We start from the raw sequence: 72089 nt of genomic DNA, 5'->3' as shown, positions 1-72089 counted from the left end.
ACGCCCAGCCCTGGCAGCGTCTTTGTCTGATGTTTACCAAAACTAAAGTATAAGTTGAATAATTTGTCATGAGCTCATAAAGAAAAATTTACAACCAATTATGTAGGCAATCGAGGTGTCTAGATTAGATGACTTGGCGTCTGGCAAGTGATGACATAATAAAGCCGCACCAACCAAAGTGCGTTGGACTATTGCCACGAAAGTTTTATGCCCCATAAGTTTTTTAACAGCTCAACCTATCACAGATCAAATGCTTTCTCCTTGGACCATTTATCATTTAATTCTTTATTTGTTTGTCGATAATATATAATAATCATCTGGTTTAATTTTTTGGCAGTTGCTATGTAATAATGTAAAGCATGAACTCATATGGTACGCAAACGTTTAGATACAAATTTGTTTTAATTTGTATGTCCTACTGAGACAAACAAATTGAAATATAGGATCATAAAATTTAAAGAGCATTTAATATATAACATAAGTCTTTAATCTAACATCACAAAATTCAAAAGTCCTCTAATTTTTTTTAATCTAAAGTGTTAAAATTACTTTATGTGTATACTCCTCAGTTTCAATTTATGTGAACCTATTACTAATTGAAAAGTCTAAGAGATGGTTCTTTAACCATATTTTCCTTACGTATTTTTTAAATTAGTATAAATTATTATGACTTATTGTATTTTTATGTAGTTTCTCAATATATAAAATTTACTTTTACAAATTTAAAAAATTTATATCAAAATTTAAGTCAAAACTTATAAAATTTGACCGTTATATTCGGAAAAGGTTCCCGTGAATTGAACAAGGGAATACAAGTTTTAACAGCATATACAATCATTACACTCCTTATAATTTGCACTCAGCAAAACATTCTTTTTCTCATTTCCAACTCACTCAAAAATGACGACAAAAACAGAGCTGTCAACTACAGCAAATCAAACCAGAGTAGTTCTAGTTTTCTTGTCTCTCTGAAACACTTCTCATCCTTTAAACCTCCTCTTCTATCCCCTTCTTCTTTATTCTTCTACACACTTCTATCAATAAACCTTTGACCTTTTTTACCCTTTCTTTGTTTATTATACCAATAATTCTAAGAAAAAAATGACTGATGAAAATGTCCATAAGGTGTCTGAAGCTTCGGCAAACACTCAAGCAGCAGGAAATGGAGAGAGTCAGGTGGCTGCAACTGATATAGTGAGGAGGTGGAAGAGAGAAGATTTGGTGAAGAGGGGTTCTTTAATTTTGCACGGACTTGCTTTGGTTTTCTCAGTGATTGCTTTTATTGTCATGGCTAGCAATACTCATGGTGATTGGCAAAAATTTGATAGATTTGAAGAATACAGGTATACACTTCCTTTGGACTATGGAATTATTTTTTTCACTAGAAAAGATATGTATGGGTTATACCAATTCTCTGATTAAGTTTCAGTGATGTTAGTATGCTTACTTTAGATCTAGTGTTTTTTTATCATTACTTTTTATATGCCAGTAGAAGTAGAGAGAGTTTCTAATTTTTTTTTTTGCTTATAAAAAAAAAAAAAAAGAGAAACCATTTTTAGTATTTTTATTTCTATTTTTTTTATCGCAGCTTATATGATACTCCTTCTGTCCTATTTTATGCGAATGTGTTATTGTTCGGGGAGTCAAACCGTTTTTTTAACTATAAGTTTTTCAATTTTTTAAAAATATTTTAAATTATTAGTCATGTTACCAACTTGCAATACTTTTCGTCTAGTTTTCAAATATATAAAATAATTTTAAAAAGATATATTTCAATTTGCATAATCAAAATTAAGTTATTTGACCATTATACTCCGAATTCCTTTACTTAAATTGGGACAGAGGAAATACTAGACTTAAATGAGCTTAAATTGAGTGACGTGGACAGTGAGAATTGATATAGTTGATCCGGACATGTTTGGAGTTGAATTGCAATAGTTATTGTTGTTATCTGACATATTCTTCTAATCTTGAAAATTGAATTGGGTTTTTGGATGTGGTTATAACAGGTATGTGTTGGCTATTGCAATTCTGTCCACGTTATATACAGGATTGCAAGTACTGAGACACATTCATGAACTTTCAACTGGCAAGGAATCATTTTCACGGCGGAGATTAGCTTTATTTGGCTTCTTTGGTGATCAGGTTGGTTATTTTCCATTGATATGAACAATTGAATTCAATATACATGGTGAGTAGTGCACAAAATTAGTGAGAAACTACTCTGGTTGTTCATGGGGTAGGACAAAAAAGAAAGAGCTTGATTGAATTCTTATAATCGAGAAATTTCCGAGTGCCAGTTGACTCACCTTTCAAAACTCATGACGTGTGCCTAACTCACACACGTGTTCCACTGCTAACTCTGAACCAAAGCCTTGAAGTAGGGTGGAGCGAGAGGCCAAGGTACAGGTTCGGCTGAACCTAGTAACATTGGTCCAATTATTGTATTTGTCTTAAGAAATCCATTTAATATGTACACATTATTAATTTAGAATCCACTTACTTAGAAGGGCTAGAATCTTGAATCCATAAGCTTCAAATTTGGCTCCCCTCTATCCAGTAACTTTAAAGTCCTCTCGAATTCTAAATCCATAAGTTTCAAATTCTGGCTCTGCTTCTGCTGCTTGAAGGATAGCTCTTGATTGAATGTATTGTGAGACATGAAATTGATTGATTCTTTCTATTTTGGGGAATTACAGGTAGTAGCATACTTGTTACTATCAGCTGCATCATCTGCTGTGCCACTGACAAATAGGATGAGAGAAAATAATGACAACCTATTCACAGATTCTTCAGTAGCAGCAATTAGCATGGAATTCTTGGCATTCTTTGCTCTGGCTGTATCAGCTCTCATTTCTGGACATAAGCTCTCAAATAAATCCTACATCTGATGAGACTTAAAGATATTCTGTTAGAAATTCTTTGAATTCCTCTGTTTGTTATCAGAATTACTTCATTCTTCCCATGTACATGTGTTATTCTTTTTCTTTTTCCTTTTCATTATGTATATAATATGTATCATAGGTTTGAACAGTTTGCTTGAAATTAAACATGTGTGTTAAAATTCAGAGTGCAACTTGATCTGTATGTAAAAACATTTTTGTCATTAAAAGAGTGCTCTTGTTTTGCATGGATCTCTCTGTTTTTGAGTGTTTATTTTATTTTTGGTGAATCAATTAGTCAAAGTCTGGAAATGTCCAGGAACTTGTTGACAACCTTATATATCTGATGAAGTTAATTGATGAATAGCTGAACCCGTCCAGAAAAGTTGTCAGCATATGTTCATTACTTAAGAGTGCAATTTTTTTTATTTTTTTTTTATGAAAATTAAAATTATATATACAATAGCTAGAAACTTCAGCTAAGCTCTACCACTGGCACTTTTCGAACTACAAAAGTAGTGTTTATACTCGTGTTGGGTCTCAATTAATTCGAATTTACGCTACAAGGTCCATTAAAGGAGGACGCGCTCCCTATGAGAATTTTTTTCATTCCAAGATCCGAATTTGAGACCTCTAATTAAGAATAGGAGGTTATTATCCATGCCACGACAATCTTTGATGGTGATAGAAAAAAAGTTGATAAGAGAATTGCCGTCCGAGAAAATAATTTTTGACCCTATAATGTACATCAGTGAAAATGGGATGGTAGATCTTCGTATCTAAATATGATTAAATATAAATAATTACCTAGATCCCGTTTGGATTAGCTGGAAAAAAGTGGCTTTTAAGCATAAGTGCATAAAAGACTTTTAAGTGCTGAAAATTATTTTATAAATAACAGTTATAAAAATGCTTTAAAGGGTTTTAGAAGTAAAGGTAGTATTGAAATCAACGGAAAATATAAGGAATAAAAGGATAAAGTTGATGGTCAAACCAAAAATGGCTTTTACGCAAAAAATAATAATAATAGTAATTTGGGGTTGAGCAACTTCTTGATTTTGGCTTATTTTAAGCACTTTTTAACTTAATTTAGAGCCCGTTTGGATTGGCTTATAAGTTGCCTATAAGCTGTTTTCAGTTTTTTTTAGTGTTTGGTTGGCCAGCTTAAAGCCATTTTGTGCTTAAAATAAGCCCAAAAAATTAATTGGGTTTGTTTGGCTTAACTTACCTAAAACAGCTTATAAGTCGTTTCCAGCTTATAAGCTGCTTTTTTTAAGCTCATCCAAATAGGCTCTTAAGCTGTTTTCTGCTTTTGTCAAACACTCAAATAAGTTAAAAAGAGCTTATAAGCTGGTTTGACCAACTTATAAACCACTCCAAACGGGCTCCGAGAAAATTTGATTGCTACATTGAGATCACTCAGTGGCATAATCTAACTAGCAAGTGGCGACACTATATGCTTTCCGTTGTTTTTTGCCTTTTAGTTTTTCCGAAATGCTATGAAGTTTTGAGGCATTTTTATTTTATTTTATATTAAGCAATCACCGTTAGGTTGTGGGCCTAAGGTGTGGGGAGTTTGGCTTGACCCCTACCATGTTATATTTAATTTGAAATAACTTACAATGGAAAGAGGAGGACATGAAAAACCTTGCCTTAATCCTACAAAAGAGATTGTTTAAACAATCTGGGAAAGGGATAGCCTATACAAATTCCTTTCCCAATACTACAAAGCATAATTAACTATAAAAAAGTTACGTTTTTCATATCTCCTCCTAAAGGTTGGGATCTGCCGTCTGTCCAATTGAATTAATCCCTTTACCTCTCTTGGAAATTCTTGAAGAGAGTGGTATAAGGTCCTATTTCCACTGGTTGCAACCACTTTAGCCAAAAAATTAGCCACTTGATTTGTTTCCCAAAAACAATGAGTAATCTTATGAAGAGTCCGATTGAATGATCTAGAAGTCTTCTTGATAATATGCTTGAGCTTCAAGTTGTTCGTATCCTTTTTGTTGAGCATATTCGAGATAACAAGAGAGTCTAATTCAATGTGCAAATTGTTTATTCCCTGTTGTATAAACTAGTTTACTTCATATTGAACTGCTAAAGCTTCTGCCTGGTTCTTGCTATTGCAGTCAACTTGTATGGAATAAGCCATAATCATATTTCCTTTATCATTCCTCACCACACCACCTATACCAGCCTTGTTAGATTCTTTGAAGAAAGTACCATCTGTGTTTAGCTTGATCATTCCAATGCTAGGTTTCTTCCAGGACACAACAGTAAATTTCACATTTGGTTTGATCCTTTCCAGCTTGGGTTTGATCCTTTCCAGCTTGTTGCATAAGTTTTTCCGGTTTTCTTCAGTTGAGATGGATGGAAAGGCACCTTGAATCAGTGCTTTGATGTTCCGAATGCATTGAGTAACCATTCTGTAGTGGTAGAACCTGTTATTATCTCCATATCTACAAGCTGACCAGGACTTCCCTATTTCCCAACAAATCAAAATTGGAAGTGTTTGAATCACCAACTTATGGACTCTGTTATAAGTTCTAGTATTCCACCAGTTAATAAAAATAGTTCTTATTGGCCTATGCTGATGATTAATCCCAAGAGGTGCACCCATATCCTTCCATATACAATCAGCAGCCTGCCCTTTTATGAAAACATGCTACATATCATCATGTTGTGGCACATAGCAGCATACACAATTCACTACTTCCAGAGATTTGTTGTTCATCAAAGCTTTAGGAAATGGCAGTTTGTTGAGAAACATTCTCCAACAAATGAAGGACATCTAGAAGGGAATGGCATTGTGCCATAATTTGCTCATGAAATCATTATTCCCGTGGTTTTTGATCAAATCCCAAGCAGAACCATTTGAGAATTTCCCATCTTCAGTCTCATTCCAGATAGCATAGTCTCTCTTATCTTCAAGACCAATACTTATGGATATAATGTGTAAAACAACTTGGTTTGGAAGAGTATTGTACAACTTTTGAGCATTCCATATGTGATCTATCATGTAATCCTAGACTTTGTCTTTGAAATTGCCTCTTGTCATATAATTTGAACAAATTTAAGCCAATGAACCAATATCAGTCCAGTTGTCCCATTAGAAGCTGCATGTACCAGTGTTTATTTTCCACCTGATACACCTTTCACTCTTTATTTTCCACCTGATACACCTTTCACTCTTTTCTCTTGCCCAAAGCAAGTGCTTCCAAGCTTGTGAATTCTCAGCAACCCAATTTTTCCCAACAAGATGCATTCTAGGACAGTACTTAGTAGATAGAAACTTAGCACACATAGAATTTTCCAGCTTTGAATTTCCACCACCTCTTTACAGCAAGAGTGTTAGGCAATATCTCTCATAGCTCTAGTACCAATTCCAAGTTTTGTATTAGGAAAGCATAAATTTTCCCATGCACCCTAATGATACTTGTTTTTTCCATTAGCAGCTCACTAAAAGAAGTTGGCAATGTGTTTTTCCGTCAGCTCCAGGGTACCTTTAGGAGGGTTAATACCAGACAAAGTATATATAGGCAAGGATTGAATGACACTTTTAGTAAGAACCATTCTAACTCCACTAGAAAACATGTTACCTTGCCAAGCATTTAACCTTTTAACAATCTTGGAAACCATATTATCAAAGTAAACAATTCTTTTCCTACCAATATAGATAGCACAAGATAAGTGAAAGGAAAATCTTTTCCCAGAAAACCCATGCAACTTCTTATTCTATTGATTCTATAAGCACAAGTTTTAGGATTGGTGAGGAAAAAACTCTTATCTTTATTAACCATTGACCAGAGACCTTTTCATATTTCCTAGTCTGCTTTATTATCAGCTTAATAGATCTAGAATTATCACTACTAAAAATGACAATATCATCAGTATAGGCTAACTGAGTGATCTGAGGACCATTTCTATACACGGAGAAAGGAATGATGTTGGGGTTGTACAGTAAACTGTTTAAAGACCTTGTGAGTACCTCAACAACAATTATAAAGAGGGAAGGGTATATTGGATCACCTTGTTTAAGACCTTCAGAGAATTTAAAGAAACCATGTCTAGTTTTATTGATAGTAATAGAATACCAAACATTAGAGATGCTTCTCCAAATCAGATCAATCCAAACATCATTAAAACCAAATTTGTTTAAAACTTTAACAAGAAATGACCAGGAAATCCTATCATGTGCTTTTTCCATATCCAGTTTCAGAATAATATTTCCCTCCTTGTTTTCTTTTGAAATCCTATGAACTATCTCCTGAGTAAGCATTTCATTATCTGTAATATTTCTCCCAGTGACAAATCCACTTTGGTTTTCTGAAATTAATTTAGATAGTAGTAAATTGAGCCTAATAGCTGGGATTTTTTATATAATCTTATTTGAGAAGTCACTCAGGTCAATAGGTCTCAATTCAAAAAAAGAAGTAGGTGTGCCAATTTTAGGAATTAGTGCAAGACAAGAATGAGTATAAAATCTAGTAAGCATTCTACGATGGAAATAATTATGCACAAAAGCAATAATATCTTCTTTTATAATATGCCAACAATGCTGGAAAAACTTACCATTATACTCATATGGTCCTGTAGAACTTTCGTTGAAAATAGTTACTTAATCTCATTTTCCTCAGGTAATGTAGTCAACATGTTGTTATCCTCTGTGGTGATGATATAAGGAATGCATTGTCAGGACCCGACTAGGGGGCCATGACGGATACCCGGAGCTGACTACCGAGCACCTCACATTAGGGTAATCATCATACTCAACCTGAACAAATATAATCTCCAAAGCAACACATGTCTATATACATAAGCCCTCATGGCCGCAAAAATGATATACAAAAGTACAATGTAATCATCATGGGACATCTACTACCTATACGTACGTATCTACGAGCCTCTACTAAAGTACTAGACATAAGGACGGGACAGGACCCCGTCATGCCCAATATATATATGAGGAGACATCAAGTAAGGAACAACCTGTAACTGAAGATCAATTAAGACAGGACAACGCATGCTAACTTACATCATAAACATCATCATATCAAGTAAGTATACATAAGCTGCCCAACCATATAGGTACGGTGTGATCATTATTGGCCCGCGTCCAGGCCTCCCGTTTCCGGGGTAACCATCTCATGCCACCCACTAGTGGTGTCTGGCCATGCCATCTAGACCTGGTGTATGTGCCGCCCGCCTTAGCGGTGTCTGCCCGGCCATATAGGCGCGGTGTAATCTCATTATCATACACTTATCATAAGCATGCATAAGAACTCAAAGACAACTATAACTCTGTCGGGGTGACGTAAGGTCGTGAGCCCCCGATTTCCATTATGGCATAATCGTGAGCACCCTGCCTCACCTTGAAGGAACTAACATTATAAAGTGAGTGTAACAACAATAAGTAACATTAAAGTATCATTAGCTTAGTAAAAACATCATATCATGAGCTCTAGCATTTTTAAACTTAGACTCATCATCATCATTATCATATTCATAGCATATCTCTTATCTTTATCTCGTGTGAGGCTCTTTATAACATAGACTCACAGTTTTCGAAATGTAAGGAGGTCATGGAGGATAAGGAAAATCATGTCATAAGAATCATGCCTTAGAAAGAAGGGACTAGCTTTACATACCTTTATTCCTTTCTACTTTGCCGACTATACGCTTCCTTCCAAGCTCATCATTCTACATTCAAAGGAATTCGTGCTAGATTAGATAATCGGGAACATACTTAAGCTGAGGCTAAAGCTAATGAAAATTCGGTAGCATTTCCTTTGTTTCTACAACTTCTTCCATATGATATAACATCTCCCAAACATCAATAACAACCTAACAATATCATAATCAACAATCTTCATCAAACTATACCTTATTCAATTCTCCCAATTTCATTTCAAATCATCCATAACCAAAATTGTCACACAACATCGTATTCGTTCTCATATTATACTTCCTTAACGTCATTTGTATCATTTACAATAAGATTTTTACTCATAATACAACAAGAGTCATGATTTATGTCAACTACTATTCAAGAATAGGTTTTGGATAGAAATGCTCCACTTGAAGAAAACCCTAGCTTCAACTTCTAAGGGATTCTTCACTTCAAGCAACCCTAGAGAACTCCCTTACGCTTGATTTCCTTGGTTTGATGAAGTTAATCTTTAATTTTCCCTTGGATATGTGTAAGTGAAGTGTGGAGAGAGTTCTAGAGGTTTCTTGAGATGTGGAGAGAAAATAGGAAATGAAATAAATGAACTTGGGGTCTCCTTTATAAAACTTAAAATCTGTCCCAACCATGTTATATAGACACATATACGGTCCGTATATGTAACTGTATAATGCTTCCAGTGGAGACTCTTCTCTGGACAGGTTATACGGTCTCTTATACGGACCATATAAATTATACGGGCCGTATAAGTTGGTCGTATAACTCCCAGTTTTCCAAAGTTGTTCTCTTCATTTCATTTGATCTCCGAGCCTTATGAAACCTTCTTAACACTTGTTTAACACTTCATTAACAATTTAAGGGGCGTTATAACTCTTCTTTAAGACACCCTTAAGTCAACATTAACTCGGTATTTTGCAAATCCTTCTGAAACACAACGTATACTTCGCCTTTCTTAACAAACTCTCTTCTCTTGCCTCAAACGTCTTTGGAATCTTAATGGGAACCGTTAAGTACTACTTCTTACTTGTAGAAACATCATATACACCTCACCCTACGTTAGTGTATTTACTGTGCAACGACATGAATTTTTTCGAGGTGTAACATGCATTCTGTAATTCTGCTCTCCTAATCTGGATGATTTAGGTTGAATTGTTTGCTAAAATGCTTGGTGGAAGCTTTAGCAATTTTTTCATCCCCTTGAACCCATCTTCCGCTCTGATTCTTGATCTTGTGAATCTATAATCTTCTTTTTCTGTTTCTTAGAACACTATCAAAATATCTAGTATTCTTGTCACTATCTTTAAACCATTTAAGCTGAGTTTTTTGTCTAGGCATTGAATCCTAGAGATTCATTCATCTAACATATTCAGTATATCCCTTGTTTAAATCTGCTCTTCCTTACTCAGTGTTGTTTATGACATCTAATTCTTCCAGCAATTCCACTTTTACTTCCTACTCTTTGACCTACTCATTAATATCTCCAATGGTCTGTCTTGACCAATTGCTAGGAGTTCTACTAAGCCTCTTTAGTTTGCATTGAAGCTTCCACATAGGGCTTCCTTTAATTTCCTTATTCTAACTTTCTTGAACAGTTTTCACGAATCCAGGACGATCAACCCAAAAGATCAGAAATTTAAAATACTTGATATAATCCTGTTGAGGGTTGTGACACTTTAATAAGAGTGGTCTATGATCAATACCAGTCCTGGATAAGTGTTTCACCATATTACTTTGATACATTTCAGCTCAATCTTCATTTACTAAGATTCTGTCTAATCTCATCCAAATTCTTTTGCTAGAAATCCAATAATTTCACCAAGTGAACTTACGACCAGTAAATCCTATGTCACAAACCACAAGAATTCATACAGTTTATAAAGTCCAGACTTTTAGAGGCTCTGTGGGTAAATCTTCAAGTTTTTCATCAGGGTCCATAATAACATTGAAATCACCTCTCATGCACCATGGACCATCGATAAGACTATTCATATCAACAATGCTATCCCAAAGTTCATTTCTTTCATTTCTTTCTTCAAGAGTGCACTTGCCATAAAGTTCATTTCTTTCTTCAAGAGTGCACTTGCCATAAACAGCAATGACAAATTTGCCTTTATCAGTAGACAGATTTTTTAAACTAAGAGTAAGTTATTGATCATTATTAGCAATGATCTCAGTGTTATCATAATCATTCCAAAAACACCATATTTGGCCATTGATATTGTCTTTACAGTGATGGAAACCATAATACCTTTTGTAACTTGTAATCTTGCTCATATCCATAAAGGGTTCATATATTGCTACAAAAGCCACTTTATTAATGTTGAAAAGTTTCTTTAATCTGAGAAAGGATTTTTTTTTACCTAACCCCCCTAATATTCCAAAAGATTGCACTAATCATAAATGGAAAGGGGAGGGGCACTTTTTCTTTTCCTTTCTCAATATTTGTAGCCTTTGATTTAGCTTCTTTGATTCTCTTCCTGCTTCTGCCCCTTAAGTCAGTAGAAATATCCTTTCTTTGACTTTGTGCAGTATTCAGTTGATCTTTTTTGCTGTTTCTAGTGTCTGTTGAGTCAATTGACAGAGCTTGATTTCTGACAAAGTCTCTAGTCTCCTTCCTTTCTCTTCTTTCCTTGTCTTGAATCACATTTTCTTTCTTGTTTCCTTTGCTTTTATCACTGCTAGTTTTGGATTCTATAGGAGCTTCTTCTTTGGCTTGACTGGTGTTGCGTTCCTTTTCCGTATCCAGCTGAGGAAATTCAACATATATATCAATAGCTTTAACATTTTTGATATAAGAAGGTAAGCTTGTAGATTACTTCTCTCCTTCCTCAAAGTCTTCATCCTGCCCATTGGAACTTGCCTCGAGATTTTGAAGCTTGGGACTGCTAACCATGTCCTCTTCATTCTTATTTAGATGAGTACTGTTGGATTGACTTACCCTTTGAATAGTCTTATTGCTTTCCTCACATTCCCCAGAATGTTGGATTTCTTTCCCTTTTTCATCCTCATGCTTCTTGTTCTAATCAGCCTCTTTACTAGTGTTAGTGTCATTCACTTTCTCATCTGTTCTTTGTTCCACCATTTGAGGTGTAGCAGAACTATTTTTGATCTTCTTTTGTCCCTTAGCAATTTCTTTAGGTGTTGCAGTCTTGAAAAGCACTTTGCTTTTCTTTTTTAGAGTCTTCTTGACAGATTTCTTTTTTAGCCTTGTTCTTGAATCTCTTACTAGGAATCCCTTTTTGCTCCTTTTCTGTACCATTTTCATCTTGCTCAGTAACAGTATTCCTATCACCATCCTCCTGATGTTGAACTTTGTTATTTTTTCTTTCTGCTTCCTCTCCATTGACTTGCAGATTTCGTTCCATCTCATCATCATCCTTCTTTCCTTCAGTTTTTTCAGAGTCATCTTGTTTTCCAGTCACAGCCAAATCAACAGCATTTCCAGCCTTAACATGTCCCTTTTTATAGTTTAGTTTTTCAAGAATCCTACAATCAATAGTGTTGTGTCCCAATTTTTTGCAATTTTTGTAGTATTTTGGAATACCCTCATACTCAACATTTTGATAGAATCCTTTTAATGATGAATCATCATATTCCATCCCAATCCATACCTGATCGATTTTCAATTTTCTAAAGTCCATTTCTGCTCTAACCTTGGCCATACTTGGCCTTGTTCTATTAATCGTATCAGCATCCAAAGTCAGGGGAGTATCCACAAGGCTAAGAGTTTGTTTCAAATAAAGCCAAGTGTGAAGGTGAAACAGCAAACCTGGTAGCAGGACCCAAGCAAGAGCATAAGGAAGATTCTTTTCTGGCTTAAAATCCGACGACCATTTCTATAAACACATTTGCATTCCGTCTATTTCAAGCACCCTTCTGTACCATATGTTAGTGAAGTCCTGTTTGTTTGTAAAATTAATAAAGGCATTGAAGTTGTCGAAACTCCAACTCTAGCAATTCCTTTAACCATAACCAGTTCTTTAAATTGTGACATAATTTTGTCAATTTGTGAACGAGCTTTTAGGAATTGACCCACTTAAGTGTATCTACACTCATCAGCCATGACTTCATAGTATTCCATCCCATTAAAAATGATAGCAGGAACTCCATTATGCCAAGTTTGCTTTGCTATAACCCGTTCCCTTTCATGTCTAACAAGTAATTGCAGAGATGTTGATGGGGCTGTGTTATGTTAGCATAGGAGCTTATTTCTTGAATTCCCACTATAGGTTGAGTTGCACCCTCAGGAGAAATTGATTCCCTCAATGGACGCGCGGGAAGAGAGCCTTCTAGCATCTCCATGGAGGTGGAGCGTGGCTACAAATGCGGGATATAGCCGTTATTGACCGTTATCTTGAAGAGAGAGAAATATTATCAGTACTGTTTCTTGTTACGTTTTAAGGCATGAGGAAATCGTTTTGTGGTATTTCTTTTTTTGTTTTGTTTTTTTCGTTTTGTGTTTGGCTTTGGTTGGGAGGGACGAGGATGATGATTAAAAAAAAAAAAGAAGGAAAATGTCCAAAATTATTGTTGTGGTTGTGAAATTATGTATTTTTTGCCTTCCGTTTAGTGGTCGTTTGGTGCATGGCCAAAATTATTTCGGGATTATAATCCCGGGACTAATTTATCTCATATCTTGGGACTATTTTATACCATCTAGGATAAGTGGGTATGCTGGGATATCCCAGCTTATACCATGGGATGCATTTTATACTTTGTTTGGTACAAGGTATAAATTTATACCAGGATAAATTTATACCTTCTATCAAACATGGTATAAAAAATTAGTGCTAAGATATCCCAACTTATACCATGCACCAAACGACCCCTTAAGGTATAGGTCGATTATTCTTTCGTCGTCACAAAGTTGGCACGCGTTTATTTTTATTTTTCAACTTAACTAATGAAATCTTTATAAATTTATAATAAAAATAGGAAAATTTTCAAAATTATCCCTATGATTTGTGAAATGTTCAAAATTACCCCTTTTTTAATAAGTCATTTTATGTTGCTTATATTTATGAGCATTTATTTGATGTGACATATATACTTAGAAGTATTCTAGTTCTTTGCAGAAGCTCCTAGTTGCATTGCACCATCTCGATTGTTCTACTTTTAAGCTTGCAACAAATTGCAAGGATTTTAATCCACCGATTTATCAGCAGGAAAAATTCTATATATGAAGATTAAGCAATCTTTAGAGATGAAAAGATCAAAGTACTTTCAACGAGTTTCATCGTTCCTTAACCACAAATCTCAAGATGCTCTTTCCTTCTCAATTTTGTGCTACAATCACTTGTCATTAAAGATAAAATTAAAAAAAAAAAAAAAAAACTTCAAAATATAGAAATATGTCATTCCCATCTTTTTAATATCCCATCAACTTGTTGTGCACTGATCATAAGCCTCAGTGTGCAAATACTTCATCCGGTCATTTTGTGCTGTGAAACATTAGTGAGATTCACACTGATCAAATGACTGACTATTGCTCCACCAGAAAACCTTGCGATTAGAATGTTTGAATGTTAATGTTTGGTGGATTTGTGGATTTGCGAGGGTGAAGTAGTCTAATGTTGTAGACTAGTTTAATGTTTTGTGGATGTTTACAAATGTTGAAGTAGTTTAATGTTGTTTTGATGTTTGCGAAGATTGAAGTAGCTTAATTAATGTCTCTTGTGAATGTTTGATTGACGTTTTTATTCAACTTTGAAGTAGTTTCGAATTGAATTTGATGTTTTGGTGGTTGTAATATATATGTGTTGTAATAGTAGCTTATTGTTTTATGTATTTATAGTAGTTTGGTGTATTGTTGGCAGCTATTTGGGCTCGTTTTAGTTGAAAGTAAAATTATTTTCATCTTGACAGGGAGGCAGCTGGAGTAACAGCTAGGTGCTACAATTTTTTTTTCAGAATACCGACCTCATGAGGTCGGTTATGGACAAAATTTATCCAGAAACTGCTAATTACCGACCTCATGAGGTCGGTTTTCTGGAAAATTTTCCCAGAAATTGCAAATTACCGACCTCATGAGGTCGGTTTTCTGCAAAATATTCCCAGAAATTGCAAATTACCGACCTCATGAGGTCGATTTTCTGCAAAATTATCTAGAAATTGCAAATTACCGACCTCATGAGGTCGGTTTTATGCATAATATTCCCAGAAATTACAAATTTCCGACCTCATGAGGTCGGTTTTATGCAAAATATATCATATGTTCATATAAATTACCGACCTCGGGAGGTCGGTAAACTCATATCATTATATTATTAATATAATTTACCGACCTAATGAGGTCGGTATTTTATTTAATTAATACCCGGCTAAAAAAACTTTGCCGACCTCATGAAGTCGGTTTTTTGTGACCTCATGAGGTCGGTAATAATTCCGACCCACTGTTTCCGACCTGATTTTGAAGTCGGTTTTTGGCCAAAACCGGCCTCATGAGGTCGGAAATAGCCATTTTTTGAGGTCGGTAAAACCTGTTTTTTTTAGTAGTGTATTGGTCAAGTTATCTATAATTAGGATAAACAATTACAGACTCAACATATATCACTGGCATGACCCACGCTTAGTGGAATTTCTTTTGTATCTCTTTAAGTGTTATCATGATAATGGTGACTATTTCCTCATACATGCATGTTCTTTATGAAATTCGTATAGTTGCACTTGTATAATTGATTGACTTTTTATTTTTATTTTTATTTTATTCAAACGTCCATCAAAGACTCTTGGCCCTTCAACGTATTGTCTCTCAAAATCAGTGAATATCATGCAGAGATCCTTATTCTCCTTATAAATGTTCATCAATGTAAAAATACAACATTTGTTATAAATTCTTTCTCAGCCTTGTAACGTCTCTAGATAGCGCTCAATCACATCAAAAGGGATGCGACTGATGTTTCTTTGCCTGATACATATTGTCATCTTCCTAGAAGTTTTGTTAGTATTAAGTGAGATATGTTAAAATTTAATAAGTTTTTGGGCAAGGCACAATAACTGTTACTTGATTAATAAATGGCAGTTAACTTCAAATTATGATAGTACATTTGAATATAGAACATCAGTAAAACCACAAGTAGTCAAAAGTAATAAACGATTCACAAGGCAGTCATTAATAGTTCATAAACATGATTTTTCAATCTGTTCAATCCATCTCATGACATTTGTGACAAAATTGATCTATTCTTGGAATTTACGAAGTATCTAGGAAACACAGATGAAAAAGTAGCAGACACGAAACGGGAAAAAACAGGCGCCATAAACAATGCACCTTGCCTCATTAAGTGTTAACAGATGAACTGGGAAGCTTTGGGACGACAATTCATTTCATTATAGCCCACTAGCATAAATGGCTCAAACTACTGATTCCTCAAATCTTCACTCTAAATTGTCCAGCTGAATCTTCCAGCATATTGGATCTACTTCAGCCTGTGTTTAAAGTAAGATAATTTATGATTAGATCAAGCAAAACAAGGTATTTTCATTATCACAACAAAGATAATCAAAAGCTATAACGCCTTTTTTATGTGTCAATTAAATGCGTCTGAAACTGCATTAACCCTTTAGATCAAACAAAACCAGAACTAAGTCATCCTTAGATAAAATATGCAAAATTCTAATTGATTCACACTATGATATATTCCTGACAACCACATAAGTACCTCACATATTTTCAGAAGGAAAGAACGTACCTGAAATGGTTTTTCTCTCCATTGGAAGACACAACCTCGCGCTTCTAAATGTTGAAGAAGAGGTTGTGGTAGCAATGATTTAAACGATGTCTGCAGCTTAACTTTAGTAAGTCCACCGCAAGCCAGCAATGCAGCTCCTAGTCCACCAGGAGATAAACCTTTCAGGTGCAGGATTGTCATGTTCTGCAGACCGCTGATGCTGGCAAGAGACAACAGCCCCACATCTGTCACTGAAGTGTAGGATAAATTTATCTGTTTGAGGTTTGGCGAGAAGTGAGCAAGTGGAATCATTCCAGCATCATCAATGTTTTGGCACTTCTTGATGTCTAGTGTGGTAAGTTGCTTACATCCCACAGCAACAGCTGCAAGACCTAAAGATGTGACAAGAGGACAACCTCGACTTTCGAGTGTATTCAACTTTGAACACTTGGATAAGGATATGAACGAGCCATCGGTAATACGGTTGCAATAGGCAATATTGATCATTTCAAGGCCAGTACAACCGCGAGCAATTGCTAATATTCCCAAGTCAGAAATTCCAGCGCACCTGTCAATAAGAATAACCCAGTACTCAGCACACTCTTATCTCTTGCACAAGATATGTAGTGTTAAAAAATCACAAATAAAGGCCCATGAACTGTGAAATACGTACCTATATAAGTCAAGCTCCTTAAGATTTGAACAGAACATGCCAATGTGGATAAGACCCTGATCGGTTATGTTCAGACAGATCCCCAGCTTTAAGCTGGAAAGGCTGACACACTTGGAAATGGACTTCATACCTGCATATGTAGGACATCATAAGATACAAAACGAGGATCTAATTACAACAAAAGCCTGAGACCTTTAAGGCAAAGGGGTGACCTTCATCATCAATTTCGTTGTCTGTAAGGTCAAGCTCTTCAAGGTACTGGCATCGCTGTCCAATTAGAACAAAAGCTTCTATCGGGACTAGAGTACAAGACTCCATCCTCAGAGAAGTAAGGGACGCACAGGAATTCGTTATATGGGAAATCGATACGTGAGTTATCTTGCGACAACAAGTAATATCAAGCTTCCTTAAGTCTTTGTGCTTTGTTACGAGGGAGCAAAGACCTTCATCTGTCACTCCTAAACATTTGCTTAAGCTCAGTTCTTTAAGTGAAACACACCAATTTCCAATAGCTTTTAGTCCAGAGCAGGTAACTTGGCAACCATCTAATTTAATGGACTGCAACCTGGAAAGCTTCTGCAAGCTATCTGCGACAGCTGGCGTTACCTGAAATACCAGTAATCTTAAATCATCAATCAAATTAAAAGGCATACTACTGAAAGATGCTCAAGTTCATTTAGCCTTACAGGAGAACCATATGCTAATATGAGTTGCCGTAGACATCCGGCGCAGCTGGTGAGAGATGATAAACCCACATGACTAACATTCTGACAGCTCGACATATCAAGTGTCTGAAAAGATCCAATATAAATAAACTGACATTAGTCAATAGTATCTTGTGAAGAAGAAGTTATTATTGTGTGTGAGGCAACACTTGAGTTGCACATAGTCCACTTCTTTGGGACATCTGACAATTAGGTAGAATTCTGAGTGCGTAAAATCCGAGTCCCCTCATTTGTTAACTATCTCAAAAAGCTTATAGTAGTGTTGGCACAGTGGGTCCCCAGTTATTGACAAGGCAATTAGGAAAAAAAGCCATATATTTGTACATCTGAAAGACCTAGTGCTTGAAGCTAGGACAATATCACAGTTTTTAGGGCAATGTTCCTTTTTGTTTTATGACCGGGAAATCACACCACCCTTCTCCACTTAAATACCAGACTTAATTCGCTTGGCACAGGGTCATCTGTGACCTAAGTCACAAGTCCCTCAACCTTTTCCAATTGAGCTAAGCGCCTGAGGTTTTTGGCAATTTACACACAACAATATCATCTTTATCTTTTACTTTTCATTTTTTCTGAAGGAGAGAAAGTATGAGAATCAAAGTCTGTTAAACAGAGTCTTCCAAAGTACATACCTCCAGTGACTTGCAGCCTTGCTCGAGGGATGCAAGGCTGTCATCATCAATTCCATAACAACCTTCTAGAACCAAATCTTCAAGATATTGCAGTTTCGAGATTGATGATAAGCATTCATTAGTGATCTGTGTAATGAGAAGATTAAAACATTATTGTATGTCCATTACAGAAAGCCTAGACAAAAAAAAAAAACGAAAAAGGAAATGTAATAACAGAACACAGAAACAGATTACATATATCAACTTCATAAATACAGCCAGTCAGTGGAAACTTGGTACATCTGGAATTTAAGTTCTGAACCAAAGTTGTGGTAATTACAACACCAACAACTACTACCACACCTTAATCTCAAGCAAGTTGAGGCCAGCTATATGAATCTTCACTGTCTATGTCCCTCTATTTAAGCTCATATCAAAGTCCTGGTAAATTTGTAAGTCAAAAAGGGACTTAGAAATCACATGAACAGAACTTACCCATCTGAAGAAAGTCCTTCATGGGCGTCACAATTCTCATAGACTATGATAAAGATATCAGTAGGAAATCTAAACATGGTTAACATTTTATTTATACGGATGGTTTCTTGGCCAGCTTGTGTGTACATTGACTAATCCACTAGGTACCTACTAAAATATGGATAAACACTCCCTAAGCTGCAAATATTATCTTCACTAAGCTAGATTTATTCTATGAGATACAATGCGTATTAAGTTTTCATGATACATCAGAATATAAACCAAAAACCGGTTCCATAACCATTTTGGTAACTACGATAGACATCCCAGTCACTTGTACTGGCATAAGCATGGATTCGCAAAAGACAAGTTAATCAGATAAAACATCAATCAGGTAACTAACTTGGCAGAATATGACAATGAGAAATCAAATAACAGTACTCAAAAGAACTCAAGAAGACTGAACACACACATCTAGCTGACCAAGCAAGCATTTAGGGTGTGTTCAGTATGGAGTTTTCCCATGCTCAGTTGGTCAAATTTAATGGAAAACATTTTCCTAGCCCTAGAGAAAACATTTTAGGACAAGTGACACTCCACATTGATTGTGTCCACCCCACCCTCCAACACACCTTATCTTCCATAGTATTTGTCTAGATTATATACAAACACCTTTAGGATAATATTTTTTGCTTACGTATCGAACACAAGAAAATAAGTAAAAAAACCCACTTATTTTCCCGGAAATATTTTTCATGGACATCATTTTCCTTCATACAGAACACTATAATCCTGCAAATTATTATCAACCGAAAATCAACCAATCTACGAGCATACTGTCTAAACAAGTTCAAATGAAATGTATTAGACAAACAAACTTACTTACCATGAAAAATGTATAATATACTTGAAAAGAAACATAAACACAACGCAACCTCAGCTTCCCTAAACAAACTCACAATCCAAAAGAATACACAACACAAAGTAAAAGGAACAAAATTAGAGAAAGAAAAGCTCCATTACCGGCAAGTAAGAAAGATCCAGCGTGCGAATCTCCTTACACTTAACAGCAATCAAACCAACACCAAGATCACCAACACCTAAACACCATCTCAAACTAAGCAACCTTAACTTCCTACATCCAACAGCAATACAACCAAGTCCAATATCAGTTATAGACTTACACCTAACCAACCACAACCTCTCCAAATTCTTAGCCTCAGCTAAGGCAGCAGCACCAACATCTTTCAACTCAGTAGCATTTGACAAATCAATTTCAACCAAATTCACACAATTCATCACCAAACTAGACAACCCCACATGTGTAAAAAACTTAGACCTTGAAAGATTAATTGACCTCAACTTTTCCTTGCAAAAACTAGCCACAACTGTGAGTGAACTGTCTGTAATTCTAGGACAAAGTGAAAGATCAAGATTGGTAACTTGTGGATATCTACTAAGTATCTTTGTTAAGTGTTCTGACCTAAAGGGTTTCAAGATTTTCCTATGATGAGATTCAATAGCATAAAAAGATTTGCAAACAAGAGAAAATGATTTTTTGTCAAGTGGATTGTTGACAAAATCAAGAACTGAAAAAACAATTTCTTCAGAGAGAAGATCAAAGGGGTTGTTGAAATTGGATTCTTGAATTGTTTTTTGCTTCTTCATTGTTCTAAAGATTGAAACTTTAGGGATCATTTGAGCTAAAGATTGGAGCTTTATGCTATAAATTAAATTGTAGCTTAGATTTGGATAAAAAAGAGAGAAAATTGGAGACTAATAAGATGGGTTGGTGGGGATTTTTATTGTATATGTGAATTTTGATTAAGAAGCAACCGTTAACAGAAAAACACTGGCCTAGTTGAGCAGTTTGAGAACTTAGTGAAGAAGAAGCTGAAAGAATGTCTCAATTACTTTATTGTCCTTCTTGGTCATTTCCATTTTTTGTTGAAAGACCTAAGTACCCTTTTATTAGTTTGGAGAAGGGAGATTTTCATGTATAATAACACCTACCCTAGATGATGTATGATTTGTTTTACCAAACCAACCTAACTTTGTAATAATTTTTCTCACTTAGCATTAATTTTCAGCACTTAAATCAGGAGGGGAAAAAATTGTAGGAGTAATTTTGTTGGACATAAAAGAGAGGGGAGAAAAAATAGATATTTATGATAAAACAGAAGAGAAGACGAAAAGAATTTATGTTGTTTGTTAGTGAATCGATGAAAGAAAATCTGAGAACTAATATCATCCTTTTTATATGACAACAATATGTATCTGTTTGGTTTCCTAATTAATGACGAAACTGTTCTTGAGAAGCTTTTTTTCTTTTTTTATGATAAAGTCGCAAATATTTTGTTATTGAGCATGATCAGAATGTCCCTGTGATTACGCTATTTCTATTAAGAGTTTGTTCAAGTATATTGATTAAGATAAGAGAAACTGAATATATCTTAATCTCTAGTCATACTTTTATATGTGCTTACAAAATTTGTAAAAAAAATATGCATGTTCAAGCATATATGAGATAGGCTTGCATTCAAAATTATTATTTTATTATTATTTTTTTGGTAGGTAGGGGAAGAAAAATGGGAAAGGGGATCAAAATTCAGTATAAAATAAGTCATAGACATATGTGTAATTATACATTATCTCATTAAGAGTGAAATAAGAAGTTTAAAATCAATTTTTTTAATTGAAAAAGATCGTTTTATAGACATAGTAAAAAAAAGTAAAAAAGAAAAAAAAAGAATGTCACATTAATATGGTCCAGATGAAGTATATATTTTGCTGGTTAATTAAAAAGTTTATTAAGGGAGAATAACTTAAACTAAAAAAGGAAAAGAAAAAAAAAGAGTGGAACTTAGTGAAGTGTTTGTATTTATTATATATATAAAAGGGTAGAAAGGTCAAATGAGGTGGTACTGAGAATGCCGTACGGGGAAGGACAGAAAAGGATGGTAGCATTGAGGAAGGCATATTGGGTATTAGATGAAAAGGGAAAGATGTCATTTTCTTGTCAAATTGATTACGCATAACATTTCATTTGGTGGAGAAAATATGTGAGGAAGGACATATTCAAGTGCAAACGGACGGTACGATCCTTTCTTTTTCAACACTTGTGTCCCCACAACATAAGGAAAAAAGATAACCTTTCATGTTCAGCAAGAGCCTATTATTTAATTCTTGCATTCTTATTTTATTTTACCTCTATTTACGAATATGTTTAGTTGGAAAATCCCACAAAATAAAAAGCTGTTTTTTTTATCGGAAAACAAATCTAGAGAACATATTCATAGTTCTTATCATTTGTCACAATTTATGTGACACTTATTTTTTTTAATCAACACCAAAAAAAAAAAAATATTTCCATACTTCAAAGTTCAAACTTTCATTTTACTCATATAAAATGATTTATAGCCACAATTTTTTTATGATTTATTATAGACAACAAAATTTTAAAAGTTCTTCCTTTTTTTTTTCAAATTTCATGCTCAGTCAAACCTTCACATAATGGGCATGGAGTAATACTTTGTGTGTATATAATTTATGCATCACAATATTTTATTATTGAAATAAAGATTTTTTTAAAAAATATATATATTAAGTGTTAAATTTCCTTCACATAATAAAAGAAAAGATTCTATTTTTATGGTAAAGGGATTGAAAAATTTCCTTGTTACGAGTTTAAATTCTACGCGTTAGTACTTTTCGAATCAACATTATCGCATAAAATATAAAATGTCCTATAATAATTTTTAATTTTTCTTAATATGTGGAAAAAAACAGTAAATATTAGAACTTGGGTTATGAAATGATGATACTTGTGGTGGCCCGCGAGGGTATTGAGTCAAAAGAAACCATATCAAACCAGAATATATTACCATATCAAACCAGAATATATTTTATATTTATAAAAATAAAACATTTTTGTGGCTTGTGGGTAAGGTCTAAGGACCGTACTTATTGGGGTGGGTTGTCAACAAAGTACGTACCTAACTTTTTCTTTGATAAGAACGACTAAAAACTTTGCTAGATAGAGAAAAGTTGGGGCCCCACAGCACATGAAATCATAATCTAAATAGAGGAATTTTTTGTTGAGGACTGAGGAAGGTTCTTTTTCATGCAGGCCTTAACTGATCTTTCTTCACTAGATAAAATTTTAACCGAATCATGGAAGTGTCATCCTGTAATTATTCGGACCCAAAAAAATAAAAACTGTATTTATCTCTTCTTTTAAATAATAAAAAATTTAAAAAAATGGATTCTGAGAACTTTTAAAAGTATAATATATTTGAAGATTCTAGAATTTTTAGGAATGCAGCCATTATTTTGATTATATAAAACAATAACATACTCAGTATAGTCCTATAAGTGGGGTAGGGCCTAGAAGGGCAAGATGTATGCAAATCTTATCCTTACCTTTGTGGTGCAAAGAGATTGTTTTTAATAGACTCTTGACTCGAAAAGAAAAAGAAAAAAAAGTTGAAGCATGATATGAAGAAAAATATGACAACGCAATAGCAAGATAAAAATCAAATGAAACAATTGATATATAGTAATATGCAATGAAAAAAAGAAGAAGCAGAAACTACGCGATTACTAATTAATACTATTAATAAGGAGAACATTCGGCTAACTACTAATCTTCTTGCCAAATCTTCGACATCTATACATTTTTATCTAATGTCATGTCCTCAGTAAATTGAAGTTGTGTCATGACATGTTTAATCACCCGGTTCTTTTTCGGCCTACCTCTACTATACCTTTCCGGACTCCTATTATAGCCACTCTCTCACACCTCGTAACTGACGCATCCACACACCTCATTTTTACACGCCCGAATCATCTTAGTCTTTCTTCCCTCATCTTGTCTGCCATAGGGCCACTTCCACCTTGTTGCTATATTTTATTTGTAATCATATTCCTCCTGATATGTCCACACATCCATCTGAGTATCCTCATCTATGTTACACTCATCTTCTCAATGTAGGCGTTTTATTTTGATTATCTGATTTAATATAGGAATAGTGCATATCAAGATAACATGATCTGTCTACGTTAAGGACTTACGTTTAAAATTAAATCTTTAATCTCTTATTGAAAAGCTGAAATGCTAATAATGTTTTTCAAAAATTTAATTTGGCAAATAACAGAAGCCAAAACAATACTATATAGATTTGAGTCGCATCATTTATAATTGATTCTTAATTGCCTCCACCCCCCCCCCCCCCCCCCACCCCCAAACAATACACGAATATGCAAATAGTATAAGAAAAACGTCATAGTTAAAAAAAATATAGCAGTATCCAGAAAACTGTAATCAAAGTAAAACAAAAAGTTATTACCGTAATAATAGGGGTACCATATAAAATTGGAAAAAAGAAAGACTATATTTTCTCCAGTTATTTACAATTTAAGAATGTTACAACTTGGTGACGGACATATGATACTTGCCACTGAGGCTATTGCCTAAAAAACCAAACTGATTGATTATTAATCCCACAAAATATACTTAGTAGGCATTTGGACATGCGATTTCATGTCATAATTTCAAGTCATGAGATAAAATCAACGTTTGGATATGCGATTTCATTTCATGAGATGAAATCACAAATCATGATTTCAAAATTTTAAATGTAAAACTTGACCCATAAGTTTATATTTTGTGAAAAAGGACCCAGAAGTTGGTAGATATTTAAAACAATTACTCCCACCAACCATTTACCAACCTTATTTACTTCTACCAATCGTTATTTATGTTCGTACCATGTGGGATGATTATATTAAAGAGTAGTTACATTACTATTCATGTTAAATTTTCCTTTTCATTGAACTAAAATTTGATTAATTGATGTTGTATTTTTTAGAAAGACTTTCTAGTAGTTTATTAATTTTGTTATGAACTATGACTTGCTCATTTGGTAGGATTGTATAGAAATTGAAAAGTTTTGTTAATTTTCACAACTTGTGAGGTTTTTATGTATATAAAAAAAAATACAATTTAAGAAATTCAAATTACACGTTTCTCCTTACAAAAACTTAAAATCATACAAAAATTCATTAGTTTGAGTAACAGCCGTACTCATGGTTGGCTTTTCAAAAAGTATACGTCGCACCTACCTTACCCTGATAAGAACAATATAAAGTGATAAAAACTACATAACAAGCCCACCGAATAAGGAAATACATTTTATATAAGTCAGGTTGTATCTCATGCAGGTCATATTCAACCTTCCTCAAAAGATATTTGTAAATCATCAACAATGTGTCATTCTCATTACTTCTCGTGCGACTTGTCTAATAGATGCGTCCTCCTCCACAATCTCCCCAGTTTTATTTGTGAATATAGAGAATAATAGTAAAATGATAATATTATCCTATAGCTCTAATTATATTCAATTATCAAGATTTGCATCTGATTATCCTATGGCAGTGTTAAGGTTTCAATCTTGTGGTTTTGTGTTTAGTAATAATTGAATATAAGAGCTAGTATATTGATGTCTCGAGATGGTCCCGAAATAAAATGGAATGTGTAAATAAATTGGTCGAGCCTGACCAATTGACGACCCTTAGAGTGCACAGCAGGGAACTAGTTATAATATCATATGTGAAGGTTAATTTCCCTTACTTTACTTACAAAAATGTCAAAAAATAAGATATAATGAGTTCGTTTGTTTTTAGCTTTTTAAAAGTAGTTAATAAGCGTTAAGTATTGAAAGTATTTTTAGATACTGAAATTGATTTTATGAGTAAGTCCGTACGTGTTTAAATAGAAGTGATGGAACTGATAATAAGTTATTGGTGTGTTTGGTAAAGAAGTATTGATAAAACACAATTATGTTAAAATGAATGAAATCATGTCCTTAAAACTATTTACAAAAAGTATAAAGTCAAAAGTATTTTTTTTGTAAAAGAACGGATAACGAGAATACAACCGAGGATAATAATTATGAATAACGTTTTTGGAAGAGTATTTAGAAATTAAACTACATGAGATATTAGAGATAATATTATTAAAAAAATTTGGTCAAATCTACAATGCTAAGTTGTAAGCTCCAAATCAAAAGAGGAGGTGATCAACTTACGAATTTTGGCTGATAAACACTATTGATGTTTACCAAACGCATTTATAGGTCAAAAAATCTTTTTTGAATTGGTTTGATCACCTTATAAACTTAACCAAATATCCTCAATTATGAAATTTACATAATAAACTCACAAGGTGAGAATTACATCTTGATTCTTCGAGACAAATTTATTTAACATGTAAGTACTAAAGAGAAAAGAATGGGAAGATTCCCCCCTTATTCTCTTCCATGCTACTGACGGAATCATGATGAGGAATGGGTTCGTTTCTTGTCTTCCTGTATATTCACCATCATTTCTCTATAGTGGACGAACTTGCCTCTTGTAAACGTTCATAAGTTAGAGTTTAGCATTATTTCATGTGGTGTTCTTTCGACGTTTATACTTAATTAATATTTTAATGGTTTTGTTAGTAAATCTATGTTCATAAACAGAAAATCACGAAAGCAGATAAACGTTAGTTATAAGAACAAAAAAGCAAAAAATATTTTCTTGTGTTATGAAAGAATTTAATTCCCTACAGTTGCTCAAGGTATACAAATTAATTATGGAAAATTATTCTGTAAAAGAGGCACTTCAATTTACAGAACTTCAACGAACTCAAATGGCGAAGCAAATCACACGATTGTACGATATTTTTGTTTTGAAATAAATGCAGAGAATGGTTTAGAGGGGAGAAAGAATTCAAATTTCGGCGTTTAAAATCTAAGACAATACCTCTGAATTTACAGACAATGAAAGGGTGAAATGGACAGTTGCAATTCAAAAGGTGTCTTTGTTTTTTTTTTTTTTTTTTTTTTGGTAGCTATCAACTTGTATTAATTACCAAGTAAATATTTACAAAGCAGTCAAGCTATCACAGCTTGCTTAGTCTGATGGGATCACCCCTTACATACTCATAAAGGAACAATACTAGTTAGCAACTATTACAAAGGGAATATTAGCTACCTAGTCTACTCAAAAACTCTGTCCTCCTTAGAATTTGCACAATGGCAATCTTGTCTGCACTGTAGGTGAAACTCGCATTGTGCAGATGCATGCAATTGCCTTGGAAACTTGTTCCCCTAATGTCGCTTTCTTTTCAATCACTTGATTGTTCCTCTCTGCCCACACATCACTGGTCAATTCTGCATACACTATGTTAATGGCTTGAGCTTGTTTGATCGACAAGCCAGAAGTACAGTTTGATATAGATATAACCAATTAGGTACTGCTGGCCTGGACAGGTTAATTGTAACCATTGTATCAACCTCATCCAAATTGTTTAAGTATATGAACACTCGAAAAATAGGTGGTCTCTTGTATCATCTCCAGCATGGCACAGTTGACACTTAGGATCCAGTTGCATATTCCGTTTCAATAACCTGTCTGCAGTTAATAATCTATTTTGAATGAGCAACCACATGATAAACACAACTTTTGGCCTAGCTGTGTTGTGGAACACCAGGCTTCTCTATGGCACTTTAGGATGAGACCCTAGTTGGTGTGAATAAAACTGTCTGATTAGGCCTCTTTGTGGCATTGCATTGATTTGGCCAGTAGGGAAACAATCTCTAGTTCCTAGCACCTTTTTAACCATCTAACTAGGTTGTTGGGGAATAGTAATTGTTTCCAAGCTCTGGCCCTTTATGTAGAAAGTATGGATCCATCTAATCCATAACTTGTCTTGTTTCTTTGCCAAGTCCCAGCAAACCTTTGTTAGTGCAGCTTTGTCCCAAGATACCAGTGCTCTCTTGGTTATAGTGTTCACTCTTGACCAAATAAAACTCCTACAATATGCATTGATTGCTTTCATCACTTTAGCAAACAAACAATTGTGCCCAGTAAGATTGCACCCCAAAAATGACTGATTTCACCAGTTGAATTCTCCCTGCATAAGATAAGTGTTTAGCAATCCAAGAGGAAATTTTTGCCACAATTTTTTCAATCAGGGGTTGCCATTGTAGTAATATGAGTTTCTTAGTTGTAAGGGGAACACCTAGGTATTTGAAAGGTAATTCCCCATGACCATAACCTAGATAATCAATGATCTGTCCAGCATTAACAACATTCATACCTCTTATGTATACATAACTTTTGGTTAAGTTTGGTTGTAATCCAGAGGCTTTGGAGAATTGGAGAAACTTAGTCTGTAGTTTAGTAATAGCAGTATAGTCCCCTTTAGCAAATAATAATAGATCATCTGCAAAGCATAGATGGGTGATACCTAACTTTGCATATCTAGGATGGTACTTGAACTCTTTGTCCTCTTTAAGTTCATTTAGGCTCCTATTCAGATATTCCATAGCAGTGGCAAAGAGATAAGGAGAAATTGGGTCCCTTTATCTCAAACCTTTGGCAGCATCAAAGGGAGGGGATGGTTCACCATTGATAATGATGGAATAATTAACAGTTGATACACACCCAAATATCCAGTTGGTGAACCTTTCTTGGAAACCAAGCCCCCCCCCCCCCTCCCCCCCCCCCCTCCCAATAACTTGCTTGATATATGGCCACCCAACTGAATTATAAGCTTTTTGAAGATCCACTTTAATCATACATCTAGGAGATATATGCTTCCTAGTGTAAGGAAGGCATCTGAGATTCTTTTTCCTGGAATAAAGCCTGATTGGGCTTCTGATATAATGGAAGGCATCACCTTTTCCATTATGTTGGCTAAGACTTTGGAAATGAGCTTGTAAATGATGGTGCAGCAAGCTATTAGTCTGTACTCTTTCACATTTACAGGATTAGCCACCTTAGGGAGAAGGGTAATAGTAATACAGTTGATTGATCTGAACAATTTCCCACTAGTAAAGAACTGTTGCACTACTTGTATCACTTCAGTTTGAACCACACCCCAAGCCTTTTTATAGAATAGGGCATTATAACCATCTACCTCGGGTGCTTTGTCATTCCCTATATCACATAGAGCTGCATAAATCTTTTGAGAAGTGACATTAGTACACAGTGCTAGCTGTTGAGAATGACTGAGTTTGGCCCCTTTCTTTATTGTGATCAAATTAACAGCATTCTGTATGGTAGTAGCTATTCCCATAAGAGATTTATAAATTGAGTAATCTCCAATTGTCTATCAGTAGGATCAGTCAGTCTATTCCCAGTTAAGCTAATCAACACAGATATTTGTTTCTTATGTTGTCTCTCTTTTATTACTGCTAAGAAATATTTAGTATTTGAATCTCTTAACTTGATCCAAGTTGCCTTGGATTTTTGTTGTACAACTTTTTCTTCAATAAGAGACCACTTCTCTAATTTTTGAAGTGTTTCTTGCTCTGCATCAACTAGGTCATCAGTGTATCTGAAGGATAATCTCTCTTGTATATTCCTTAATGAGGCTCTAACAGTAATAATCCTATCAGAAACACCTTTGAATTCTTTATTGTTCAGCTTCCTGAAGGCAGGTCTCAGACATCTTAAGTTTCATCCAGACAATCTTCATTGGATCAATAGCAAGTTGCTTGTTCCAACCTTCTTTAACTATATGCATGAAATCAGAGTGATCAACCCACATGTTGAAGAATTTGAAGGTGCCTTGATATTCTGGTTAGCCACAGTCTGAGTGATCAGCATAGTAGAATGATCTGAAATATGAGGTTGTTTGTATTCCACCACCAAATGACCCTGCTGCAGCATCCATTCATTATTTCATAGGGCCCTATCTAATTTGTTATATGCCTGTCTGCACCCTTTTGAGACCTTTATATCCCAACAATTTTCTCATTGTTACTCTTAATACATAAGTTGAATTAATATTTTAAACTTCGTATCTAACAATCACGTAAAATGAAAGGAAGAAAGTAATTTGCTACTATTTAGTGAGCATTATCAATATCACTATACTAGTGGCATTTGGCCCGTGCTAAGATCGGGTCCAAGCCAACATCAAACATATTTAATGCTACAAATATTATTGAAATATGATGAAATCAATGAAATAACTGATAAACAAATATAGAATTTTAAGTTAGATAATTAGTATAAGTTCTGGTACTGCAAAATATTTTTTAGCGTTTCTTCAAATTAAACAACAAAATTATTTTTTGGAAAGTTCATGCAAATAATTTATTTCTTACTTTATAAACTTTCTTTTTCCTTCGAAAAGAAAGTTAAACCATTTCCCCCAAAATTATGTAAAACATTGATTGTCCCATTTTGCAAAATATTTCAATACTAAAAAATGTGTGAAATTTTAACTTTTTTTTTTTTTTAGTTTTTAGTAATATTGTCATTTGAAGAGTTAAATTGTTTTATTTTTATAACTATAATTTTTCAAACATTTTCAAAATATATACGAAAACAATACTTTATAGTCGGGTTTCAATGTAGTCATTTATTAGGTAAATTTATGCTAAAAGAATGTGCACGTAAAATTAGATTAGTTAACTTTCGTACTTTGAAATCCTTTGTTTGATTGAGACGGAAGAACTGAGATTTACATTTTGATACTTTTTAAAAGTATTCAACAATGTTATAAGTTTTTTTTTTTTTTTTTTTTAATTTAGAATTTACGCAAGTGAAATCTTTGATTATTACATGTGTTTGTGATCATATGCAAATTGTGACATTATTAGTAAACACAAAATTCAATCAATTCTTAAAGTATGCCACTAAATTATAATTAAAAAATAACGTTATCTAATTGCACTTTCTCTGGCATAAGATACGTATGATGTTTAGCTTCTTGAATCAATTTAAGTTTAACTAATCTTCGAAGCCAAATTGAATTAGATTAGATTAATATTTTAAAATTAAAACTTAGATATTTAAAAACTATACAAAAAGTACTACAAATCGCAATTTTTCTAATTCAAAAGTGGGTTTCTTTTTCTTACTAATAGTAGAGTAAAATTACATATAGTTTACATAAAATCCAATAGAATATTGAGGTAATAAACAACCAATTTTCTGTTAAAAAAAGGAACCATTTCACGGGCATAAGAAAGTTTGAAAAGTCTTACCCAATGAATGACTTTGTCCAATAGTAAAATAAGACAATTGTTTACCAAATAAGACAAAGCTCAAAGTACAAAAATGTATAATACCTAAAATACCCCCGTGACAAGCCCCAAATGGAAATGATGCAGGGGAAATACCAGCCACGTGAAGTATACTTATAGGATGAAAGAGTGTTGTGAGGACGATAACATTTTTGGATTCTCCCATATTACATATAGTAATGAACTCTCTGTTACGTTGACCATGTGTAAGATGATCATATTATAGAGTTGGTCCATATTGACGTTCATTTTATAAAAACTGAAACAGTAATTAAAATAATTTTTCGAGAAGGATCTAGAGTCAAGGCTGGAGGCAGCTTGATAAATTGAAAGAGTATTATAAAGGGACTGTAATTAAACACGTGGTTGAGTGGAATGGGCTAATGGAATATAATAAGATATGAGAAAACGATGATTTTATTCCGTACAATTAACGCGTTCACATATACCATCGAGGATTTTTATTCCTCCGTCCTTATAATTTCGGCTTGACTTTTTGAGTCACCACTCAAAAAGCAGGAGAATTCCTTAGGCCATAATATAGCCCATGCATGGATGTTCAGATATGGAGCAATTCCTCATTCTAGAAGTTGTTGGATTCTTATCATATCTCCATTCTTTCGCTTTTGTTTTGCCAAAATTGAGGTCAACGTATCTTGAATTAACACTATAAAATATCGAATATTCATTTTAATTAGATGACAACTTAGGTATTATCCGGAATAAGGTGGGAGTGACCTTCGTAGCGGATCATATGAGGTAAGCAATACTGAGATGGTGCAAGCATATGAAGATGAGATGTCCATATGCCCCGGTGAGGAGGTGTGAGAGGTTGGCTATGATGCGTCTGAGGAGAGGTAGAGGCAGGCCGAATAGGTATTAAGAAGAGGTGATTAGATAGGACATGACACCTACACCTGCAGCTTATAAGAGGCGGATCCAGGATTCGAAGTCGCTTGTGGGTTCGAGATTCTAATTCGTATAAGTTAGTAGGTTCTAACTTAATAATTTATAGATATTCAATGAATTTTTCAAGACAAATAAGGCTTTTAAACCAAATTTACTGGGTTCGGCCGAACCCCCAAATACTATGCTAGCTACCGATCACATGACCTTAGATTGAAGGATATATGGAGGTCAAGGATTATGATAAAAGATTAGTAGGTATTCATGCATTGTCTAGTTTCCCTTATCGGTATTATTATCATTATTATCTTACTTTCTTATTCTTCGATTTTATTACTACATTTTGTTTCATTTGCTTCGATTATCGTATTATTTGTTATTGTTACTGTTCTTTTTCCCATTATTCTCACCCTTCTCTACTATATTTCCTTTTCATACATGCTTTAATATGATGCTTTACTTGAGGATTCATAGCAAACAACCTCTCTATCTTCACAAATTAGGGATGAGGCTGTGTACACACTTCCTCAGATGCCACTTGTGTGATTTCACTGAGTATGTTGTTGTTGTTGTATTATTAAAGACATAATTATTTGCTTAAAAGTGTGCGTTGTTTAATTTCTAATAAATTAGCTTTACATATGAATTGGGTAGTACATATAAATATATAATACAAGATGACATCAACGTAGCTAAGTATGAGTTTCAGTCTCATCGTAACACTAAGAGTCCGACACTTTTGTAACCCAGAAAAAAAAATTTGGAACCAAACTAATCCATTAAAAAAAAAAAGAAGAACCAAACTAGGCTTCACACACAGATTCTGTGCGTGAAAGGGCCAAAGTGTACTTTTACATTTTGTCCCTTTCACGCACAAAATCTGTGCGTGAAATCCTTTCCTAAAACCCCCGACCTAACCTTTATTCTTTGAAAATCAAACTCAAAAATTAAGGTTTTTTGCGTGCTTTGACCGAAGATTAGTCACGTTTCAAAACACCGGAATATAAATATTTTATATAGAACTTAATATTTTTTTTATTGTACAATAATATCGGCTCATTACATCAAGTATACATATACATTTGGATTGTCGTTTTAGGGGTTGTAAAGTGCTCCAAAGTACATTTGAAAACTTGTTATATTTAGGTTTAAGTGCCATATTTTATAGGGTGCGGATTCTTTTATGTCTTTTTTATTTTGTTATTGTATTGTGTAATCTGCACTTTTTGAATGTGCAAAAATAAATATAATATTTAAAAATAATTCATCCAATATGAGAGGTTCATAATAACTGGAAAATATTTCATTCAATTAGCAACGAAATACATCATTAAATTACAATAGACTTAAAAAAAATTCAAGTTCTAAACACTCTTCTACTTCCAGATGTGCTGCCACCACGGGAGTTTTGCCTACATGAATGCTTATCATGCCCAAATTGCTTACATGTCGAGCACTTGTGAGAGTAAGTCTTTTCGCGAACATCCATTTAATTGTGATAACGGGTTAGCTTATTTTTTTTCAATTTACGGATATGGTTCTTGTTCGCAATCATAGAAAACGGCGCGGCTGGCCAATAAGCTTGATCACCAAGGGGATGGAATTGGCCGGAATATGCTTTAAGGTATTTTACGACCTTATATTCCTCCACCACATAATCATTTACATTTGTGGCCATTCTCTCAAAGCACTTGACTACATGAGAACATGGCATGTGATACGTTTGCCACTTACCACAAGTGCATGATTGTGTACGCTCAGTAACAATATGTTTTGTTTCCTCTTTTGCCGTCGCAATAACCCATTCTAACTTCATACACTCGTTGAACGATGTCATACTCGGTCATTTGGTGACCCTCTGCCTTTCTTCTATAGTGCTCCATTTTTTTGTAGGGCTTTGGCATCCATATTTTCCTCGTCGACTAATATAGCTATGGCCTGCCTTGTCCTATCCGTAAATCGCTCCATGACCTGCCTGAAAGTTAGTCTTACCATTGCGGTGACAGGTACTCCTCGAGCAGATTTGAGGAGTCCATTGAAAGACTTCGAGCTGTTCGTTGTGAGCATGCCCCATCTCCTTCCTCCATCAGCATAAAGAGTCCATTTTTCAACTTCTAATTTCATTAACCGAACACATGCCTCTTCACTCACTTCCCTTAGCAGCTCCATTTTTGCAGCCCATTTTCTTTGTTGATGCTGCATCGCAGCCCCCAACCTTAATTTGTTTACAGTGCTATTTCCAACCTTTATTTACAAATTAGCCTTTAAGTGCCTTAAGCAATATCGATGGTCAGCATGTGGAGGCTGCCACCCTTCCAGAATACGCATATTGTTCAATATGCCTTTATGATGATCTGATAGGACACATATGCCCTGACGACCCTTAATAACATGAGTTTGTAGATGAGTCAAGAACACCCCCCATGTCTCGTTGCTCTCGTTGGTGGCAATTGCGAAAACAAAAGGGAATATTGACCCATTGGCATCCATACCTACTGCAATTAGGAGCTTAATGTCATATCGGCCATACACATGGGTCCCATCTATCGATATCACATTCTTGCAGTGAGCAAAACCATCAATACTTGGTTTGAATGCCCAAAAGATGAAGTCAAAAATTCTGCCCTCTAAAAGCCGCCACTATACAACAATGCCAGGATTAGCATGTTGTAGAGCCGCCATATACCCCGGCAACACCTGAAAAGAGGTTTCCCAAGTTCCAAAGATCATTTCAAAAGCACGTCGACGCCTGAGAAATCCCTTTCTCTTACTTATGATTTTACCATATTTTGAGTAGACCGTGCCAATACAAGTTTTGATAGGCATCCTGCATAAGTTTAAACAAACAACATTTAACAATGATATTTTAATTGCTATAAGATATATAATGTAAACTGTCAGATAAATTACCTTGGAGTTTCCTCAATGTGTTTAAGTAACACATGAGCAATCATGTTTATATCTAGATTACAATGATCTGCTCGACTTTGTCTCATTTGACAAGTGTGCTTCGAGTGGAATTTTGTGATTTCACACAGACCATCCTGCTTAGCGATTCCCCGAAGCAACCACCGACAGCCTTGAGTATGTCGCCTACAAATCAGCCTCCATATCGATCTGTTTGAGTCATCAACCTTAAACTCCCTCATACCCTTTACATAATACATTCTGACAGCCCGTTGCAACATCTTTTTTTATGTGAACTGCATTCCCTTTGCAATGACGCATTCATCAATCATGGGATTTTTTGGTTCAATCCATGTTTTTTGGTGACTTTGATAATCATCTCTTGTGAAGACAAATGCATCCTCACGACCTTGGAGACTGTCAAGATATGGAATATAGTCAGAATGCTAATGCATTGAGCTGTCAGGAATTGGGTTTTCGGCCATCAGAGGTGGTACGTGGTGTTGAGTTGGTTCTGGTTGATTTTGGGGACTACAATGCGTATCTTCATCCCCTTCACTATCTTCATCATCGGTTACCTCTGCATTATTAGCTGGTTCATCGCCATCACTCTCTGATGTATCCACATAGCTTGGACAATCAGCGCCATCTAAGAAAGGCCTCCTCCTAAACGATAAAAAACATATGTTAAATTCCAAATTCACAAATATATATATATATATATATATATATATATTATTTAGCATCTAGGTGATGAACCTACACATATTGATTATAAGCATGGTGTGGAGAATGATCAACTCCACCAAACTGAGAAGACTGCCTTTCATCCACAGTTGGTACCACTCGCGAGTTTTGATAATAATCAGCTGCACCGAACTGGGAATTATTATAATAATCAGCTCCACTGAACTGAGAGCTCTGATAATAATGAGTTTCTCCACTAAATTGAGATGACTGCCCAATATTACTCATATCAGTTTTATAACCCCTACAAAGATTTAAAAATGGTTATTTACCAATACATACAATAAACACGTGCTACTGCACAAAATAATAATATAAGAATGCATATTTACCAAGTTTGATTAAATTGTTTGGTTAGATTTTCCAGCGGCACCTGGCCACTCAAAATACCCCCGTAAGAATTAAAATCTCCATACGTGTTAGCTTGACTGAGCTGTTTGTTACACCCCACACTTTCAGAGCATGAGCATGACATGTACATCACCGTAGTAACGAAGTATCGGAGATGTCCCATGATGTTTTGGAAGGTACAAGCCATGGAAAGTATGTAACAATGAAGTAAAGGATGATTATGATCTCGTAAGTCGTAATCGGGAAAGACTATTTTAAAACACGAGAACATGGACATTATTAGTATAATGAATGATAAATATCATGTATGGAGAGTTTCGGAAGATTTCGAGATCAAGCAAATTGAAGAAAATAAGTTCGACGAAAATTGAGAAATGTTGAGCAGATTTTTAGTCAATTTTGGAGGGGTATATATCCATGTATATTTGGAGTTTTAAGGTGTTTCAAAATCCTAAAATGAAGTTCGTCGAGTCTATTTTCTAATACAACAAACCGCTCGTCGATAGGACGTCGGAGTAGAGAGTTATAGACGTTACAAACTGAACTGTCGACGCAGAAACAGCACTGCTACAGTGATGCCGACTTTGGCCACTATAAAAGGGATTAAAATCCCCTTTTTCTTCATCCAAAGCCTCCAAAAATTTCCAGAAAATTCAGCACACCAAAGGGCCTCTTACATCACACAAAAGTGAGGATTTTGAGTGAAATTCAAGCTACGAAATACTAATCGAAGTCCGGGCAACGCATAGACGCGATTATGATTTCATTTTGGTGTTGGAGGAGCTTGGGAACAAGTAAAAATTTGAAGATCTTGTTACTTTGGTAAATACAAGGTATGAATCATTGAATTTCTTTCTTTATCAATATGGATTAAGAAGTAATTGCAAGAATAAAGGTTATATTTTGTTGTGTTGATGTTGTTGAATTATGGATTGAGGTTTGAAGAGAATTTTGGATAGAATATATATATATATATATATATATATATATATATATATATATATATCTTGTAGGATGTTGAGGATGTTGTTGGTATTAATTTCGGCTTATTTACGGAAACAAAGTATTCAAATAGTCGTATCACAAGTTGGTTAGTTGAGAAATTTAGAAGACATCGTGTGGGATGTTTTAGGAAGTATATTGGTATGGATAATGGTTTTGATGATGTTGGTATTGTTGTTGTTGATTGATTGTTGATATAATAATTTCGGGCTAGGCATATAAACAGGGGAGGTGCTGCCCGAATTTCGACAGAATTTAGAAGGATTTTAATTAAAGTCTTGAGACAAGCATGATGACGAACCTAACAATGATATGAATGGTTGTATATGTAGAGTACGAGGCTACGAATAATCTTAAGTGAATTGCAAGACAGGAAGTAAGATGGAAGTCGAGAAATTATCTTCCAGGTATGTTAAGGCTAATCCCCTTTTTTCTAAAGGCATGATCCTTTCGTTATAAATCTTTGTATCGTACTCATGATATCATTGTTTCCGTAAATGCTAGAAGTCCATGAATTTCGTGATCCTTATAATTTTATTGAGCTTCTAAAGGCATGATTCCGATACTATGGCTTCATAAAGGTTTCCATATCTTCCTCATTTTCAAAAGTTAAATGTTTACGACTCCAAGGCATAATTCCTTTCCTAATAATTCATAGCTGTTTTCCCAAAATGGCGTATTTTCCAAATCAGAGATTTATGATTCTGTGAGCTCTTATGATAACAACGATGAGCATGTTTTTATGATGATAATGATGATGTCAAAAATGAGGATATTTTCTATGATGATTATGATGATGATGATTTTATGGCTAAAAGTCTCAAGTTATGAGATCAATGCCTTTATGAGATGATTTTATTCATAGAGATTTCCATGTACATGAGCTTTACATTATTATGATGACTATGATGAGAACGATTTTATGTTCAAAGGTTCCAAGTTTATGATTTTAATGACGCTATGAGAATATTGAGCTATCTTTTGACCTTTCTTAATTTTATTCATTGTGGTTGGTATCACCTTATAATAATTTTTCCTTCAAGGTGAGACAAAGCAACGATGATTATTCCATAATATAATCGGAGGTTACCGACCTTACGTCACTCCGATGTACTCATAGCTTTTATTTGGATCTCATGCATGCTTTATATATTTATGTATGTATTTTCTCACACCGCGCCGCGCTATAGTCGGCCGGGCAGGCACGTAGATGTGCACACCACTGCAGTGGGCATGTTATGATATTGCCCTAGACGCGGGAGGCCTGGACGTAGGCTAATGATGATAACACCGAGCCTTGATGGCCGGGCATGATATTATATATGACACCGCGCCTAAATGGCCGGGCATGTTACTATGTATATGTATAAAAATGTTTTTTTAAAAGGCTAAGCATGCATGACATCCGCCTTACGAGATATTCAGATGTACAGGTTATCTCTCTTATTCCTTGTTACTTTTCATATCTATGTTATATTGTTACTCATGTCTTACATACTCAGTACATTATTCGTACTGACGCCCCTTCTTGTGGGCGCTGCGTTTCATACCACGCAGGTGTATACAGATGAGTAGAGGATATGGCTAGAAGATGTTCTAGCTGGATTGGCGAGCTCCATTTATTTCCGAAGTGTTGCCGAGTCAGAGTATATGTGTTATGGTATATTGATTTATGTTAGAGACTTTGCAGACAGAGTCATGTGTACAGTATGTCAGTTTTGTAATCGGCTATTTAAGCCGATGTATCATTATGCATTACTTTACAGACTCATATGATTACAAACTTTATTTGATTCGAGAAAGATGAAAAGAATGTTTTTTGAAAAGCTTCCATTGTGCATTTCATTTCATGACTTAAGAGTCCTGTGAGATTATAAGTATAACGAGAAGCAGTGGGTTCGCTCGACTCTAAGTAAGGGTCGGGTGCCCATCATGCCCTACCAGGATTGGGGTGTGACACTGTTGTTGCGGGACCTCTCTGATTATCTTTTCAACATACGTCTCCAGAACATTAAGGGCGACTAAATGTTTTAATTCTTCTGGCGCATTCAAATAATCCCTTAAAGAATCATCATCATTGATATAATGTCTACCATAATGCACTATACCATTAGAAACTGATTGTGGATAGCTGCCTGTTATAGAGATTTCATACTCATCTGGACTAACCTTCATTTTTTCATATATGTAAGTGACTAGTGATTCATAAGACATTTCAAGTGGACATTTAATATGAACGTTTGGTCTTTTATTGTAACGAACTGTACTATTGTCATCAAGGATAATATCATCCCAATGTATTGAAACCTTAACTGGTGGAATATCTTGAGCCATTTTTTGTATGACTTAAGATAGGTTTTTTTGAATGACTTAAGATAGGTATTTTTGAATGACTTAAGAGACTTAAACTTATGGAATGGATGAGTTTTTACCTCGTCCAACATTCTTCTTAAATAGATTCATATTCACCCCTATTGTGCACAAGAACATTGCATAATATGAATTTAATTCAAATAAACGGTCAAAAATTCAGCATTGTGTTGACCAATCGTCCTTTAGGTGTCATAAAAAAGCTGAAATTGGCATGCATGATATGCTGTCAAATCATGTCCTATTGTGCACAAGAACATTACGTAATATGAATTTAATTCAAATAAACGGTCAAAAATTCAGCATTGTGTTGTCCAATCTGTCCTTTAGGTGTCATAAAAAAACTGAAATTGGCATGCATGATGTGTTGTCAAATCATGTCCTATTGCGCACAAAAACATTGCGTAATATGAATTTAATTCAAATAAACGGTCAAAAAATGCAGTACTATATTTAATATGATTGACAAACAACTAGTATTCACTTTAAAACGAGTTATCATGACATTCTACAACCAATTTGGAAATCTTAATTCTATTACATGTTTTACCCCAGCAAAAATATTTGAAGCAATGGGTAGGACATGGGAACTAGATGATGATGATTTTCATTACTCAAATGACCCTAATAAAAGATTCAATCAAGAATACAATAAAATAATGAGAGAGAAGTGGAATTGGCGTGTTAGAGAGGCTGAAGCACTGGAGCAAAAGTTAGCTTCAATAGGGCTTAAACGCCCAAAACAACGTGCTATGTCAATGCCTCGCGGAACTTCACAAGAGTTTAATTTTGCTCTTAATCGTTTTCGCGAAGAGAACAATCGGATGCAAATACGTTACCATAGGGTAGAATATGGTATACATGGTAGCACAAGATTTAGATCCAAGTGGGATTCGGACTGTGAAATGTTCGATGAAGATTAATATTTTTTTTATAATAAGGTAAGTAGGTAGGGTCATAAAGACCCTCCCCTTCCCCTTCCTCCGAGGGTACTTGGGGGTTTGCAACTATATAAGTAGCCCTTTATTTTGTTATTAGATTATACCATATTCAATGTCGAGTAGTAGAAACTCAGCTTGGTCTTTACTCTTTCCAAAAGAACCAAATAGCAGTAATGATGAGAGTTCAAATCATAGCAGTTTTTCGAGTGATAACAGTGATTTCAAACTAGACGAGCTAAATTCGCACCTTCTTGTAGAGCGTAATGATGATTTCTGCAGTGTGAAATGTTCAGATCCGCGAGAATATTATTGCGGTTTACGCCGAGAATGGTCACATCGGATTGCCGAATCAGAACATCTTGTTCGTGACTTGAAAAATCTCAACGCTCCAATCCCAACAAGATACTCACTAACCATGCCTCGAGTAGGTCCAGTAACTTGCGAGATGGTCGTACAAAGGATTAGAAAAGAAAACAACAGTATGCTGGCAAGACGCTGTAGATTTTAAATGCTAAAGTTGGCTGAAGAACAAGCATCATCAACCGATAGAGAACTAACATCTCCTGGAAAAAAAATGTGTGTTAAGAGAAATCCGATATTGTTCTGAGGATGATATTGAGGACTTCTATTCTGATGACGATTAGGGTCTATTTAGGCTCACTGTCTTAGATTATAGGTCATTTAAGTTTCGGAGTAAGGCTGTTAATTTGTATTTTTAGTTTGGCATGTTTTTAATTTGCTTTTATTGTTAAAGTCTATTATTAATTGAAAATTTAACAAAGAAACACAACTAAATTAGTACATAAAGGGAGCGGATTACATTATAGGGGAAAAGGTACAACTAGTAAGAAACATAATCCATAGAAATATTAAACTTAATAAACAAAATACATATAAATAATGAAGAACAAGAACATAGCACAAATAATCTTTCACAATTTAAGTTTTTCTTTCAAAGTTATTTTCTCATGTTGAGCCTCTCTAAGTTTAGCCTTCAGCAAATTTCATTTTTTTTCAAAATCGGTGAGCAACACCTCCAAACCTTCAATTTTTTCTTCAGCTTCCACAAGCTTAAATTGCTAGTCCAACTTAGCGGTATCTCTAGAGATATGTGAAGTCGCGGTATCTTTATCAAAAATTGGATTTTTAAACTTTGCCGCCACCGTTTTATCCACGTGAATGCTATTTTCCCACCGAAAGTATTTGCAACCGCCCGTATCCTACATTACAAGAAAATCAGTTTTTTAAAGTAAAATATATGGATAACGTGAAAAAAAAACACTAAAAAATGTAAAAACACTTACTTCGGGCACTTTACAACGCCAAAAACGGCAACCCGGATTATCTTGGGTCTTTGATATTTTTAGTTTACAGTAATAACCGCATTCGCAAATATCGGGTTGTATAGCAAACATTGAAGTTTCAAAACTTTGAGACATGTTTTTGGAAGTGCAAAAGTATGTTGAAAGGGTGAAGATGGAGAAAATGAAAGAGAAGAGAAAGAATAAAGGTTGGGTCGGGGGTTTTAGGGAAGGGTTTCACGCACAGATTCTGTGCGTGAAAGGGACAAAATGTAAATGTACACTTTGGCCCTTTTACGCACAGAATTTGTGCGTGAAGCCTAGTTTGGTTCTTTTTTTTTAACGGGTTAGTTTGGTTCCAATTTTTTTTTCTGGGTTACAAAAGTGCCGGACTCTAACACTAACAAATTTCTACGCGTTTTGCCTATGACAAAATCGTACTGCCGATAAAATATGCATTTTTTAACAATTTATATAATTCAAAAATTTAGGCGAGCTGATCACACAATATAACAATGATTAACTTTTGGCGTTCTCAAGTAAGAACTAAATAACAACCATAGTGATTGATCAATTAATGTGTTTCTGTAACTTTTTTTTGGAAGCCAAATAAAAAGAAGTAAGATCTAGTAGAGAGACAAATTCTATGATTTACGTGAGATGATATAATGTGTACGCAAATTGTTCTCAATGTATATGCGTTTGGGTCACGAGGAGTAGTTTCGAGTCGTTGCCACTAAGTCAGGTCACACAACTATAATAACACTATATCTGCCAACGTGAATTTTTCAGAAAATTTTGCCTTCCTTAATTCATTTCGTTAAAACAGAAAAAACTTAGTGGGGAATAAAACTTGTTATTAATTGTCTCGAGTGAGTTATATTACAGGCTCACTCAGTTAAATACTTTGAGAGGAAAGAAAAATAAATAAATTAGAGGATAAATTTAAATAATTAAGGATCAGAAAATAAATATAATCCAAATGGGCCAAAAGAAAAGGGGAAACTTATGTAAATATACCTTTCGGCCATCTAATTTATCAAACATGAGCGAAGTGTACACTGCCTTTATCTTCAGTTGTATAGATAATGTATAAATATGTATAGGTGTGTATATTATATGGATATTTAATCTACGTTATACACTATCTATACACTGTGTACGATATTTTATAAACTAAATGATCAAATAAATATTTGGCGGTAATTTTTCAAAAAATATAAACCCTTAAACTACAAGCTCGCTAAGTCAAAATTGAAGGCAAGGGACATTAATGGTCGAATGGGGCAATGGCTAATGTGGTTCAAGTTGATTGATTATCTTGATGTCACATGATATCTCTACTTACTAAAGTTCATGAAAATAATAATTAAAGTTGTTAAGATTAAAACCTGACACAATTGAGACACGAGGCAACAAAGGGAAAGACCTGTATTAGATAGCTTCTGAAATCTTATTCATTACTACTTGTTCTTACCTTTTAGATATATTAAATTAAATTAGAATCCCGAACTATGTTAGTCCACATGGATCAAATGGTCTGGGCCCAACTAACACTGGCCCAACACTGGCAGAACCCGGATGATTTACACTTACGTGTATAGCCAAATTGTCGTATATATATTTTTCCATTTATTCTTTCATTGTATAAATAGACTGAGGGTACACAATTGTAAAGGGATGATTCATTATTCACAAAAATAAAAAGTCAGTTCTATTTCGTTTCTCTTTAACCGACACTAAAACGAACTAGGGTTCATATTCTACAAATCCTCAATTATCATGATTCTTCCCACAAATCAACGTGGTATCAGAGCTGGAGGGTGAAAGAACACCCAGCTTGGAAAACAAGAGCTGATGCTGCACTCCAGGTAAAACCTTTGTGAGAATATCTGCAAGTTGTGACTTGGTGTGAATGTAATGTAAGGAGATCAAACCAGCTGTAAGTTCTTCACGGATGAAATGACTGTCCAACTCAATGTGCTTTGTGCGTTCATGAGCTACATGATTTCTGGTAATGCTAATGGCAGATTGGCTGTCACAGTGTATAGGAACAGGAGCAGATATGGAAACACCCAAATTACCAAGTAAATGAACCAGCATAGTTATTGCAGCCACAGTCTTTCTCAAGGCCCTGTACTCTGCCTCAACTGAGGATAAAGAAACAGTAGGTTGCTTCTTAGATTTCCAAGAAACAGGACTCCCTTCCAAAGTAATGAAATAACCAGTGACTGTTCTTCGAGAAGTGGGACAAGTGGCCCAATCAGAATCCGAATAAGCATGAAGAGTGAAATCCTTGGTGTCATTCAATAGAATACCCCTATCAGGTTCATTTGCTAAGTATCTTAAGACATGGAGGCCAGCTTGAAGATGAGCAGTGGTAGGTGCATGTAGAAACTGGCTCAAGTGTTGTACTAAAAAAGAAATGTCAGGTCTTGTGTGTTGAAGAAAATTCAATTTTCCCACCAATCTCCTAAATTTAGAAGGATCGGACAATAGTTCACCAGAAGTAGGAGTGAGTTTAGAATGTAAGTCCAAAGGAGCAACAAGGGGAGAAACAGAGGAACAATGAAACTCAGTAAGTAGTTCTTTGGTGTACTTGTGTTGATTAACAACGAAACCTGTGGAAACTCTGCAAATCTTAAGTCTAAGGAAATAATGCACATTGCTAAGATCCTTAATCTTGAACTGAGTATCCAAAAAAGACTTAAAGGAGTCTAGTTCTGAAATGTCATCCCCAACTAACAAAATATCATCCACATACACTGCAAGGATAACAGTGGATGTGGCAGAACACTTGGTAAAAAGAGAGTAGTCATTAAGACTTGAAGAATAACCTTTGGGAAATAGGGCAGTGGAAAGTTTGGCAAACCATTGTCTTGAGGTTTGTTTGAGGCCATAAAGGGACTTCTTAAGCTTACAAACAAGAGAAAAAAGTGGCGTAGAAGTAGAATAAATAGTGAGATTAGGTGGGATCTTCATATAAACCTCTTCAGACAAATCCCCATGTAAAAAAGCACTGTTCACGTTAAGTTGATACACAGTCTAAGAATTCTTAACAGCTAGTGCAAGGATACATTTGATGGTGGTGAATTTTACAATAGGGGAGAAGGTTTCATGGTAATCAATACCAGCCTTTAGAGTGTCCCCTCTAACAACAAGCCTAGCCTTGTACCTTTCTATAATACCATCAGATTTCTATATAACCTTATATACCCATTTGCATAGAATAGCCTTTTCGTGAAGTGGTAGGGGAACAATATCCCATGTGTTATTGGCCACTAAAGCTTGAAATTATTTCATCATGGCCTCCTGCCAAGCAGGGTGTGACACAGCCTGTTGGTAGTAAAGTGGTTCATGCATGCTAGAAACAGAAGGAATAGGGGAAGAAGAAGAAGGGACAGAACATTAGAAGTAATCATCAATATGGGCAGGTCTTGAATGGGATCTAGATGATTGTCTAGTAGGAACAGAGATAAGAGGAATAGGAATGGAAGGAACTGAGGTAGAAGATGGACCAGGTGAACTAGAATGGAAAGGATCACTAGATGGAAGAACAAGTGATGGTGGATGATCAGATGTGAAAGGAGATACAGAAGGTGGAGAAGGTTTACTAGGTGGATCTAAAAAAGAAGAAGGTGAGGCAAAGGAGGGTGGAAAGAATTGCGAAGCAGAAGAGATAGAGGGGAAAATGTGTTATGTAAAGGACACATTTCTGAAAAAAAAAATAGTTTGAGATTTTAAATTTAAAAGCTTATAAGCTTTCTTCTCAAAAGCATATCCTAAAAATATACAAGGCATAGCTCTTGGTTTGAGTTTATCCTTCAAAAGAGGAGGAACAGTGGCAAAAGAGAGGCAGCCAAAAGATCTAAGGTGAGCATAAGAAGGTGCCAAAAGATCTAAGGTGAGCATAAGAAGGTGGATGCCCATATAACATCTCAAAAGGAAACTTATTGGACAAAATAGAGGAAGGAAACCTATTTATTAGATATGTGGCAGTGAGAACACATTCTCCCCAAAATTTAGTAGGAAGTTTGGATTGGAACAAAAGGGCCCGAGATGTTTCAAGTAGGTGTTTGTGTTCTCTTTCCACTACTCCATTTTGTTGAGGAGTGTGTGGACAAAAAGTCTAATGAATTATACCAATGGAAGTGAGAAATTGAGCATGAATGGTGGCAGAACCTAATTCGAAAGCATTATCAGTTCTAATTGTTTGAATAGAAGTTTGGAACTGAGTGGAAACCATGGAAATGAAAGCCTTGATGACAGAAAAAACATTGCTTTTACAGGAAAAAAGATGGGTCCAAATCATCCTACTCCAATCATCTACAATAGTCAAGAAATATTTAAAACCATTGTATGTGTTAGTGTGATAGGGACCCCAAAGGTCTATGTGGACAAGTTGAAAAGACTTTGAGAATGATGTGGATCTCTCAGGAAATAAGAGTCTTTGCTGCCTAGATAAAGGATAAATGGGGCAAGTAAAAGACTGTCTAGAGGAGAACTTGCAAGGTAATTGAGAAATAGACAACATTTTAGCAAATGGCGGGTGGCCCATTCTCTGGTGCCAAATGATGTCAGTTTTATTTAAAGGTGTAGCTATATTACAATTAGGGGAAGGAATGGGACATGTAGTGACATCAGTTACATCAGAATTCAAAAGAGAAATAGGAACTATATTTACATCATCACTTTTAGGGGCAGGAGAGTGTGATACTACATTACAAGGAATGGCATGGTGAGAGGAAGCAGCAGTGGGAAGTCTGAGAATGTATAGACCATGTTCAGCTTTACCAATCTCCAATGGGCTCTTCAGAGAAGGGCCCTGCAGAGAACATGAGGAAAGATCAAACATAGCATAACATGTGAGTTGAGTGAGTAGTTGATGCACAGAAATTAAATTGTAATGGAAAGAAGGTACTAATAAGACATTGTGCAAAGTAATGTCAGCAGACACGGAAAGTGAACCAAAGGATGCTACTTTGACTTTGTAACCATTTGGTAAAGTGACAAACGAAGGGAAAAGTAAAGGTTGGATGTTTTGAATGAGATGTTTGTGAGGGGTCATGTGATTTGTAGCTCCAGAGTCTAATATCCAAGAACTAGATGATTTATGACTAGCACTGGATGTAATGAAACCATATAATCTACTAACAAGGTTAGAGTGTAAACCTGCAAAGTTGGCAAAGTCTTGTGAAAGTGGATGAGCAGGATTAGGAAATTAAACCTGAACATGATGGAATAGTTCCAACAGGTGATCATATTGTTCTTTGGAGAACCCATGTGGTGTGACATCAACTGCTGGAAAACCTGTACCAGAAGATGGTGCAGTGGAGAGTTCTACCTGGGCACAAGCAGCAGTTTTTTTGGCCTTTGTAAACTTGAAGTCAGAGGAAAACCCATGCAACCTATATCTTTTATCAATGTTGTGCCTTGGTCTCTTACAGTACTTACAAACCAGATCAGATTTCCTAGCTTCAAAATTCACTCTTTGACTGAAATTCCTAGTAGAATTTGAAGTACTTGGCCTAGCATTGGAGTTGTAGTTGCTTGGTCCACGATGAGATTTGTAATTAGCAGAGAAGGAGACTGATTCAGATGAGAAAGGAGAATCAGAGTGAACCTCCTTCTGTTTCTCATCCCTCACAAGAATAGAGTAGGCTTTTTCTACAATTGGAGAAGTGGTCATCATGAGAATGTTGCTTCTAATGTTTGAATAAGAATCATTTAACCCAGAAAGGAACTGCATTAGTTTTTGTGCCCCAGTCATTTCATGCATAGCCCCACAAGTGCATGGAGATCCCAAGGAAATAGTGCTAAGTTCATCCCAATAGCCCTTGAGTTTTGTATAGTAAGTAGCAATTATCTGAAGGTCCTTGGGTAGTTGAAGAAATAAGCCTTTGAAGACTATAATATTGGGATAGATTTGGGACTCCATATCTTTCAACTAGATTTTTCCAAGCTTCCTTAGCAGTTTTATAGTAAAGGATGGTTTTAGCTATATCCTTGGACAGGGCATTCATTATCCAAGCTTTAACCATGTTGTTACATCGTTGCCAGTGTCGATAGAATTGAGAAGTAGATTTAGGCTCAGCATAGGTTCCATCTACTATTTGAATTTTGTTCTTAGCAAATAGAGCTGCCAATATGGGCTTGGCCCACGAGGCCGGCCCAACCCAACCCTTCATTTAAGTAGGGTTGGACTAGGATTTCTTTGGTCCATATAGAAGTGAGGCTCAAAAGCCCAGCCTCTCTTGGCCCGCCGGCCTCAAGGGTTGGGCTGAGGCCAGCCCTTGAGGCCAGAAAAGAATAATAAATTAATTAATTTAAAAAAAGTATAAGTAAATTGAACAAAAAGATAAAAAGTAATGATAAAAAAAGAATGTACTTACTACTAAGTAGTAAATTAGAAACTAAAGTAATACTTTTTAGTCTTAGAATTTATGTTATGTTTAATTTCTTTTGAACGTGATCTGAATTAGTGATAAAAAATAATAATTTATATTTGTTCTCTTAAATTTTTTTCTTCTATGATATGATTTTGCTTAAGAATGGTGTGGTAGAAGATTCTATTTCATATGGCAAAAGTTTCATGTTCAAATTGTACCAAAAATCACTTAATTAGAAAATGTTATTTCGGAAGACGAAAAAACTTAAAAGACTGGCCCGTCCTAACCTGCAACCCGCTTAGGGCTGGGTTGGGCTGCCATTTTGTAGGTCCTTCAATTAAAAGGGCCAGCCCGTCCTAGTCCATTTAATTCTTTGGCCCTTTAGGGATGGGTTGGGTTGGGCTGGGCCAGCCCATATTGACACCTCTATTAGCAGATAATGAAATAAGCATCCCTTTCTTCCATTCACCGAAACTCGTACCATTGAAAAGAACTGATACCAACATAGTTCCAGGGGTATCTAATGGATGAAGGTACAAAGGATGAAAATGATCGATAATGTCACTACTCATACCACCAAATACACTAGAATTTGTCCCAGATTCAATACCAACAGCCATATTTTACACAACTAGTACGAAATAGGTCTAAATTTTGCAACAATCAACAGAAAAACTCTTAATTTTCAATAGCAAATTGAACGTAAACACAAAAAAGGAGATAATGAAGGAGATATCACCGGTAAGAAGATCGAATTTGTGATCAAAACCCTAATCTTCACTGAGAAATGACGAAGAACCACTTCGAAAACCCGAAATTAAGACTTGAAAACCCAAAATCGCAAAGTTGAAAAAACCCTAGATTGTTTGGATTTGCAGAAATCACCAACAATTTTGAACGAACAAGGGTAAATCTCCAGGATATTGCTCTGATACCATGTTAATTTGTGGGAAGAATCATGATGATTGGGGATTTGTAGAATATGAACCCTAGTTCATTTTAGTGTCGGTGAGAGAGAAACAAAATAGAACTGACTTTTTATTTTTGTGAATAATGAATCATCCCTTTACAAATGGGTACCCTCAATCTATTTATACAATGAAAGAATAAATGAAAAAATATATGTACAACAATTTGGCTATACAAGTGTAAATCATCTGGGTTCTGCTAGTGTTGGGCCAGTGTTAGTTGGGCCCAGACCATTTGATCCATGTGAGCTAACAAACTATTCTTAATCCTAAAATCAAGGGATATGTTTTATGAGCAAACTAATTTTTCTTGGGGCAGTTGGGAACTGGGGTGTCATCTTTCTTTCTGATTTAATGTGCATGTTGTATATGCTTTCTATTTCATGCATCCTAAACAAAATAATGAATAAAAATTTATGATTTAAACTTAATAAGTTCGATCTTTATTTTTTTTAATAGTAACGCTAGACTCATTATACACTTAAAATCATATGTTAAAGCTTAGTATATATTAGAAATTTTAGTAAGTTTTCTCATATATGTATATATTTATTTATGATTTATGTTGAAAATATTAATTTTAGATGAATCTGGTAGGGCTGCATCCGCCACTGCCAATAATTGTGGCAAAGAGTATATAACGTATCTTTTCTGCACAAAATGTAGACTTAAGAATAAACGACCAATTTAAAGAATCAAATCACTAGTGTATAGTATTTTTTTAAATACAAAGACAAATATTGGGTCACAAATTGGCTTTCAGAACTACAGTATATTTGTTTGAACAGAAGTACCCGGACGAGTACATCTCGACAAGCTGTTAGCTAAAACCCAAAGTGACATTAACAACTTTATTATTACTAAAATAGTTATCTAAATCTTGAGGGGAAAAAAAAAAAGATTTTCCATGAACCGCTTCGGATAAGAACTATAATTGCCTTTACAATGGGAATCAAACCCAACTCTCAAAATTTAGAGCTTTCATCTAAAGAGGTAGCATCTTGGGTTAGAGGAAATCTAGTGCAATTTTGAATTGATCTCCCATAATGGACATGTAGTTAATTATTGGAAAACTGAGCATTATGTTTTTTCCTCTTTTAATCTTTTGCTTGTTTAAAATTGTATACTAAATGATAAATTGAATTAAGGAGAGATTAGTAGAAAGTGAATCTAGACCTTTATTTTAAGACACACGTTGATAATGTCAAGGTATGCATTGAACATTACTGACAGGGATAGTATTGGAGGTGATCCCCTCCAGCTAATATGAGAATTTACTTAATGCTTTACCACTTATATTATAGATTTACAATGCATCTCAAATTAGGGAAATTAATTCAATTTTCTTTTTTTTTTTGCTTATCAATCGTGGTTCAATTCTTAGAATATAAGTTAAATTCTCCATTCTTATATCTAAGTTTTTCCTAACTTTCTTTCATCTCAACATTGTCTCACTTTTTGCTTCTTTTCCTGTTAGTAGATCACTTAGTCTAATCCTCTTCTGTCTGTATTGGTATGACGACAGAAGAATTGAATCATACTATGTTTAGAAGTCCTTATCGTTGAAAAATCGAGCATTAAAACAACATCCTCAACAATTATGGCCAAAATTTTCCGGAGAATAATTTTCGTTCTATGTGAATTCTAAAGTTGTACCTTAATTACTATGTCACGGAGGATGGTAGTTGTAAGTTTTATTATCGCACACATTTCAACTATCATATTGTCAAAATGTGTGCGATTATAGAACCTTCAACTACTGTGCATCTTCCATGACATTGTAATTAAGGTATAATTTTTGAATTCGACATAGAAAGAAAATTTAGTCCTTCGGCAAATTTTGGTCGCTGTTGAGGATGTCGTTTTGGGGATCGATTGTCCAATGATAAGTATGATTCAATTCTTTCTCCACACGACGTTGCAACAAAAGAAAACAAAAAGAAGAAGCACGTGGAGCGTTAAATAAACTTTCATTTTGGCTCTTTCTTTTCGTAATTATTTTTCGTCGCAAAAGTAACAACTTTCATATTTCTTGAATGTCCTAATTAATTATATTTGAGAAAATAAAGAACACTATTATCATCAAATATTTTAGTTTTCTTACTATCCTGACATTGTTGTTGCCGGTGTTTCTGTAATGTCGTATTTCTATTGAGCCGAGGATCTATCGGAAATAGTCTCTCTACCTACCAAGGTAAAGATAAGGTCTGCGTACACTTTACCCTTCTCAGAACCGACTTGTGAAATTATACTGGATATGTTGTTGTTGAGTTATTTTCATCAAATAAGAACAACATACATTATGTATTAAAATGTATGAACTAAATTTTAGTTTGATTCCCTTTGTAACTGGCAGCTGGGGCTTCTCAGAAAGTGTTTTTGCTCTTGTGGTGATTGAGCTAGCATTAGCAAGGCTTGTGCACAAGTTCTAATTTGCACCGTCAAAAGGGAGAAAAGAAGAAAGATTTGACCATGACTGAATGCACTGGCCTCACTATTCATAGAAAATTATATCACCTTCGCTAGCAGTAGATGCTCCATGCTCTTGTTAATTATTGCTAATAATAATTTCACGATATGTAACAACAAACAAGTGTACTGGTCTACTAGTCTAAGGACCGTACTTATTGGGGTGGGTTGTCAACAAAGTACTTACCTAACTTACCCTGATAAGAACGACTAAAAACTTTGATAGATAGAGAAAAGTTGCGGCCCCATAGCACATAAAATCATAATCTAAGGAACTTATTAGTTGAGGACTCAGGAAGGTTCTTTCTCATGCAGGCCTTAACCAGACCTTTCTTCACCGGATAAAATTTGGGAATAATTATTTGGCATAACTTTCTCTAATAGGTAATTATTGATAGTAATTATTAATAATAATTACCTTTTAATTTATTTACATTTAGTAACTACAGTGATTTTGTAAATTATCACTCATAGCTATACCAAATTTGTTATCTATCAGTGTTCAAATCAGTAATTCAGTGAAACCTATAATTTAGTAAAACCAGTAATTTACTAAAATCAGTTTCTGTTTTTCAAAACCAAAACCGTTAAAGACAAAAATTAGATGAAACAGAAAATTTCCGAGCCCACAAGTTTCTTGTGTGTCTTTAAGAAATCTAATCCCCTCACAGTTTCCAAGGTTAGTGGATTAATTTCTCTTAGGATAGAACGGAAAACTATTCTGCGATAGTGGCAATGCAAATTGCAGAACTTCAGCGAACTCAAATGATGGCAGCAAATCACACGACTCTACGATATTTTTGTTTTAAAAACAAATGGAGAGAATTTAGAGGGGAGAGATTCAGATTTTTCGGTTTATATAATCTGAGACAAGGCCTCTGAATTTATAAGAAGTGAAAGGGTGAGATAAAGAGGTGTAATCCAAAATGTGCCTCTTTCATTTCCCATTCACACCCTTTAAAAAATCCAACTATCCCTCACATAAATGAGGAATGACTATATGTTAAAAAACATGCGTGAAAAACTGCGTGATTTGCAGGCAAGGACTGATCGCATCTGGATAAGTAGGTTTCCCTTTGAACTTTCCGTATTGAACATATGTCGAATATACTCGGTCAATCGGTAGATTTGATATCTTTGAACCATTGAGCTTTGGTGTATACCTAGACAACCACATGTCACACAATTAATCCTTTAACCGTCTTTGGTTCTCATTGTTCGTTTCAGCCATGAACAACGCCTGGTCTCGTAAGTGCGTAGAGATTTGGCCTTACAGAATTCTCCTTGAAGCGGCTTACACTTCACACTTACATATGTGATTCCTAAATGTGTAATCCTATATATATACACTATTTGATATACCCTGTATCAAACTTAGAAACTATTAAAAAACTTTAGTGGTTTATCCTTGTTATTGAACATTGTCTTCATCATGAGAATAGACCACAAATTTTGTTTGACAATATCGGTTCAACCATAACTTTGTTTGATCTCCTTGAACCTAGATCTTGGAATCTCCAGTCTTTTGGGTAGAGTTACCGCCATGTTGACTCGTCCTCGGCCATAGTCCGATTCCCTTAGATGACTTCTCAACCGCCTCTATAGCTAGGCCTTTTGTAAGTGGATCCGACACATTATCCTTTGACCTTACATAGTCAATTGTGATAATTCTACTAGAGAGTAGTTGTCTAACGACATTATATCTTCGTCGTATGTGACAAGATTTGTCGTTATATATAAAATGCACCCAAACCTTCAGCCGTTAGGCATTCGCAATGTATGCATATAGGAGCCAACGTGGACCATAATGGAACGTTTTTCAAGAAATTCCGGAATCATTCAACTTCTTCACCGATCTTGTCTAAAGCTATTAATTTAGACTCCATTGTAGAGCGAGCGATACATGTCTGTTTGGACGATTTTCAAGACACTGCTCCGCTACCAATAGTAAAAACGTATCCACTCCTGGATTTAATTTCATTTGATCCAGTGATTCAATTTGCATCACTATACCCCTCAAACCGTGTGATATTTATTATAATGCAAAGCACAGCTTAGAAAATGGGATATATCATAGATCATAATACATGTGGATGGTTGGCATTAGTTGTGGCCACAAACTTTTACCAATATGTATATTTCTCAACCATTCCACTTCTCGTAAATCTACTTCTTCAAATATTCAACTAATAGCACATTCACCGATGTGATGATCTAAGCTATTGTCAATTCTTATCCGATGTGATGTGATATTGGTTTTTCGATTTATAGACCAGTGAACTTATACGTTCAATGAACCGTCTTGTTTTTTCAAAGAGTTATCTTTCAACAAACACATTTTATCATGAAAAGTCACAACCTTTAAAGTGACATCCGTTTATGCAAGACCATAACATTGTATTTCTAGTGATATCCCTTCATAAAATTAATGAACACAACCTTTAAGGAAAGACATATGATCATCTATCAAATGAGTAGTTCGATCAACCAGTCCACACCGAGACGGAATGAGTTATGTGAAAATTTCACTAACTACCATATCAATTTCCACCAAGGACATATATTGTGGAGTTGACATATTACAATGATGTTAATAAATCAAGTTTTCTGATTTTATCACGGTATTAGATCTATTTCTTTTACTGTTGGTGGCATATTCTACAAAAACACAATCAACGCTATTCAGTCCTATTTTAACCCTTTTGGGTTTAGGAGCTTGCACTTTAGCTAAACACTCCCACACTTTGAAGTAATTCAAGTTAGACTTTCTTTCTTTCCATCTTTCATATGGAATAGATTGCGTTTTTCCTATGGGGCACTCAATTGATTATTTAACTAGCTGTAAGGATAGCGTCCCCCCACATTTCTGGGACAAAATCAAAACTTATTAACAAGGCATTTTAATAGTTTGATCTCCTGTTCTTATCAAACTAACATATGTATATCTTTATTAACCCGAAATATTATACACATATTTCATGATCTCAAACTAACATATGTATATCTTTATTAACCCGAAATATTATACACATATTTCATGATCTCAAACTAACATATGTATATCTTTATTAACCCGAAGTATTAAATACATATTTCATGATCTCAAAAACATTTCAAGTATCACAGTAAGTTCAATTCACACCTTCCAACCATGGAATAATTTTTCACATAATTTTATGCATGCTACCATATTACATATCAACTACTGATCAATTTCTTGATGTGCAAATAAAATATTCTTTGAGATCCTCAGATAATAAATGTTTATCTTAACACTTATAAAAACTGAATTTCATAAATCATGGTCGAAAATTAAAACCGAACAGAGTAAAAAAAGCAAAACTCGATTTTTCATTTCCATGAAGTAATTTCAATCCTCCAGCAAGGATGTAAGATAGTTCCCTTGTTGTCGAACGCCACTTGTGACTTTTACAATTGCTTAGTCTAGTGGACTCTCGAGGAGAAACGACTCCAATAATATTTAACAGTTGTATCTTCCACAACCATTTTCTCGGTACAAAGAAAAGGTGCTTTAATTTTACCATCAACAGTTAGTTACCCGATGCCAAAAACACTCGTTATCATCATCATTAGACCGATTTGAGATGTACATTTTCTTTATCCTTATCCTTGAAAAGGATACAACAAATGTGATACTAGATCACCAATAATAATTTCGTTCCTTTTCTCTGATCAATCAGCCCGCCGCTTTTATTTAACCAGATTTAATAAACGACAAAGTTTTTATATCTTCAAACCGAATACAAATCAAACATATTTACTCGGTGAAGTTTTCAATCTTCAAACCGAATAATTTCTAACACAAATAGATTCGATAAATCAGTGAAATTTTTATCTCTTCAAACCGAATAAACAACCGGCGAAGATTCTATATCTTCAAACCAACGAACGTTACTAAATCGGTAAAGGTTTTATGTTCTTTAAATCGAGTGGTAACTTGGAGTAGAAAATCACGCAGATTTTAATCTCCAAACAACGGAGTAGAAAATCACAAAGGTTTTAATCTCCAAAAAGAGTTTTTTTTTTCCTTCTGAAAAGTTTTTTTTTTTTTTAAATCTGAAAAGAATACTTTTTTTTTTTAATTTGTGAAAAAAAATAATTTTCTTCTCTTTGAAAAGAGTAACTTTCTTCTCCAGTACATCAAAGAAGAAACATATTTTCACCGTTGGATTCCAAAATTCCTGAAAATTATAACTGATACTCTTAACGAATGAGATTTCAAGTTAACTTGCCGAGACAAATTTTCAGTACTTTGCTATTAATACTCCACTTTTCAAATTCTCAATTTGTCATAATAGATGAGATGTAGGAATTACCCCATACACCTAGTTATCATGCCGTCCACTTATTCGAAATAAGACTTTCAGACGAAGTTCGCATTGTTGGACACTTTCAACTCTCAAACACCACCGAATAGGTTTGAGACGTCAATTGGCAACGCTTTAGCCGATTCCTTTTGTTCCTGCAATATTCAGACTGTGAACCAATATTACACACATACCACCATATGTAGAGATCCAACATGATCTAATCTGATATATTATTGACAAAATTATATCCTTTGATTTGAAGTGGTAACATTGATATAATATCATAATAACCTTTTTGCTTGAAAAGAGTTGGATCTAGTTATCCGGAAAGCAGAGACACTTTCTGCAGCTTCAATCGTCATCAAATAAGTCTGAACTCTTTAATTCGCATTGATGCGATCCGTTTGGTTATCTCAATAATTTAAACCATTTTTTTCCAAGTAAGTGTCTCCCTCCTTATAAAGGAATCTCCATGTATGGTACCTTTTCTAATGTCTCTCTGTTAGAGAGCAAGATACTAATTCTATTATTTCTAACATCATTTTTACATGATAACAGTTGGAGAAAAGACACGTCCCTCTTTGTCTTGGACGCAAATAAAATATACTATGATATTGTCAAACCATAAACATCTATCCTACCATTTATTAAACATGATTTTTATAAATTATAAAGGATACAAATTTAAAGATGAGTAGAGTAAAGAAAGTAGAACCCGATTTATCATCGAACTTATAATTCGACTACGAACTTGCCGTCATGTCATTAACCAGATCAGATTCACCGTTGAAAGCATATTGGTGCGCACTAATAAGAGAATTTGAAAAACCAAAGTCTTTATTCACTTTGTGTGCCTTAAAATATTCTCATGGCCTCGATCTTTCTTTTCCTCGCCGTGTTCCGCCTGCTTCTAATAATCATATCTTGCTTTACAATAAAGGATATGGATGGCAGGATGGGCTGCATCCATGTCGCTCAACAATTGATGGTCATGTTTATCTTTGCAATAGTGTGCCTACTAGACCATTTTTAACATCTGTGTTGTCTGAGAACTTGTTGCCTCTGTTGGGTTAGGCAACATAACTTGATTTCTCTTCTTTCACAAACAACGGCAGAAACAAAAAAAAAAAAAAAAAAAAAAAAACATATTGGTTCAAATTGGCAAATTTGATCCAAAATCTATTGGAAAGCCATGATGCCAAATTCTCCGTTCCATTGTCATTAAGATGCAATCCGTGAGTGATCTCTTCAAATTGATAAACGCCCGCCAAAGGCCATCTCGCTTATGATTTTCACAGTAATTTAGTAACGTAAATATCAAAATACTAGATTTCTGAAGCTTGTTATCTATCAGTGTTCAAACCAGTAATTCAGTAAGACCAGTAATTTAATAAAACCAGTAATTTGCTAAAACCGGTTTCTGTTTTTCAAAACCAAAACTGTTAAAGACAGAAATTAGATGAAACAGAAAATTTCCGAGCCCACAAGTTTCTTGTGTGTCCTTAAGAAATCTAATCCTCTCACAGTTGCCAAGGTTAGTGGATTAATTTCTCACAGGATAGAACGGAAAACTATTCTGCGATAGCGGCAATGCAAATTGCAGAACTTCAGCGAACTCAAATGGCGGCAGCAAATCACACGACTCTACTATATTTTTGTTTTAAAAACAAATGCAGAGAATTTAGAGGGGAGAGAGATTCAGATTTTTCGGTTTATATAATCTGCAGCAAGGCCTCTGAATGTATAAGATGTCACACCCCACCATTGGTAGGGCGTGATTGGCACTCGGCATCTTACGAAAACCGAGCGAACCAACTTATAACTTACATCCTTCGTGTCTCAAATGGAAACAATAGGTTCAAGAGGCTAAATACGAACATAATATCATGCATAAGTATATGTACATTGGACCCATGATGCCAACATTACTATTGTCACACTATGACCCAGCTGTACACAGGAACTGTTTGCAAAGCCTCTATGAACATGACTGAAGTATACAAGTCGGGACAGGGCCCCCGACATACCCTAGACAAAATCATACATACATATATATATATATATATATATATATATATATCTAGACTCGGCAGTGCTCCAGGAAGAAATGGAGCTCACCAATCAAAATTGGTACCTGAAGGCAGCCTACTGCAGAAGATCCTCGTCTCGTCTACTTGCACCTGCGGGCATGAACGCAGCGTCCACAAGAAGGGACGTCAGTACGAACAATGTACTGAGTATGTAAGGCATGAATGGTAGTATGATATCAGAGTGAAGAAAACATAAGATAAAGTAAGTAATTATACCTCGTACTCTTCTTAAGATCTCTGTCATGTAAACTACTCGTCTACAGGAAAAACATGTCATACACATCCATACACAACATACATACATATGCATTCACACGCACTTACTATACATACATCTATCATATCCGTACCCGGCCCTTTCGGGACTCGGTATCATCCGTATCCGGCCCTTTCGGGACTCGGTGTGATCCGTACCTGGCCCTTTTGGGACTCGGTGTGATCCGTACCCGGCCCTTTCGGGACTCGGTGTGATCCGTACCCGGCCCTTTCGGGACTCGGTGTGATACCTAACTGATCAGTGTGATGCAATGCATACATACATATATACATACATATACATAAAAATACATAAATGAAATCAATGTCATCATTAGCATTACCATTATCAGCATATCAATTCTTGAAGGATCAACCATCTCAAGATGAAATCGACGATGTCACGGGAGTCTCGAGAATCATGAACTTAGGTAGCACTGGAGATAGAATCGTTATCATCGTTATATCTCACCTCGAAGGAACGAGTAACATGAGGTGAGACCATCAACAATAAGTACGGCTAAGGGATTCATGGAACGGCTCAATAATCACATAATGCCCTCAAATCATAGCTTCGGAATTTCAAAGAAGAGAGTCATCATCATCGTCACAATCGTCATAGAACATATTCCATTTAACCTCATGAGAGGCTTTAAGAGTCATGAACTTCGAGCTTTTGCAAACAAGGCGGTTATGGAAACATTTATGGAATCATAACATACGAATCATGCCTTTGAAAGAAAGGGACGAGCCTTAACATACCTGGAAGCTTGCTTCTCGACTTTCTAACCTACCTCATGTATTGAAATATACATATAAATCCATTCATTCTATTGTTAGGCTCGTTGTTATATACTTATCCTAAGCCTCCAAATAAATCTTTCTAGAATCTGCCGAAATTTAGGCAGTATCTCCCCTGTTTATATGCCTAACCCGAAATCTCAATTCAGCAACCAATAACAACAACAACAATACCAATATCAATAACATCATTTCCAACACCAATATGTACCATAAAACAGCCCACACGCTATTTTTCAACATCCATAACTAACCAACTTGCTATACAATTATTTAACGACCTTATCTCCGTAAATAAACCAAAATTAACATTAATAATAGGAGATTCATACCTTATTCTTGTTAAAACAGAGATATCTTCAATATCTACCTTGAATCCACCGCAAAACCATAGTAGAATCACATCCATGCGTTTATCCGAGCTTCCATTAATACTCCTCGCTTGAAAATTGCTCACTTTGTGATCCCCCCTCTCTCTCTCTTCAATTATCTGGAAATTTCTGGGCAAATCTGTTGAAAAAAGGGGGTTCTTACCCTTTTTATAAGGGTCAAATTCGGGTCGGGGAGGGGGGGGGGGGGGGTACTGTAGGACTACTGTAGCAGGTCGGTACTGTAGCGGTACTGTAGCACGAGTTTCTGTTCTGTCAGCTGAACTTGTAACGTTCATAATTCTCTACTTCGAAGTCCAATAGTTGCGTTGGAAACTAGATTCGATGAACTTCATTTTAGGAAAAACACTTCATATGCTAAGAGATATTCGTCCGCCAAGTTGGACCAAAATTGCTCCTCATATTTTCTCTAAAGTCCGACAAACTTAATTTCCTTGATTCACTTGCCCGCCAACCCTTTCGATACTTCTCATACTTGATCTTAAACCCTTTGTCACACCCCGAACCATGGCCTGGACGTAACACGACACTCGGTGCCTGACTACATGTGACCGAGCGAACCACATGACTTGCTGAATCATCATGATGCATAACATAAGCGGAATATAACGTGAATGCATGATGAGCCTTTATAAAACATAATAAGTCATAATACTTAATAAAGTACTTGTTTAAACATGAGTGAGCCAAAATGGCTATGCGACTTCGATTATCTGACATGACATAACTGTCTGTTCTAGTCTATGAAACCTCTATCATGAGTCTGACTGAAAAACATACTTACTGGGACAAGGCCCCCAGCATACCTTTAGATGCATAACTAATCATAAGATAAAAGTTGACTAAACCCCGAATGAGATGGGGCTCACAAATAAGCTGATACGAATGCTGTCCTACTGAGCAGATGTGTCGTCCTGTATATCAGTACCTGCATCGTGAAATGCAGGCCCCCGGGCAATAAAAAGGGGACGTCAGCACATTGAATGTACTGGTATGTAAAGCAACCGGAAGAAACAACATGGAACATGGAATAACATAGTAAGAACTGAAACTGAAAATTTGGACATGAACATGAGCATGAGCATGAGCATGAGTACAAAATCATGAAATTTAAAACTGAAACTGAGTACTGGAAGCATGAGATAGTCTGTAGTAATCTGTAATAATCTGTAATAATTTGTAATAATCTGTAATACCGACATAAACCACCACGGGAAGGAGCGTGGAGTCTGATCTCTGCCCGATCAGCTAAGCCATCTCGTACCTTGCCGGGGCACGAGACATGAACATAACATGAATGGATCCAAATCCCTCAATGGGGAACATATAAAGGAATCGTCCTACTGGGCGGAGCGATTCTTATCCTACGTTGGCATACGTAGTTTCAGGCTATCTGAGCCTTCTCGGTATTATTACAACTCCCAAACATGAAAATAATATTGTTGGCTAAGAAGCCCATGACTTTCGTGAATTAACTTGTACTTGTCTTGAAATCATGATTTCACGAAAGGACTTGTAAACATATTTTCATGAAATAACTTGTAAACTTGATCATGAGAAATACCATAATGCATAATCATACGTTTGTAGCTGACTTGAAAACATGCTTGTAATTTGTAAAATAACATTTTACAATTTCATATAAACATCATGAGAACGCATGAGGAAGAATTCATGATTCATGGATTAAGCTAGGATTCCTAATGTCCGAAATGGAGGTTTAGGAACACAATAACGAACATATATACGGAATTCATGTACATACATACATACATAATTACGGGCTACCAATACATTGGGTTTAATGCCCTAGGAGTTGAACTTCATAGAATTTACTAAACGGATCATGGGGAAGAACATAGAAGTTCCCACATGTGGATGGAAGTTCTACATACCTTAACCTTCCGCTTTTGGGCGTATCACAATGTCCTTCACCCCCTTCAACTTCAATCTATAGCATACAAGTCATAGTGATTCTATATTAGCAACAATATCCATGTTTTGTTCATCTAAGCATTTTATCAAACACTTAGTGGGCATGAAGCTCTATAACCCCCATTAATGGTGTTTTCTTCACCAAATCCCCATTCTTTTACTTCTAACAATTTCTACAGTCTCAATTAGATGCAATTAACATCATTCTTCATAATCCATATGAATACAACAATCCCAAGTCATCAATCCAACAATTCTAACATAGTTCATATAATCATCTTCAACAAACCCAATTATTATACTCCCAAGAATTCATCAATTCATAACTATAAATGATTGGGGAGTAGAAATATTACCTTTTGGGTAGTCACCACGAAATCAACACCCCCAAGTCCGATCTTGGGCTTAAAATGACGACAACGACTTGTACTACACTTTTTCCTTCACGAGCTTTGGGATTCGGGGCCTTAAACTTGGTTGATTTTCTACTTTCTCTCTCTAATTTCCCTTCTCTCTCACTTCCTCTCTCTAAAATCTGAGTTTTGGAGGAAAAATGGGCTGTTAGGGTAATATTTTCTTTATATACCAAGGGGAAAATGGGTTGACCTAACTTGAAAACGGGTTGGGACCTATCTGTCTTAAAACGTCCATATCTCCTTATCCCGACGTCTCCTGTGAACCCACAACCTATGATTGGACAGTGTTTTCAATTATCTACAACTTTCGTTCTTTGAGTTTTCCCAAATTCCCAAGTTATGATAGGGTTATGGCCTCCCGAAGTCAGGTGACCCGAAACGTATATACGGACCAAGATACGGTCACTGTTACGGTCCCGTAACACGAGATACGGACCGTAACTTGGTACCGTATCTTGGTGAAAATTTCCAGTGAGTTTCTGGAAATTTTCGGGACGTTACGGTCCACTGTTACGGACCGTAACACGAAATACGGCCCGTAACGTCGCCGTTACGCTGGCAGAATTTCCAGCGAACAGGCTTCAGTAAAATGGGCATAACTCTTTGCACAGATGTCCGTTTGACCCCCGTAAGATACCGTTGGAAAGCTATTTCAAAGGGATACAACTTTCATCAAGGAAGTTTTCTCAAATTCCCAACGGATTTTCATTAAATTTTACTGGAAGTCAGACGTATCAAAAACTTAGCCGATTCTATAGGATTTCAAGTGCCTTACTATTAGCCATATTGAGACGATCATATCTCCTTGCTCCGATCTCTGATTGGCTTGATCCTTATATCGTTAGAAAGGTATTTCTACATACTACAACTTCATTGATAGTACCTTCCAAAATTCCAAACCGATCAAGGAGTTATCGCTGCCCGAAATAGGCCTATCAACCATTTTCGCAAAACGTTCAAACCTTCCATGTTTCCACTAGAACTCTAATGATATGAGCTTAAACTCAGTCCTAAAATGCGGGGTGTTACACCCTTACAACCATAAAATAGGCACATAGCACTTCAGTGTTCACAATTAAGCAGTTAACACCTACGGAACTCAATATCCGAACTGCGAGGTGTAAAGTGAAAGGGTGAGATGAAGAGGTGCAATCCAAAAGGTGGCTCTTCTATTTCCTATTCACACCCTTTAAAAAACCCAACAAAAATACATTAGGTTTATGTCTTGTATTTCTCCCTCACTCTTTTCTTCTCCCCTCTCTCTCTCCATTCCTCTCTCCAGCCAAATGGTGACACCACCATGTGATTCTTTGTCACGTTGCATTAGTAAGGAGTCGTTTGGACATGGTTTGAAACCATGTTTGGACATGTAGTTTGGATATCTTAAGTTGTATTTTCTCTTATAGACATAAAACCCCCACAAGTTGTGAAAACTATCAAAACATTTCCAATTCTTATACAATCTCACCAAATTAGTAAGTCATAGTTCATAACAAAATTAATACGCTACTAGAAGGCCTTTCTAAAAAATACAACATCAATTGATCAAACTTTAGTTCAATGAAAACGAAAATTTAACACGAATAGTAATATAACTACTCTTTAATATAACCCTCCCACATGGTAGACATAAATAAAGGTTGGTGGAAGTTAACCAGGTTGGTAAATGGTTGGTGGGAGTAATTGTTAAAAATATTTATCAACTTATGGGTCTTTTTTTATAAAATATAAACTTATGGGTCAAGTTTTATATTAATTTTTTTTTGAAACCATGGTTTGAAACCCCAAATCATGCCTTTTTGGATGATTTGGGGTTTGAAATCATGAGATGAAATGCATGTCCAAACGCTGGTTTCATCTCATGGTTTCAAACAGTATGTCTAAACGCCTACTAAGCCTATACAACAAGAAATACCAGAAATCTCAAAAGGGAAAGATAGAAATAACACTTGAGTCTCAATGGTGGTACCATACACCAACAGTGAACGGAATCCATGGCGACTAGATGCCTTCGTTGATGAACCCCAACGGTGAATGGAATCCATGGCAACCGGATGCCTTTGTTGATGAAATTCGTCGGAAAACTTGAGTTCCAAATTGATTTCGTCATTACCTCCACTGTCATTGTTATCTCTGGCCGGAATCCATGGCCAACTGACCGGATTTTCTCACATCTGAGTGTATTTCTCAGATCTAAGTGTATTTTATGTTTTGTATTTCTTAGAACACGGAAGAAAAAGGAAGTCATTACACTTCTCAGATCTGACGATACCGGAATCCATGGCTTTTTCTTTACGCTTCTCAGATCTGACGATATCGGAATCCATGTCTTCTTCTCCTTGTTGTGTCTTAGATCTGAGTGTATTCGTTATTTTTTTAGTATAAATATAAGTTATATGTATTTGACTGATTGTATTTTGGGGGAAAACTAGATGTATTTGACTTTATGTGTTGTTTGAATGATCTATATACATATGTTTGTATACAATTTTTACGAGTAAATATAGTATATTTGAAATTTTGTTGAAATACATTCAAACACAGTTGAATACATTCAACTACACCCAAAACAAAATGATACATCAATATATAAACACACTAAAATACACAACCCCGTCGTGCATTTAAATGCACTTAAAGACATCATTTTGAATACACATATATTTAGAGAAATTAAGGTTGCATGTATCCAAATACAACAAAATACATGTGACACCAGATAAAGTTGGATACAACTGAATAGTGTATTGAAATACACTGAAATACAGTCAAATACAACGAAAATGCCTAAATGTAGCTACGAATTGTAAATAGCAAAAAGGTAGTGATACGCACAAATTACACCTATCAATGGCGTAAAGCGGACGTTGTCAAATATAGTATAACCCAAACAAGATTGGGGTCGAATCCCACAGGGAATATGGAGAGAAAAGGGTACTAATTGTATGCGATATGTTACTTCCTGTATTTTTGTACGTTGGATTATTCGTAAGCTGAGGTGGGGTCCACATGTCGAGATTTTTTTTAAGGACATATGACAAGTTATATGGATAATATATGTGAAGTTAAACACAACTCAAGAAGGACTCTTGAGCCAAATCAAAGTGGAAGTCCTCCAAAAAAATGTTTTTAAGTTACGTTTTGGGTGATCTGACTTCGGGAGGCCATAACCCCATCAGTATTTGAGAATTTAGGAAAACTCCCAAAATTAAAGTTGTCGATAATTGAAATACCTTTCCAACCATAGGTCGTGGGACTGCATGTGACATCGGGATAAGGAGATATGGACGTTTTAAGGCAGAAAGGTCGAGCTGGGCAGTGGGTTCGGCCCAACCCGATTCCAAGTCCCGTCAGGTCCATTACCCATGCCATTTAAGGGAATTTTTCAGCTTTCTCCTTTATTTTTCAGACCAAAACATCCAGAACATTTCATAGAGAGAGAGAGAGAGAGAGAGAGAGAGAGAGAGAGAGAGAGAGAGAGAGATGAGAGTTAGAGAGAGAAACCAAGTTTTGATCACAATCTGAGCCCCGAATTCCGATGCTCATGAAGAGAAAAGTGTTGTACGTTGCGTTGCCTTCAATTTGAGCTAAAAATCAGCCAAGAAGAAGAGTGTTGACGAGGTTGATGTATACTTAAGGTAAGATTAAGATCCCTTTTTCGTTGTTAACAAGTTTATTTTGAGTTTTAACGGATTAGAACGGAGAAAATAGCGTTATAAACTCGTTTGTTGTTTTGTTGAGATTTATGGATTTAGGGGCTGTTTTAGTTGGATTAAATGGATGGAATTAGCTGAGTTATGATGTATAATAATTGTTGATATCGTTGTTGATTTTGTTGATAAGTTGTTGTTCTTGAATTTGGGAGAATAAAGTGCATGAAGATATTGTATACAAAGCGTATACCGGGCTGTTTTGTGACAATATTTTGGGGCTATTTTATATGATTTTCGTGGCTGTTTTGTGACAATATTATGGGGTTGTTTTATGTGATTTTCATGGCTGCTTTGTGATAATATTTTGGGGCTGTTTTATGTGATTTTCGTGACTGTTTTGTGACAATATTTTGGGGCTGTTTTATATGATTTTCGTGGCTATTTTGTGATGATATTTTGGGGCTGTTTGGTATGATATTTGTGGCTGTTTTGCGATGATATTTTGAATACTGTTTGGTGGTTGTTATGAACTATTTTGTGGGCTGGAATATCGTGGGATTGGCTGTAGTTGTTGTTGTTGTTGTTATACTATGGATATACGGAAATAAAGAAGTGTATACAAGCATTGGCATCCGAATGTATATTGGGCTGTTTTGGAAGTAATTTAAGGATGGATTTAATTCTAGTTTGATATGAAATTGTTGCTATTGTTGTTGTTGGTATTTTGATTGATGTTTGGCTAAATTGAAATTTCGAGGATTATTAAGTTTGCAGGGAAAATGCTGCCCGAATTATGTTAAGTTTCATTCGTACTTGGATTGGTCAGTAAGTGATGTGGATAATCTAACTGTGGCCTATGTTATCTTAATTTTAGACCTACGAGCTCGAGAAGTAGACGTTGGACATTTAGATAGAGTTCAAGGTATGTAAAGCTAACCCTTCTTTCTTTTTGGCTTGATCCATATGAAACAAACAGACGACAAATGTATAACTCCAAAGAAGCTCCTTCTCTTAGAGACACGAGGATGGCTAATGTTCTTGATTTCCAGAAGCTATTTTATTATGTCTTGATACGTGTCTATAATTCCAGCCGTCCTATTTTGATATAATCCATAATGACATTCAAATGGCAACTGGTCATCATCAAGGTCAGTAATTGTGAATATAGTAAGAAAATGGATTGAATGTATATATATTGATGATAAGTTCAGTTATAAAGTGTGAACAGAAGAAGCTGAAGGAATTAGTAAAAAGATAAGTAAGCAGGGTATATGTTAGATATGCTGCGAATGTTGCAGGTATGATTGAAATGTCACTAAAGATTTAAAAGGGAAAGTAAACAGAAAAGTATAGCAGGTACAGTTTGAATTCGACATACGAGGTAAGTTCATCATTTCCATACAGATGTTGATATTGGGAGCCCTGTGTGCCTATGATATGCTATATATATATATATATATATATATATATATATATATATATATATATATATATATATGTCGGCCCTGTGAGGCATTGTTGGTATTTCCCGTGTGCAGGTTTTGGAATTGTAAGAAATATAGAGGAAACTCTGCCAAAATTTTACTAGAAATAAAAAGAGAATGAGATATAGGTTCGTAAAAAGTCTTAAAAGGTCATGTCAAAAGTAATGATAAGATTTGACTAAGTTGCGAGTACGGCTGACTTCGAGAAATAAGTTAACCGTTGAATTGATGGTAATAGTAATTATGAGGTCGATATCGATATGGTAAAAAGGAATGCTAGGACAATTTGGAAGGGCTTGTGATAATAAGAGATGATTTAGAAAAGGCTGACAAATCTTAATAGAGTGTTATATGGAGGTATTAACTGAATTGATAAGCAGGGATAAATTACGACGAGTTTATAGTTAGAAGAAGTAATAGTATGATTGAGACAAGAGTACAGACAAAGAAGAATTGTGACGAATATGAATGTATTGATAAGACAGCTTGTGAGGTATTAAGGATAAGATTGACCAGAAAGGGTAAAAGGTTAAGAAGTGTTACACTATAGGATTGATAAGGATTGTTATGAAAATGAGTAAAGCCTAGCGAGGAAGTGACTAAAAGATATGACGTGATCTATGTGACTAAAGTATAAAGGCGAGCTATAGAACGAATAAGAAAGACTTAGAAAGTTCTTCTATAGGGAAGTTTAGAATAAAGATTATATGATAACGGAAATGATAGCGAGTACAAGAGAAGAATGAGTTAATTGGAAGAAGGAAATAAGAAGAAAGCGAGATAACAGTGCAGTAATAGATTATGACATGTATAGCTGAGAACACGAGTAATATAAGTGACGGAACTGTGAAAGACCAAACTATAGAAAGATGAGCAACGAGGTAGAATGAATGTTAGAAAATGACTGGGATGATAAGGACAAGTAGGGATGAAGAGAATACGTTTTGAAAATGAGAAAGGGATTATGCAGAAGTAGTATTTTCCGAAGGATATAGAGGTAGCATGAGATTCCTCGTGCACAAAATAAAAGATGGACATAGACTGGAGAAATGGTAAGGGAATACCAAAGGAAGCACCCAAGATAGACATAATTAATGGAGTACGAGTATAAAATAAAAGGGAAATATATAGCTACGAATTTAAAGGTGCAGTACAATGACAAGGTGAAAAGATAAGACTGTCATTAAGATGAACTTGATATGATTTTGAGTAAGTTAGAAGTCGGTGCTGGGTACACAATAAGGGTAAAAGAGCATAAGGCATAAAAGAGTACTGTGTGTGTATGACTTCACCTCGAAAACAGTGAAATCCTTAAAGGACTAGGGCTGTAGGTTTGAAGAACAAATGATGTATTGTAAATCTATTAGAGGAAACATATGATACAGGTTGGGATAAAGATAATGCTACAAGAGAGCTTTGGACACCTATCATCAGAATATAAGTGCTACCTAATTGAGAATTTGGAACGACTACAAGTACTAATTAATTATTGATTGGAGTAAGTGGAATGTGGCCTTGGATGAGTTGCTACATGGGTTGCATTACTCAAGAATAGATGGTCAGATGAAATTTCGTACTATATATAAAAAAAGGATCAGAGGAATTTGAGATTGGAAATAGGGGCATAGAGCTGAATATAAACAGACAATGGTACAAGTACACCCTTAAGGGGGGAAGCGTGTCACACCCTGATCTTACTAGGGTGTGATGGGCACCCGACCCCATATTCGAAGCCGAACGAACCCGCTGACTCATATTACATGCATAATATCTTTGGACTCTTAAATCGAATAAGAATGAAATACATAGTAAGCTTTCAAAATCTTTCTTTTCCATCGTACTCAAATCAAATAGAATCTGTAATCACATGGACTTTATAACATAACATAAAATGACACATCGGCTGGTGGAGTCGTTTACAATACCGACACTCTATACCCACGACTCTGTCTGCAAAGTCTCTAACTTCAACCAAGACATCATAGCATAGTACTCTGACTCAGCAACACTCCAGGGCCAAATGGAGTTTGCCAACTTCGCTGGAACATCTTCTATAATGGCTTCTACTCATCTGGGTGTACCTGCGCGGCATGAAACGCAGCCCCCCGAAGAAAGGGTCAGTACGAGCAATGTACTGAGTATGTAAGGCATGAATAGTAGCATACGAGGGATACATAGCAGGAATAATGACATAAAGGAAACATAGAGCATATCATGAAATAACAGAGCAACTTGTACATTTGAGTGCCTTTTGGCGGGTACCATGCATGCTTAGTGCTGCGGAACGTGCAGCCCGATCCATACATATATTATATTGCTGCGGAACGTGCAGCCCGATCCATATACATTGCTGCGGAACGTGCAGCCCGATCCATATATATATATTATACTTTACTTTCTTTGAAAACATCTCTTTTTCATATATATAGAAAATAGTACATATCATATTGCCGAGGCGTTGGCTCCGATCCATTTAACCACATATCCCGCGTCCGGACATCCCGCGTCCGGACATCCCGCGTCCGGGACGATATCATACTCCAACTGATCAGGTGGCTATGCGTCTATAGCGCCTCACCTTTCCCCTTACCCCATATACATATACATATACATATATCATATCACAGCATGCAAGAGAGCCCAAAGAAAGTCATGTATCTATCGGAGTGACGTAAGGTCGGTAACCTCCGACTATATTATGGAATAATCATCACGACTTTGTCTCACCTTGAAGGAACAATTATTATAAGACGAGACTAGCAACGAATAACAACGTTAAGAGAACATGGAATAAGATCATAAATCTCATAAGGCGTCGCTTCGTATACATATGCACATAGAACAAATTTTCAAGACTCGATGGGTACGTACATAAGTCGACACCTGAAGGCTCAGAAACAAGTTTCGAGTCAATCCGACTTAGTATAAGAAAGTTATGAGCGTTTAAAGTACAGAACCTTCTACGAACGTTTCAGAAGCCATTTTTGAAAAATCAAAGCAGTAATCATACCAAGTACCTTTAAACATGAAATCATTCTTATCATAGTTATCATAGAATATTCTCATCCTTGACATCATCAGTGTCATTGTAAAGCATATCCATCGTTATTGTCATAAGATCTTACAAAATCATAAACCTCTGTTTTGGTAGAATACGGATACTTCGGAAAAACATTTACGAGTTATCGGGAAGAGAATCATGCCTTGAAATCATAAACATCTAACTTTTGAAAACAAGGAAAATATGGATGCAATTATGAAATCATAGCATCGGAATCATGCCTTGAGAGAAAAGGGACGAGCCTTAACATACCTGCTCCACGTCCTATTAGCTACGCTTAATTGTCCAAGCTCGTTATCGCTAGTCTACATCCAAGAAGATTTACATAATCATTAGATTCATCGTCACACACACTTGTCTTAGTCCTTCAAATAAATTCACTTATGATCTGCCGAAATTTCGGCAGCACCTCCCCTGTAAATACACCATCCCCGAGAATCTAACTCGGCCCAAATAATCAATCAACAATCCGAGAATTCAACTCGGCCAAACTATCAACAACAATACCACCAATCATACCAACAACATCAATAATCAATTCAAGACGCATTCTAACATTCACAACCTTTGTCATACAATTTAACGACATTTCAATTATATTCAATTCAATTCACATAACATTCAAAATGACTCAATCAACATACTACTTCACCCGACACCTTCCAAATTCAACAAGAACAATAACAGCCTATTTCCTTCTTTCAAATTCAATCACCACAACCCAACTTACAATCTTCCAAACAAATGTCTCACTTCCAAGTTCATGAATTATATTTACAACCTACACATTAGCAATATCATTCCTACAAATATAAGAAACCATACTAATGTCACACTAACTTCTTCCATAATCCAGAAACAATCACAACTTCATTTCTAACCATTAAATCCTCATTTTTCATCATAGAATCTACCACAACAACAATTAAAATTCTAAGTAAAATCAATTCATCACATCCTACCATCATACAATCCCATTCGGCCACCACCCATATACATCTATTTCATGAATTTCATCCGTCTCTACATGCTAAAACACTCACAAATCATCCATAACACATGGGAAAGAAGATTGAATACATACCTTCTTCACTTGACTCCTTCATTCGGCTAGGCTTATGAATTGCCCAAATGAATGCTTTGCTTGTTCCAATAACTACTCCATGTCAATAAGGGCCTTCCATTTAGTAGAAAGGCTAGAAGAAATAATTTTTCTTGATCAATTTCCATGGCCTCAATTTTTTGAGCCATGGCCGAACCTACTATATTTCCTTCTTTTTTTCTCTCCAAGGTTCTAGAGTCAAAATGATGAGTTGCCCCTTATTTTGTCATCAACTATATATATATATATATAGCTTCTACCAATACAAGGTGGACACATGTCCCCTTCTCCATTTTTCTTGAACTTTCTTAAAATAGCAACTATGACCACTTGGCTTATGTAACAAGCTTGGTCCATATATATATATATATATATATATATATATATATTTATAATTATCCTCATTAAATAAAAATGTGGACATATACTTATATGCCACACGGCCAACTTGGCTTCTTCAAGAATTTTCAAGACTTCTTGTGAAATTCCCATTTTGCCCCTAGCCTTCCGCAATATTACCATGAGCCATTTTGTAAATTTTCCTCTTTACCCTTGACCTTTCTCAATATTCCTATACTAATAAACAACTTGTATATTAAAAAAAAATTGAAACATAGTCTTGCCCTTAACTTCTCGCAATTATCTTGAATTATCCGAATGTACAAAGTACGGGCTATAACAAAGCGGGTGAGATAAATGCAAGTGTAAGATGGAAACAATTGACACTGCAATATATTTGATATGGATACTTAAACTTCAAGTGAGATCCCTTGCTGAAACAAGTTAGTAAGATCTGAAAGCCAGCAATAAACGGATAGAAGTCAGGATGGTATTTGAGACAGTGCTGAGAATTACTTGTAAAGATCTTGAATGATATGACATTAAAAAGTGGGTGCTTATAAAAAAAAGAGTACGACAAGAGAATGGTAACGAGTAACTTAAGAGGCATTATAAAGGACAGCAATGCTATACTAGATTAGAGGTTAAGATTTGGCAATAGGGTTGTGCGCTAATGATATTGCGACTTATAAGTAGCAAAGTGAAGGGATAGAAAATCTCCTATGGGAGGATGCTAGAAAGTCAAAGGGGTGAATAAAGGAGGGAAAGGAGTATGACAAGATAGGTTACGAGCGAGCTCAAGTACGGATGAGTTATGTAAAGTATAATGAACCAGGAGAAAGAAAGACTATGACCAAGATTAGATATAGTTTATACAAGTTGTACAAGAATAGTCATGCAACCTACGAATATGTGCATGTTAAGAATGAGACCAAGTGAGTACTTGAGAAGAAGAGTAAGGATTCAGTAAGAACAATGCGGTTGCGATATTTTGGATACATTAAGGAAAGGTGTAAGATTGTTTGAGTCAAAGTACCGAGATAGAATTAGTACTAAGGGAAAATAGGACATG

General features: G+C 35.4%; 2 protein-coding genes and 1 long non-coding RNA gene across 3 annotated transcripts; 1 reads left to right on the top strand and 2 right to left on the bottom strand.

Moving 5' to 3' along the window:
* Positions 1-900: 900 nt before the first annotated feature.
* On the top strand, positions 901-3134 carry LOC132606761 (CASP-like protein 4B1). Its single transcript, XM_060320387.1, has 3 exons — positions 901-1343; positions 2010-2145; positions 2700-3134. Exons 1-3 carry the CDS (start codon positions 1102-1104, stop codon positions 2889-2891), a joined length of 570 nt encoding a protein of 189 aa, XP_060176370.1. The 5' UTR covers positions 901-1101; the 3' UTR covers positions 2892-3134.
* Positions 3135-15647: 12513 nt separating this feature from the next.
* Positions 15648-20661, bottom strand: LOC132606760 (F-box/LRR-repeat protein 3). The gene is made up of 7 exons (XM_060320385.1): positions 19748-20661; positions 18272-18397; positions 17601-17705; positions 17127-17520; positions 16915-17044; positions 16263-16809; positions 15648-15999 (listed from the first exon to the last, which is right to left on the bottom strand). The coding sequence occupies exons 1-7, from the start codon at positions 20420-20422 to the stop codon at positions 15949-15951; spliced, it is 2028 nt and encodes a 675-aa protein (XP_060176368.1). The 5' UTR covers positions 20423-20661; the 3' UTR covers positions 15648-15948.
* A 38990-nt stretch (positions 20662-59651) lies between these two features.
* On the bottom strand, positions 59652-61534 carry LOC132605294 (uncharacterized). Its single transcript, XR_009569132.1, has 3 exons — positions 61319-61534; positions 60923-60978; positions 59652-59955 (listed from the first exon to the last, which is right to left on the bottom strand). It is a non-coding gene; the product is annotated as an uncharacterized LOC132605294 (long non-coding RNA).
* Positions 61535-72089: the final 10555 nt, after the last annotated feature.

The sequence above is a fragment of the Lycium barbarum genome, chromosome 8, assembly GCF_019175385.1.
Source record: "Lycium barbarum isolate Lr01 chromosome 8, ASM1917538v2, whole genome shotgun sequence".
NCBI classification, from domain to species: Eukaryota; Viridiplantae; Streptophyta; class Magnoliopsida; order Solanales; family Solanaceae; genus Lycium; species Lycium barbarum.
The sequence above is the reverse complement of the archived record's forward strand: the minus strand, read 5'-3'. Positions and strand labels throughout refer to the sequence as shown.

Coding starts and splice junctions, on each gene's coding strand:
- LOC132606761 (XM_060320387.1), top strand. CDS start 1,102: ATGACTGATGAAAATGTCCATAAGGTGTCTGAAGCTTCGGCAAACACT. Junction 1,344..2,009: donor GATAGATTTGAAGAATACAG/GTATACACTTCC, acceptor TGGTTATAACAG/GTATGTGTTGGCTATTGCAA. Junction 2,146..2,699: donor TTGGCTTCTTTGGTGATCAG/GTTGGTTATTTT, acceptor GGGGAATTACAG/GTAGTAGCATACTTGTTACT.
- LOC132606760 (XM_060320385.1), bottom strand. CDS start 20,422: ATGATCCCTAAAGTTTCAATCTTTAGAACAATGAAGAAGCAAAAAACA. Junction 18,398..19,747: donor TGGATCTTTCTTACTTGCCG/GTAATGGAGCTT, acceptor CTCATTACACAG/ATCACTAATGAATGCTTATC. Junction 17,045..17,126: donor CAACGAAATTGATGATGAAG/GTCACCCCTTTG, acceptor CTACATATGCAG/GTATGAAGTCCATTTCCAAG.